General features: G+C 34.3%; 1 long non-coding RNA gene and 1 pseudogene across 1 annotated transcript; both read right to left on the bottom strand.

The window, feature by feature from the left end:
• Positions 1–33,014: 33,014 nt before the first annotated feature.
• On the bottom strand, positions 33,015–54,420 carry LOC144581864 (uncharacterized). Its single transcript, XR_013533281.1, has 3 exons — positions 54,330–54,420; positions 42,794–42,843; positions 33,015–33,652 (listed from the first exon to the last, which is right to left on the bottom strand). It is a non-coding gene; the product is annotated as an uncharacterized LOC144581864 (long non-coding RNA).
• On the bottom strand, positions 48,936–49,142 carry LOC100387924 (small EDRK-rich factor 1 pseudogene; annotated as a pseudogene).
• Positions 54,421–72,089: the final 17,669 nt, after the last annotated feature.

The following is a 72,089-nucleotide window of genomic DNA, read 5'->3' as shown; positions in this document are numbered from 1 at the left end:
TATTGTGCTCAATATAAAGTTAACAAAATGGCTTCTTCATTTACTTCAGGGTAAATGAAAATCAATTGCACCTCCACCTGTCAAAATGCATCGTTTGTATATGGACAAGAATTATTTTCATCACTGTCAGTACCTACTACTTAAAAATTGTAAAATAGCTCAAAGATAATGAAAATCAGAGATATCCTGATGTGTGTGCAGAACAGGCCACCCAGGAGTAGTTTTTGCCCATTTCAATTAGTCCATTCACAAATATTTTTCTGACAATCCTCCCACCTTATATTCATATCATAATAAGAAAGAACGACTATTATTGATTACAAAGAATTGACTAGTTTTGTTAGGTTTGGCCTGGTTGTTTATATAGGTCCAGCAAGAGTTTTAACCTACCCTGTAGTTCTCCTTACATGTTCTTTTGCAAATCAAATACCACAGAATATTGAAAAACCCACAAAGCCATAAATTCTTTTTTTAATTTTTATTTTTAGATTCAGGAGGTACATGTGCAGATTTGTTACCAGGGTATATTTCATGGTACTGAAGTTTGGGCTTCTGTTGATCCTACACCCAGATAGTGAACATAGTAACCAATATGAAGTTTTGCAATACTTGGCCCCTCCCTTACTCCAACCATTTGGACTCCCCAGTGCCTGGTATTTCCATCTTTATGTCTATGTGAACCCAAGATTTAGCTCCCACTTAAAAGTGAAAACGTGGTATTTGGTTTTCTGTTCCTGTGTTAGTTTACTAAGTATAACGCCCTCCAACTCCATGCACATTCCTGCAAAACACATGGTCATGTTCTTTTTTATGGCTGCATAGTATTCTATGGTATATATGTACCACATATTCTTTATCCAGCTCACTATTGATGGGCATTTAGGTTGATTCCATGCTTTTGCTATTATAAATAGCAATGAACATAAAAGGAGATGTGTAGTTTTTGTAGAAGTATTTATTTTCCTTTGGGTATATGCTGAGTCATGGGATTGCAGGTTTGAATGAGTTGCATTTTTAGTCCTATGAGAAATCTCCAAATTGCTTTCCACAGAAGACAAACTAATTTACGTTCCTACCAACAGTGAATAAGCATTCCTTTTTCTCTGCAACTTAACCAACATGTGATACTTTTTGGCTTTTTAGTAATAGCCAGCCTGACTGACCTGAGATGCTATCTCATTGTGGTTTTGATTTTTATCTCTCTGATGATCAGTGATATTGAGCATTTTTTTCATGTTTGTTGGTTGCTTGTATAACTTCTTTTGAAAAGAGTCTAATAATGTATTTGCCTACTTTTTGATGGGGTTGTTTGGTTTTATTCTTGTTGATTTGCTCATGTTCCTTATTGATTCTGGATATTAGTTTTTTGTCTGATGCATACTTTGCAAATATTTTCCCCTGCTCTGTAGGTGTTGTTTACACTATTGGGAGTTTCTTTTGCTGTGCAGAAACTCTTTAATTAAGTTTCATTTGTCTATTTTGTACTTTGTTGCATTTGTTGCTGGCGTCTTCACAGCATTTTCTTTGCCTAGGCCAGTGTCTAAAAGAGTATTTCCTAGATTTTCTTCTGGAATTTTTGTAGTTTGAGTTCTTACATTTAAACCTTTCATCCATCTTGAATTAATTTTTGTAAATGGTGAGAGGTAGGGGTCCAGTTTCATTATTTTGCACATGGTTAGCCAGTTTTCTCAGTAACGTATATTGAATACGGTGTCCTTTCACTGTTTATTTTTGTCAACTTTGTCAAAGATGAGTTAGTTGTAGCTGTGTAGCTTTATTTCAGATATCTCTGTTCCATTGGTCTATGTGTCTATTTTTGTACAGTACCATGTTGTTTTGGTTGTTGCAGACTTGCAGTATAGTTTGAAGTCAGGTACTGTGATGTCTCCAACATTGTTCTTTCTGTGTAGGATTGCCTTGGCTCTTTGGGCCCTTTTTGGTTCCGTATGAAATTTAGAATCTTTTTTCCCCCTAATTCTGTGAAAAATTACCTTGGTAATTTGATAGGAATAGTGTTGAATCTGTAGATTGCACTGAGCAGTATAGACATTTTAATGATAATGACTCTTTCTATCCTTGAGGATGGAATGGTTTCTTCCATTTGCCTGTGTCTTCTATGATTTCTTTGGGCGATGTTTTGTAGTTCTCATAAAGATTTTTCACCTGCTTGGTTAGGTATATTCCTAGATATTTTATTTTTTGTGTAAACCACAACATTCACTTCTTTATGAAAGTTTTCATAAGAAATTAAAGATTATACTTTTAAATGTCTCTATTTGCTATTGAGATGATAACAAAACAAACTCAAGAAATGTTGTCTACTAGATTTCAAGTGCAGTGTCTGTAAATCTGAGCAAATTCCTTTTTTTTTTTTTTTTTTTTTGAGACGGAATTTTGCTCTTGTTACCCAGGCTGGAGTGCAATGGCACGATCTCGGCTCACCGCAACCTCCGCCTCCTGGGTTCAGGCAATTCTCCTGCCTCAGCCTCCTGAGTAGCTGGGATTACAGGCACATGCCACCATGCCCAGCTAATGTTTTGTATTTTTAGTAGAGACGGGGTTTCACCATGTTGACCAGGATGGTCTCTATTTCTTGACCTCGTGATCCACCCGCTTCGGCCTCCCACAGTGCTGGGATTACAGGCGTGAGCCACCGGCAAATTCTTCTCTTCTTGAGGTCCCCAGCATTTCTCAGAGCTCTTGCACTGGCAGGAATTTATCTTTTTACTATCTAAAAGACTAAGCCAAATGAACAAGGTAAAAGGCCAGTTTTCTTAATAGAACTTTTTATGCTTTGGCTCTGTCAAGAAAGCTAAACACTATTATTTAAAACTATCTCCTTACACTTTATTCAGTAAGCATTATTCTCAAATAAGATATACAAAGTATGGCTATGACTGCACAATTTGTCAATTATGTGCTGGTAAGAAGGAGAAGATATTGCAGTAGAAACTATGCAATCTACTTTTTTTGCAATGAAAATTAAGGAGACTCTATAAGTTTTATAAATTCTGGAAGATCAGGGAGAATCAGATATCATTTTAAGATGTTACATTTCAATGTACATATGTAAAATTTATTAAGTTGTTGTGGATTGTGAATAGCTAAAGAAAGAAAAATGACTTCCTTATATTTCCAGAAAATGGAACCTTAAAAATACATCAACAATATTCCAAGCAACCACAGTGTGATTTTTTTCAGTATTTATTCAGTCCTGTGTAATTAGTTTTGTTCTGCAGGATCCTGGCTTATCCATCCACTTGCCTGCAGCTGACTTACACTAGACTAAAATGAGTCCTGGAAATTCTATCCAAGTCAATAGGTATGGTCTGGAAGTTATCTAAGTGCTGTTTGGTCAGAAATCTATACCCATGGGTCCACACTTTTCAGGGTCAATAGTTTGACGTGTCTGGTACAATACTTGTCTACAAAACTCTGAGGCCATGTTTCTTTGTTGAAAATACAATGACTGGCTTGTAGCAGAACCTTCAACAAGTATAGGAGTAAAATCAAAACTACCCACAGATGACAGAGGATTAATTTCTGGCTGTGGTTTGTTTATTACTATCATCAGTAACATCAGGAAGGAAGATAGTAAAATTCTCTATTGCAGTACAACATGTTCTGCCCCTAAAGAGTCTTGATCAGTGCTTCCCCAAGGATAAATACATGTTATAGAAATTAAGCACATTGACAAAACTCTAGAGTTTTCCCTAAAGCATATCATTTCTAAAATGTTTATTTTAATAACACTTTACCAACACAAATTTAACTTAGAGAAAGCTGAGCATATCTTCTGATCTGACAAGTTTCTATACAATTCTTATAATAGTAACACAGAAAACAAACCTAATTATTTCCAGTGTTTCTTTTTCCCCTAAAGAGAAAAATAAAATATGGGCAATTTTCCAAATTCCATCTCAAAAGTCTCGACGAAAATCTTAAGTGGACTTTTTCTTTACAACTTTAATGTTGGTTTTGGAAAGACAAAATCATAAGCGTTGTTGGAGATTTGGGTGCTTGATTTGTGTGCCTGACATGGGTGTCTGAGAGGCAACAGTTGGGATGCCTATTTAATTAAAGTGACAATAAAGCATTTTAAAGAAGCATAGAATATAACACAATTATAAAGAACTATATCTCTTACCTGAACTAGGAGACTTTCGTCTCTTTCTCTCTCTCTCTCTCTCTCTCTGTAATAAAGTGCATTACGAATTGAGCATAAGGCACAGAAAATGAAATAACACAGAATCTCTGCTATCCAGAAAGATTGCATTGAATTAAAGAATAACCTTTTTTATTATTGCTAAAGGCACTGATTAGAACCAAGGCTGAAAGTTTGTACAAACTGAGTGAGCACTGCTAAAATTTTAACATATTTATAGCTTTTCTTTGAAGGTAGGTATTATAAAGCAGGACAATTAAAATTCAGTTTCCAAATGTTAGCCCTCATTATGCTTGATCATTTTCTGGAACCAATTGACGCTTCACCTTAGGTACAGTAGTTCTCTCAGGGGTCTATGAGGTCAAAACAATTTCCATAAAATTACTAAGATGATATTCATTTTGAAATGCAATACGTTAAAATTGCTATCTTCAAACGAATAGATAAACAAGTGTTAAAAATGTCAATTTCATTTCCCAATACAGTAACTATAGATCATTAAACCACACCGACAATAGTTCTTTGGGCAGTGCTCAAGAGTATAAACAATCCAGAGATTAAGAAACCTGAAAATCGCTGAGAATTTAGGAAAAAACCAACACTTTGTCCCTTGATAAAAGCACACATACAATTGTATTTCTGACACCATTGTTGCTAGAATAGTTTCAAATCCTTATACTAGCAATATCTTTTAACCAAAGTAACTAAATTCTATTTTACAGAAAAAGCAGGTGGCTGGATAAATAAGAACTGTGTCTTACACAGCATTACCACTATGAGAATATATAATAAAACTTTCTAAGCCTGCATAGGTATCATCCACACATCATGACTCAAAGCTATAGTTTCTCTTTATAATATAAAATTTATGTCAAAAGGCATACAAACTTAAAATGATGCTTCATACATACTTTGGTTGTTTACCTTACCAGGATATTTGTTAGATATACAAAAATATCCTTTAATTAATGTGACAACAGAACAACAATTTGTATTATTTAAATGCCTTGGAAAGTACTTCAAGCTGACACCACAGAGCATAAATACTGTATAAATAAACAGGCTGACAAAATAATGATCCAACTTAATTAAATAGACTTAAATTTTTCTTAATTTTAAACATTATGCATGAATAATTTCACCTTATTTGATCAGTAAACTTGTATAAATTTGAGAAAACAAACCTAAGTAGATTAAAACGTATGCTTTTACTATACTTAACACAAATTAATTATGGAAGAGACACAGCAAGCTTTTTTAAGACAAAAATTATTCAACTGGTCTTATTTGTCAAAGTTTATTCTAATTGTGTGAGTTTGATATCTGCAAAAATACCTTAAGACTTTTAAGTTATTTTCTGTAAGAAATTTCTTTAAGTTGAAAATATATAAACTACCCATTTTTTAATTTCCTTAATGTCTGGGACTTCTGAGCATTCAGTTTGCACAAGTACTTATTTATCTCTATAAGCCAATTGGAACAGGGCACTTATAATTTAAGACACTTTATAACGTAGGCTATTAAAACCCTCTAGAAAGAGTAAAACATTTTACACCAACACAATTAGAGGTAAAGGCCTTTCAGAATTACAGAAACATAGCAACAAAGATACATCGAGTGTTTATAGCTTCAGCTTTCTAACTTCAGCCATAGATCAAGAGTAAATACGCAGATACAGATTAGATTGAGTTGGTTTCCTTCAAATGGGCAGCATACGTCTGAGTTGAGAATTCTATAAAAACAATCAGAATATAATAAAAAACCTCATTCCCTGTCATCTTTTACCCGAAAGACAACAGATTCTATAATTCAACAGTAATGATCGCCAAATAACCAGATCATTAAGCAGAATTTCAAATACTGCTGTCACCGATGGCGAATAACTTGAAAACAATGAGAACAACAGAAACTAAAACAAAGCACAAAACTATTGGGAAAACGTATAAGAAATACAAAATCAACATAATTAAAGTTCTGTTGTCACTTGTGTTTCCCTCTGGGAGTAAGAAAACAGCAGCAGGCTAGCAGTATGTGTTGCCTTTCCCTGGCACCTGCTCTGTCAGGTAACTCACTTGAGCATCTCAATAGAACCTCCAAGATTTTAAAGAATTTTTACAAACATATATAATATATACATATGAAATAAACATGCAAATGTAAAATGACCAAGGGTCAAAACTTTTATTTAACTCACTGACCAAAGAAGGCACCAATGAGATTACAAAACAATTCAAAGGAGAATTCAAAGAGACATATATTAAATTATCAGGAATGTTGAAATGAATTGGATTAATGGATGGAAAACTAACTTCTTTGGGAGAAAAAGAGAAATTGATAGTATCTCCAATGGAGAAAATTCATTTTGCATTGCCCATGAGAAAAATTAACTTCATCACTATCAGTTATCTACAATTTAGAGTGGTAACATAGATCAAAGACAGTGAAGGATGAGCTAGACAAAACACCCAATGATCTTTCTCTGTGCATTTCAAAGTAATTTACAATTATTCCTGACAGTATCATTGAGAATTATTTTCCTAATTGTTCCTAGTAAATGAACTGATCTCTAATTCTAAATAAATAACAAATGAATCTAATCAACAAAGTTCCCAGTATAATAAATTATAACCTGCTGAAGAACTTAATGAAATTTGTAAAATTTCATATAACCAGCTTATTGAAAAATTGGATGTTGTAGGAAGTAATCAGGGAGAAACTTTATTCTTCTTCCCAATTTCCCTTTTCAGTACATTTAATAGATTGTTTCTCTTCCTTAACTTTGAAGGAAATCACAAGAAGATCTCAATGAGTGCTGGTTCCTTTCAGATAATATAAATTCTTGTTAGTCTAACATGAAATCTTTAACAGTCCTCAAGTCTAAGGTTTCTGTTTCCCCTGTTGATAAGCAAAGAAAAGGGAAGCAGTCTTCCTTTCTTGATCTCCTGCCCCATTCTATGGATTTTTGTGGGAACTTTAAAGTTTGAGGTAGGAGAAAAGGAAGAGATAAGGTCAGAAAAGTCTTCCTGGTTTGGAAGATCGTTAAGGAAGCATTGGGCTTAGTATACGCCAAAACCTATCTCTTATTTTAGTGGCATTTTCTTGAGAGCCGTGTAGCTCCTTGGAATTCTCGAAGTGGTTTATGGTGTTTCTTCTGTCATTTGGTTGTTTATGTCCTCACCACTCATGCCTGTCTCCTACAGGCCAGACTAAAGTGCTAGTCTCTCCTATGGAGCATCCCTAACCCCAGGCTGGCAGTCCTCTTGGAAAGTGTCTTTTAGAGATGGCTCACTGTTGACTCAGTTGTTCAGTATTTCCCATTAATACATGAAAATTAATGTCTTTGTCTGGCAGCCAGTAGAAGTGTGCTCTCAGAGTAGTCCATTTGACTCTCCTGTTCCAAGGAAACTAGCTATGGCCTCTTGAGCTCCAACTTTTCTGACTTGAATACAGTCTTGGTTCACTTAAAAACCATTCTCCACCCAGTGCGGTGGCTAACCCATGCCATCCCAGCACTTTGGGAGGCCGAGGCAGGTGGATCACGAGGTAAGAGATCCAGACCATCCTGGCCAACACAGTGAAACCCCTACTAAAATATAAAAAATTATCCAGGAGTGGTGGCATGCCCTTATAATTACAGCTACTCGGAAGGCTGAAGCAGGGTGAATCGCTGGAACCCAGGGGGCAGAGGGTGTAGTGAGGTGAGATTGCACCACTGCACTCCAGCCTGGGTGACAGAGCAAGATTCTGTCAAAAGAAAGTGAGAAGGAAGAAGGGAAGGGGAAGGGGAAGGGGAAGGGGAAGGGGAAGGGGAGAGGGAAGGGAAAAGGGAGAAGGAAAAGAGGAAGGAAAGATAGAAAGAGAGAGAGAAAGAAAGGGTAGAAAGGAAGAGAGAGTGAAAGAAAGAGAAAGATAGAGAGAGAAAGAAAGAAAAGACCACTCTCATTTGTCTTGAGATAGGAAAGAGGCAGTGCCTCACCTCAGGGGTAGAAGAGGCTCACAATATACTAGGAACTTCTCTCTGAGGAAGACTTTGTTACAGTGTCTCCAACTTCAAATTGCATATTTTTTTCCTGCTCTTATATTGCCTCTAAGTATTTTATGAGCTAATATAGCGGATTTTTAAAAAGCTTTAGGATTTGCATAGAGGTACTAGAAACTTCTTGGAGAATTTCTTCATAGGTAATTTGCCTTACACGTGTAAGTTTTCTGAGCAAATACAGAATCTATGTCCTTTATAGGAAGAGCTACTGTCTGTAAGGAGGAAAAACCGGTGTATCTTTATTGTAAATTATATGCATTTAGTAATGATCATAGTTATAGTAGCAAATCATTTTGAATGCTGATTCTGTGTAAAAAAAATTTCCCGTTTTCTCACACATGATTAAATCTATGAAACAATTACTATTATTGTTATCTATAGTTTGAGAAACAGATGCTTAGAGAGGTTAGTTTTGTCCACGATCACTTAGCTAGTTAAGTGCTTTTATCTGTTTTTCATATTATTATCTTATTTTTTTAAAACTGCAAAGCACAGACTCAGATTCTTTTTTTTTTCTCAGAGAAAGCATATTTACTTTGAATTATTTCAGTAATCAAGTAAAAACCTTAATTAGGTAATTGTTTCTACTGTCTGGTTTAGTTTAGTAGTGGATATTTATTCATTGAGGGCCTGATGTTTCAATTAGCTATAGTGTCAAATTAGTAGCAACTTATTTTTATTTTTTTATTGCATTTTAGGTTTTGGGGTACGTGAGCAGAACATGCAAGACAGTTGCGTAGGTACACACATGGCAGTGTGTTTTGCTTCCTTTCTCCCCTTCACCCACATTTGGCATTTCTCCCCAGGCTATCCCTCCCCACCTCCCCCTCCCCCTGGCCCTCCCCTTTTCCCCCCAATAGACCCCAGTGTTTAGTACTCCCCTCCCTGTGTCCATGTGTTCTCATTTTTCATCACCTGCCTATGAGTGAAAATATGCGGTGTTTCATTTTCTGTTCTTGTGTCAGTTTGCTGAGGATGATGTTCTCCAGATTCATCCATGTCCCTACAAACAACACAAACTCATCATTTCTGATTGCTGCATAATATTCCACGGTGTACATGTGCCACATTTTTCCAATCCAGTCTATTATCAATGGGCATTAGGGTTGATTCCAGGTCTTTGCTATTGTAAACAGTGCTGCAATGAACATTCGTGTACATGTGTCCTTATAGTAGAACGATTTATAGTCTTTTGGATATATACCCAGTAATGGGATTGCTGGGTCAAATGGAATTTCTATTTCTAAGGCCTTGAGGAATCGCCACACTGTCTTCCACAATGGTTGAACTAATTTACACTCCCACCAACAGTGTAAAAGTGTTCCTTTTTCTCCACATCCTCTCCAGCATCTGTTGGCTCCAGATTTTTTAATGATTGCCATTCTAACTGGCGTGAGATGGTATCTCAATGTGGTTTTGATTTGCATCTCTCTGATGACCAGTGACGATGAGCATTTTTTCATATGACTGTTGGCCTCATATATGTCTTCTTTCGTAAAGTGTCTGTTCATATCCTTTGCCCACTTTTGAATGGGCTTGTTTGATCTTTTCCTGTAAATCTGTTTGAGTTCTTTGTAAATTCTGGATATCAGCCCTTTGTCAGATGGATAAACTCCAAAAATTTTTTCCCATTCTGTTGGTTGCCGATTCACTCTAGTGACTGTTTCTTTTGCCGTGCAGAAGCTGTGGAGTTTCATTAGGTCCCATTTGCCTATTTTGGCTTTTGTTGCCAATGCTTTTGGTGTTTTGTTCCTGAAATCCCTGCCTACTCCTATGTCCTGGATAGTTTTGCCTAGATTTCCTTCTAGGGTTTTTATCGTGCCAGGTAGACTCAGATTCTTTAAGCATAATGGTGAGAAAGACTATGGGGAAAAGATGGAAGGTTGTTTTCTCTTCATAACCTAGTCTAGCTGATAATGATATTTGGCATGTGGGAAGAATAATTAGGGATTATGAAGTTTTCTTTTCTCATGTAATTATATTAGAAAGCTAAGAATCACTTGGTGGATCATAATTACTATACTTCAGATAGTATCTGCAACTTTATGAAAATGTGTGCCTTCATTTCATGACAATTACTCTTCCCCAATGACCTTCTGGCTTCAACAAAGTTATTGAGCTTCCATAAATAGAAACAGCATTTGCATTTGTAAATATATTATGCATGTGTATATGTGATAATGCATCTTATTAACCTACCTCTTTGTTTAATCATGTACAGAAATATAAAAGAATGACAATCATCTAGCAAATTTCTACAAACGTTTTACTAGTTTAATAAAAACAAGCCCATGAAATGCAAACATTCCAACATTTCACCCATTAAATTGTGTAGAACTGAAGTAGTGTCCAAAGGCCATTCTACAAGCAATAAAAATTACCATATATAAATATTAATATGCATGGGATTGATAAAGAGAGCCAGATTTGCATTCTATACATAAAACTGTCAACTCACATTTCCATGATAAATCATGAAAAGAATGAAGGTGTGGTCAGGCATATGAGCATTGCATACATTTTCTGGGCTGGCAAAGGCATTATCTTTGTGTGTCTGATTCATTTGTTGTGCTAATTTTCAAGATACTCAATATTTTACCACAAAGTTAATATGATAGGTATACCTTAAAAGTGTCATTGTGAAAACTATTGCATGTTTTCACAACTCTATAGAATATGAACCAGGAAGTTTTAATTTTTAAATATTAGATTCTAATACATTGCTAGTTTGAGTAAAACCCTTACCAAATAATCAGCAATTAAAGAAAAATATATACTCTCAGTCTCCAAGTATTAAGTTGACTACCTTAAGTTAGAACATAAGCCTTTCTTAGTATCTAATAATATCTGTCACATGAAATTGAAAGGAAATATAGTAATGCTTACATGTGTTATAAGGCTAGCTCCTGCATAATAAATGACTGTATGTAAATAACACTTAGCATAAACATGCATGCCTACTCAACATATGCACAGGATGTTAACACTTCTTAAAGGGAACTTTTTATATTCCCCTCCAAACCTATCCACTGCAAAGTTCCCTGAGGTGTATCCATTTCCCACTACTTCCACAGCTAGTCTTTCATCTCAGATTATATTATCTTCTATAATGAATATCTAGACTCTCTGCTTCTATCACTGGTACTGCTAATGCCTAGTCTCAATTATTCTCAATACAGTTACATTGAGACCCCCTTACGACAAGTCAAATCATCTCACCCTTTGGCTAAAAATCCTATAATGTCTTTATTTTATCCAAAGGAAAAGATGAAATTCTTTAATGGTCTTATAAAGCCTCTTATGATCTAGCCCCTCATTATCATTCTAAAGTCACCTCCTACCACACCCCAGTCTCCCAAACAAGACTGCCTGCAGTTACACTGGCCTCCCTCCCATTGCCCTGATTTGTTTGCCTTAATCCTGCTTTGGGATTAGGGAATTCATTGCACTAGCTGTTTCTTCTGCCTGGAACACTCTTCCTAATTTCCCCAACCCCAGAAATCCATAAAGCTAACTCTAATCACTGAGTCTTTACTTTCTCAACATATCCTATCCAGGTCATCATATTCTACTCTGCAACTCCAACCCTGTCACTGCCATTTCTCTCACGCTGTTTTACTTTTATTATTCCAACATTATTTGTCTATATCAATCAGAATGTAAACTCCACAAAGCAAAATATTTTGTTCGTTTTGTTCAAGGGTATATTTCAATAACCTAAAATGGGTCCCTAGTAACCATTCAACAAATATTCTAAGGGAATAAATTATCTAGATTTATTGCTAGTGATAAACACACAATTTTAATTCTAGAAACAAGATAAGCAGTACAAGAAACATAAAATGCTATTGGCTGCAGATGGAAAATAATGTATTGATTAAGATGCAAAATAAAAATGAATACTTTACAGAAGATCGTATTTGAGATAAGACTTTAAGGACTGGTAAAATTTTGACAAGTGGATAATAAAGGTGTGGGTGCTATGAGTGAGAATCAATCAAAAGAGGGATTAAGAATAAAACTGACTATCCCTTGCTTTTTATGTTCATCATCCTACTCCACACTGGGGTAACATAGATGAATAACCTGATCACTGATTTCCAATTGCTTGCTGCTAGTGAAGTGTGTGCGTGTGTGTGTGTGTGTGTATTTCGTAATTCTATCAATCAATAGTAAAATAATGTGCTAAAATAAACAACATTTAGACTCTTCATAGATAGTCTGTATATACTGTTGGCAAAGTCCTGGATTCCAAACCTACTTTGTTTAGCCACAAGGACTGGCATCCGGGAAGATGAATAAAAGGGAAGCTTCAGACAAATTCTTGACATTCCCGGACAGTAAAGTGCTGCTGCTTTATTCCTACTTGTCCTATTCCAGTAAAAATGATTGGGCAACTTAGATGAAGATAAGAAGCCCTTTTTCATTACTTTTATTTTTCATTACTTTTATCTTTACTAACAACTAAGCTTCAGGCCAACTCTAAACTTTTCTTCTTCTGCTACTAGCCCTACATAGTTTCATCTTCCATTTCAAAACACAAATTCGCCTGCAAACAAATATTTTCAACAGGTGAGAGAGAAAAAAATGGAGAACTGAAAATAACATATAATGCCTCAAGAACTCACTAACAACAACACAACTTATCACATACCTCACAGTCTACAGCAACAAAATCATAATCCCCAAACCTACACAGAAAAATAAATGTTCATACACTCTACTCTTCCATCTGCAGTAGCTTTGAGTTTCATTTTAATTCACTTGTCCTTCCTACCAAAACTAGCTCTTTCTCTCTCTGTTTGCATTTCCCAGAAGGATTAAGGGAAAAGAAAATAGAGCAACTGCTTCCCCTTCATTGTTGGTGTTATGGTTAACCCATCTTCACCCAATCTTGTATTCAATACGTTCTACAAAATAAATATAATCCAGGCAATGGAAAGCAGATGCTTTTCTTCAAAATATCTTCTCCTAATGACTCAAATTCTCTTAAACAGCAGCACCCACATTTTATCTGAATAACTTTATTAACATGAATATTATACAATTTTTTAAATATCGGTGTCTTTGTAAATACCATATATTAATTATTTCAATGGCTGCAATATGTTACAATATAAATCAGTGAGTCAGTGCATAATCAATAAGGTGAATATCAGCAAAATGTTTTACTGGAGGCATTTGTCCTTAACCTCGCTCCCTTATTGTATCAGTGCAGTGACGTGATCTCCGCTCACTGCAACCTCCACCTCCCTGGTTCAAGCGATTCTCCTGCCTCAGGGTCCTGAGTAGTTGGGATTCCAGGCACATGCCACCACGCCTGGTTAATTTTTGTATTTTTAGTAGAGATGGGGTTTTACCATGTTGTCCAGGCTAGTCTCGAACTCCTGATCTCAGGTGATCCATCTGCCTTGGCCTCCCAACGTGCTGGAATTACAGGCAGACACCATTATCTTTTGATACCAGTCTGTTGCATTATCCTTGGGCCCTATTTTTACAGAACTAAAAATAAAATATGCACAAATAATGTCCAAATATTTTTAAAACATGAAAACTTAGATGAAAATAATCTTGGAGAAAGGAAGAAAATAAAAGTCATCTTGTTTCATCATTATTATTTTTCACTGGAGAAATGGATGACTGGAGCTATTAAATTTTTCCAAAAGAACCAGGATTAGAACTCAGGTTTCCTACACTAGTTTCTGTGTTCTATTTTCATTTTAACACAAGGCATTTAACACACAAAAACCTCTTTACATTTTATGGACAGTAAAATCATTAAAATAGAATACTCTATACAATTACAAATGTGTTTTAAAATTTGTACATATCAATAAAATCTTCTTTTTAAATCTGCAGTCCATCCTTTTAGGTATTTCAGTTGCTGGGGGTGCTATATAAAATTTTAATTGTGCAATATTGAACATTTCACATAAAAGAATGATGTATGTCTTGGGCTTTCAGGGAGACCAGAAAATTCAGTTTAAGGAAGAGTAAAAGCAAACAAAAAACATAGTAAACTTCTCTCATGAGAAGTATACAATAGCCCTCCATTATAGGAGGTGTGATGGTTAATACTGAGTATCAACTTGATCCAATTGAAGGTTACAAAGCAATGTTCCTGGATATGTCTGTGAGGATGCTGCCAAAGAAGATTAATATTTGAGTCTGTGAACTGGGAGAGGCAGACCCACCCTCAATCTGGGTGGGTGCCTTCTAATCAGCTGCCAGCACAGCTAGGTGAAAAGCAGGCCGAGGTGCGTGGAAGGACTAAACTGGCTGAGTCTTCTGGCCTCCATCTTTCTCCCTTGCTCGATGCTTCTTGCCCTCAAATATCATACTGCAAGTTCTTCAGCTTTTGGACTCTTGGACTGATATCAGTGATTTCCCAGGGCCTCTCAGGCCTTCAGTCACAGGCTGAAGGCTGCACTATCATCTTCCCTTCTTTTTAGGTTTTGGGACTTGGACTTGCTTCCTGGCTCCTCAGCTTGCAGATGGCCTACTGTGGGAATTCAACTTCTGATTATGTGAGTCAATTCTTCTAATAAACTCCCCTTCATACGTACATCCACTGTATTAGTTCTGTCCTTTTAGAGAACCCTGACTAATACAGGGGGAAATGGAAATACATTCATTTTAAGACTCCCAGTAGATGCCTTATAATATGCTAGTGCCAAACCTTATATACACTACATGTTTTCCTATATATTGATACTTATATGATAAAGTTTAATTTCTACATTAGGCACAGTAAAAGATTAACAATAATGACTAAAAATAAAGTAGAACGTTTATAACAATATGCCAGCATCACTACTCTTGCACTTTGAGACCATTATTAAGTGAAATACGAGTTAATTGCACACAAGCACTATGAAAGCTCAACAGTTACTCTCATCCCCCAGAGGGCTACTAAGTGAGTAGTGTGTGCAGCTTAGTTACACTGGACAAAGTGATGATTCACCTTCTGGGTGGACCCGAGTGAGATAGTGTGAGATTTTATCGTACTACTCATAATGACACACAATTTAAAGCTTATGAATTATTTCTGGAATTTTCCTTTTAATGTTTTTGGACTCCAGTTGACTGGGGGTAACTGAAAGCACAGAAAGTAAAACAATGGATGAAGGAAGACCACTGTAATATTCTAGACTGAGATATTAGGTATTACAAGCCTACGATTTTATGTGCTGCTGCTTTGATATTTTGAGCCTTGTGGGGCACAAAAGGCCTAAAGGCAAGTCTCCTTCCTCTCAACAGACATAGTCTGATCCAGCTAGTTGGATCAGCTGAGGCAGCTACTCCCCATCTGGTCCTTAACCTAACAAGTTCTTTATGCCTGCCACCTCATACAAGTCATGAGAACAAGCCCATATCTTTTTCCGGATACTAGGCATCACCTCACTCTATCATTACTACCAAGCCGGCTTCCCACAGCCCTTGCTTTTTCACCTTTGTCCCCTGTGCACCTTCTGCATGACCTGTGTCCTGCCTGGCTCTGGAGCTATGGGTATGTTCGAGCAATACACTTGTTTGATTTCATTTGTGCAGTATTGGTCATCATGTATTTGGGTTTTTTTCTCGTATTAGGAAAAGAAGATGATACCTCCCTCACCAGCAGGATAAATAAGAGGTGATGAAAACACCGCAGAGCATAGTGGAAAAACAAAGATGAAACAAATTAAGTTTCCTAAATCTACATTTTGTAAAACTACTGTTTTATTTTTCAGCTCCTAGTGGGAGTTTTTAATGCCCTTTACAGAAAAAAAACAAAACACAACACCATGGCTTTACATACTATACGAGAGTAACGGAGAAGAGAAACAAAATTCCAGGATTAATTCTAAACTCATACTCCTATACACTATGAATACAGACACACAGGTCCTGACGTAAAGCTTTCCTTATTAGTTTAATCCTTTGTAAACTCTGCTGTTTTATAGAAATTATATTTTACGAGAAGATTAAAAACAGAAAAAAAATACTTTGTGTCTGTTCATTCGTGTTCTTCCTTGATTCACTGTAGCATAATGAACAAAATTTTAGTTTGAGATTAAAAACTTGCAATTATGATGACAGTGAAATATATATTACAGAAACATAAAAAAGCTACAACTCTTTATGACTTTCAGAGATCATGAAAACACACTATTAAGAGATTTTCAATATAATACCAGAGTAACGGGAAAATATAAACTAATAATTTAAAAACTGTGCAAGTCAATAATCTTTTATAATATAAACTGAACGTTAATTTTAAAAAATTCAACTCTAGAGCCTAGAAGATTTGATGAAAGAGGAGTTTTTTTAATTCACTTCATTGATAATGTTCAAATGTAACATTTATGCTGCAAATGTACAAGCAAATTATTCACATCTATTTGCTCTCTCCATGAGCACACCAAAGAGATTACGGTTTTGTTTCTATGGTATAAATACCATAGATATTTATGAGGAATATCTCCGCATGTAGCATGCCTCCTTTAATTTTGTTAGGTTTTCCTTGTAGATCAACTTTATGGGTTTTATTTTGACCGATCATATTTATTTATAATATATGATAATTTGAGAGAGAAGGCAAATGCACTTCCATTTTGACTCTGAACCTGGATATACATATTTCCCTGACAATGTGCAGCCTCCATTGTGAAGACTGAACTTGAAAATATGTCTTAGAAAGACTCACCAGAGTATTAACCAGATGCTAACAATGTACATTACTGAGGGTCTAATTTGTTTTTTCTGAAAATCTATCTTTGTGAACTTGGCCAAGTCATTAGGACTCAGTATGTTCTTTCATCAGGTAAATAAGGGGTTTAGGATTATTTCAGCAACCAAAAAATACTATGAATGTAATACGTAATATTTTGATTAAGTGCCTTTCAAACTTTTATTATCTTTATTTTACATTTTCATTGATTAGGATATGCAATACATCCATATAGTTCAACATCCAAGAGACATAAAATTATAAACAGGATGTTGAAGCCTTACCCATCACTATCAGCATAATTTAGCCCACTTCAATGTATTCAAGGTAACAACCGTTAATTACTTTCGGATGCATCACTCCAAAGTTGCTAATGTATACAATTATTTTCCTCTTTCTTCCAAAAAATAAAACTTGTTCTATACAACATTCTGAAGATTGGCTTTTTTATCATACATACCTTGAGCTTTTTAATGTTAGAATATAGAAAGTTCTCATTATCTTTTTCTGCTTTTTGATAACGGTATTATAGTTTATTTTGGTAGCCCCTTATTAATAAATACTTGGGTTGTTTCCACTCTCTCGGTGTTACAGACAATTTTTCAGTGAATTATTTTGTATCTATACAATATTTTATCCAATCTATACAGAAACATATATAAGATAAATTCCCAGTGAGATTTGTTGTTCATAGACTAGAAGCATTTATTTTGGTGTATTGCTAAAACTAGTTTTATTAGAAGTACACCATTGTTTCCCCCATCATCTATGTATGAAAGGACCTGTTTCTCCTTAGTTTGGGAAAGAGAATATTTTCTCATCATTTTGCATTTTTGTTAATCATAGAAATAAAAAAATGAATCTTGCCTTTTTCTAATTTGCATGCCTCATGAGTGAGGTTGAAGATTCTAAAAAATAATATTTATGAAACATTTAAATTTACTTTTCTGTGATTTATCTCTTCACTATCTCATGTTTTATGTATCTGTGAAGTATCTGCATGTCTTAGTCCATTTATGCTTCTATAACCAAACACCTGAGACCAGATAATTTACATAAAACAGAAACTTATAATCTCACTGTTCTGAAGGCTGGGAAGTCTAAGATTAAGCCTCCAGCATATTCACTGTCTGGAAAGGACTGCTCTCTCCTTCCAAAATGGTGTGTTGCATGCTGTGTTTGTGAGAGGGAAGGAATGTTGTGTCCTTCGGTGACAGAAGGCAGAAGAGCAAAAGAGATTTACATCCTCTGTCAAGCCCTTTTATAATGTAATTAATTCATTCACAATGGAAAGGCCCTCATGACATAAACACTTCCCCAAAGGCCCCATCTTTCAACTACATTGGGGATTTAGTTTCCAACATAAAAAATTTGGGGAACATAGTTAAGCCATAGCATTCTGCTTCTGGCCTCCAAATGTTACGTCCTTCTTACAAACAAAATACATACGTTCCATTCCAGTAGCACCAAAATGTCTTTCCTCATTCCAGCACCAACTGTAAAGTCTAAGACCTAAGTCTTATCTAAACAACATATGGGTGAAACTTTAGGTACAATTCATCCTGACACAAATTCTTTTCCCGCTGTAATCTTGTGAAATCAAACAAGTTATGTGCTTCCACAATATAATTGTGGGACAGATCTAGATCAAACACTGCCATTCCAAAAAGGGGAAATAAAAAAGAATAAAGGAACAATAGGTCCCAAGTAAGCCGAGAACCCAACAGGGACAACATTAAATCTTAAGGTTTGAGAATAATCTTTTACTCCATGTCCTGCTGTCTACACTCAACACTCCTGGTGGCCTTACTCCTACAGCTTTGATGGGCACAGATCATGCTACTCTCACAGGTTGCAATTAGGAGCTTGTGGCCCTCCCAAGCTGGTGTTACATGCTGTGGTGCTACAGTTACGGTCTCTTGAGGCAGCCTATCCCCCACGGTTACTATAAAGCCTTGTCTTACCAGGGACTGTCTTCGGTGGTTCTGTCCCTGCAGCAGTTCTCTCCTGGAAGGCTTTGGGAGACATCCTTTGAAATCCAGGAGAATGAGGCCAGGTCTCCAGAACTTTTGTATTCTGTGCTTACAGAATTAGCACCATGTGGATGCTGCCAAGGCTCAGTGCTTATGCCCTCTGGCATATTCCAGCATTCACTTCAAAACTGTTCCGGCCCCTGAAGTCTCATTTATAATATCATTTATAAAACACTCAGGAATAAATTTAACCAAGGAAGCAAAAGACATGTGTATTGAAACTATAAAACATTGATGAAAGAAATTAAAAATATTATGAATTAATGAAAAGATATTTCTTGTTAATGAATTAAAATGTCCATATCACACAGAATGATCTATAGATTTAATGCAATCCCTACCAAAAATTCCAATGTCATTTTTCACAAAAATAGAAAAAATAATCCAATAATTTTTATGAAACCACAAAACATCCTGAATAGCCAAAGCAATCTTGACCAGAGATTGAAAAAGAACAAAGATTATGTTTATAGACTTGCCTATGTTGAACCAGCCTTGCATCCCCAAGATGAAGCCTACTTGATTGTGATGGGTAAGCTTTTTGATGTGCTGTTGCAATCAGTTTGCCAGTATTTTATTGGTGATTTTTGCATCTATGTTCATCACGGATATTGGCCTGAAGTTTTCTTTTCTTGTTGAATCTCTGCAAGGTTTTGGTATCAGGATGATATTGGTCTCATAAAATGATTTGGGAAGGAGTCCGTCTTTTTGGATTGTTTGGAATAGTTTCAGAAGGAATGGTACCAGCTCCTCTTTGTATGTCTGGTAGAATTCGGCTGTGACCCTGTCTGGACCTGGACTTTTTTTGGTTGGTAGGCTATTAATTGCTGCCTCAACTTCAGCCCTTGTAATTGGTCTATTCAGGGATTCAACTTCTTCCTGGTTTAGCTTGGGAGAGTGCAAGTGTCCAGGAATTTATCAATTTCTTCCAGGTTTACTAGTTTATGTGCATAGAGTTGTTTGTGGTAATATCTGATTGTAGTTTTTGGTTACCCACAAAGGGAAGTCCATCAGACTCACAGCAGATCTCTCAGCAGAAACTCTGCAAGCCAGAAGACAGTGGGGGCCAATATTCAACATCCTTAAATAACCAAAGAATCAGGAAAAATGCAACATCTTCCCAAATGAAGTTTCAGGCTTTTCAAGTCCCCAGTTCCCTGTTAGGACCTACTATTTCTTCAGAATATTCTTCTGACCATAAGAAATGTGCCTTGCTAGTCTGAAAAAGAATTTATTCCCTTGACTCTTCAAAAAACCTTGGCTATTTATGTGCTATAAATAGCTAATAAAAATAATTTCAGTGCCTTTTTAAATTTTTCTTTGACACTGAATGAATTTGCACTATTAGTCTCCTATACAGCCCAAGGGTCTATATTTGTTTAAGGTAAGTGATTTGCCTAAAAATTTACAGGTGAGACCAAATCCAGATTCATAAGTCAATTTCTATCCTTACGCATGCTGCCACTTTGCCCGTATATTGTCTTTGACTCCTACAGAACTGCACTTACCTCATTAAGCTTTGATGATTCACCTCAAATTATATTAATAGAGATATACAGAAGTAGGTACAGAGCTTCCTGTTCATCTGGTAAACGGTCATGAAAGAATTACTTCAATATATCAGTATTTAAAATTCTTGTTTTTCCTTCAGGCATGGTACTTCCTCATGGATACAATAGATTGTGTAAGTAGCTACATTTTCTTATTTTGTTTTGCTTCAGGAGATTCAGAGTGAAATTCAAGAACACACTTCATAGTGGATAAAGAATTCTGACCTCATTTTTCAATAACATTTTCCTTGAAGTTGACAATTTAAAATTTTTATTTAACAGAATGTTATAAGAACAAAAATTAATAACATATAATTGATAATAATTAAATAATAATATCTAACATTATTGTTTTCCTTGAATTATCATATTTAACTCTTGCTTTTTAAATGAGATATTAACCATTCTTTCCCTAGTCAGTGGAACTCAAGATACTCAACCTTCTTTAAGGATGTGACTTGAAAGCACTATATATCTTCTGTTAGCATTCAGTTGGAACCAATGTAGCTCTGCAAAGATAAGCTAGGAATGTAGATTATTGATAAGTAGCTTTCTATGTGTATGGCTAAAACTAAGGAGGAGAAATCAAACTTCAAGGGACAGCAGAATCTGTCAGCACTTCTTAGGACAAAATCGAGAGGAAGGAACAAAGCATCTAAATTGCTATTTGTTTAAACATGAGGCAATTTGACATTAATTATCTAATTAGATAATTTACATTGCTTATATGCATTGATATATTTTCTATTTTTCTCAAGTTGTTCCACATAATAAGATTAAGTTGTGCTTTATCAATCTTGACATAAGAATATGCTATGATATAAAGGATGAAAATTCCTTAGACATAATACCATTTATAGAATATTCTACACTTAATTTAAAATGACCTCATCACCAATCATGCTCTTTGACAGTGATTTTAGCTTCCTTTCCCATCATAACTTACATAGGTGCTATTTATTGATTAATATTTTATATTGAATATTATTTGTTACTTTCTCTTTTATTTTTTTTTTATTTATTTTTTATTTTTATCTTTTTTTTTTTTTTTTTAATTTTTTATTGGATTATAGGTTTTGGGGTACATGAGCAGAGCATGCAAGACAGTTGCGTAGGTACACACATGGCAGTGTGCTTTGCTTTTCTTCTCCCCTTCACCCACATTTGGCATTTCTCCCCAGGCTATCCCTCCCCACCTCCCCCTCCCACTGGCCCTCCCCTTTCCCCCCCAATAGACCCCAGTGTTTAGTACTCCTCTCCCTGTGTCCATGTGTTCTCATTTTTCATCACCCACCTATGAGTGAGAATATGCGGTGTTTCATTTTCTGTTCTTGTGTCAGTTTGCTGAGGATGATGTTTTCCAGATTCATCCATGTCCCTACAAACGACACGAACTCATCGTTTCTGATTACTGCATAATATTCCATGGTGTATATGTGCCACATTTTTCCAATCCAGTCTATTATCAATGGGCATTTGGGTTGATTCCAGGTCTTTGCTATTGTAAACAGTGCTGCAATGAACATTCGTGTACATGTGTCCTTATAGTAGAACGATTTATAGTCTTTTGGATATATACCCAGTAATGGGATTGCTGGGTCAAATGGAATTTCTATTTCTAAGACCTTGAGGAATCGCCACACTGTCTTCCACAATGGTTGAACTAATTTACACTCCTCTTTTATTAAGAAGATGTCAAACACATTAGATTTTAATGGATTGGCTATCCTAGCCCAAAGCACATAAATTAATTTTTATTTATCTAGCAATAAATTTGGTGAATAATTTGTGTCATAATACTGTTTTCAATAAACACATTGAAATTAATCTGTGTTAATCTCAGTATCTGAGTAATTCTGAAATATGTTACAACTATAGATCAATAACTATTAAAAATCACTCTGCTTTGATAAGATTTTCCATATTATATTATTACAAACAACCAAATATTTATTAGGTACTAGTGTATTATCTTTTTTATGTGTCTAGTACTTTTTAAATTTCTAAATAAATATAAAAACAGCAGAAACCATGGTCTTCTCTCCCAAGATACCTAGAGACTGAAGCTTCCTGGGAAGATACACCAACTTACAAAGGTAATTTGATGCATTCGTCCATTTTGAGGAAGGGGATATGGCAATTTACGAAGGAGAAAAATGTTTATCACTTATCACGTCACTATAACTGGAAGTCTGAAGTCTTTCAATTGATATAAATCAATTTTCTATTTTATAAATAAGTAAATAGAATTTTAAGAAGATTAAATTACATCATTTCAAACCTGTATTAATTAATGATGAATACATCTATACAATAATTTAACAATATGTATTGAGCACTTGTATGTCAGAAGCTGGAGAAAGAACTGGAGATAGTGTAGTAAGAAAAGTAGATAAAGTCTCTGTCTTCATGGAGTGTAGTGTAGTGTAGTGAGAAATCAACTAAATACACAGGGATAAAATTATCCCTGTGTATTAATCAATTAAATTAATATCCTTTGTATTAACCCATTAAATACACAGGGATTTAAGTATTATTAGTACTATGGAGAAAGTGAACAGGGGGTTGCCACAATATGTAAGTGGATGATTTCATCAAGGCTATAGGATCAAGCAAAACTTCTCTGAGAAAGTAGCCTATTATCTGGTATATGAAGGAGAAACAGATATTAGCTACTTACTGATCTTGTGATGCACTTTTCTTTGTCACATTTTAACATTTTAAATCCAATAAACAGCAATCAATGAGGTATCCTTAATGGTAACAAGCCTGTCTGACTGCCTTTTTTCCTTCTTTCCCTCCTTTCTTCCTTCCTCCTTTCCAAGCAGTACATAAAACATTATTGTAAAACTACAGTAAAATATTATGACACATGTAATAAAGTAGATTAAAATAATAATAATAGCAAATGCTGCTAAGGATACAGAGAAACTTGATCACTAATAGGTTGCTGGTGGGACTAGAAGGTAATATACATTAACTCTGGAAAAATATCTTGCCAGTTTCTTATAAAGCTAAACATGTCTCAACCATATGACCCAGTCATTGTAATCTCATAGATCATAAATGTTTATAGTTTAAATGTTATTTGTAATATTTTAAAAATGGAGACATTTCACATGTTCTTCAATAGGTGAATTGTTAAACTATGATACAACTATACTATGAAATACTACTCAACAATAACATGGAATAAACTATTGAAACACAAAGGAATTTCAAGGGATTTACACTGAGTGAAAAAAAATAGCATCATAAGGCAACATACTGAGCACATGTAAAAACTAGATTTTAGTTTCTAACACCATTCTCCAAGAAGAGGAATCTCCTTAGATAAATGGCTGATTCTAGGACTGAGGAAGTAAATATATAAAATGAGCCTGGAGCATCTTGTTTGGCAGAAAATGAGGAAGCCTCCACAGCAAAAACAAACAATCCCACATTCATGTGAAAGTGACACAAGAGCTAAATAAAGAGCCACCAGTGGCCAAAGCTGGAAGAATTAGAGCAACAAAATAAAATAGTATTGAATTATAACCAAAATATAAAATGAGTATTTGTAAATTTATACTGATGTAAAGTAAGTGATAAAATTAACGAATAAATAGAAGACAAGAGGCAAATCTCTTGGTCAGAAGAATTCCAAATAATTTATGTAGGTACTCTGCCTTCTAGATAGTAAAGCATAACTCCCCTCTTCTTAAGTGTGGACTGCTCATAGCAGCTTCCTTCCAAAGAGTACAGTTTCAAAAGGGAAACAGAAAACTTTATAGTGGAAAAATCTGATCTCTGCTAGATGATTAAAGAAATAGCAATAGTGTCATATTATAGCAAATCTTTTGATAAGATGTGATTAAAATAAAAATGACATTTTACCTTTGTGGTCTTCCTCCCCAAAACCCGTCATCCAGTCTAATCGTGGGAAAAACATCAGACAATCCAACTGAGAGACATTCTTCAAAATATACAACGCTAGCTTCAAGGCCATCAAAACAAATACATTTTGAGACTGTCATAGCCAAGACAAACTGAAGGAGACTTGACAACTAAATATAATATGATATTCTAGGTGGGATCTGGAAAATAAAAATAATTATGTAAATACTAAGAAAATATGGATTAAACATCTAATTTAATGCTAATGCATCAATATTTCTTTCATTAATTACAGCAATTATGCCAAACTAATGTAAGATGCTAACTATCAGGAAACTGAGTATATTGGGACTCTTCAATTCATCTTCACGATTTTTCTATATATGTAAAACTGTCCTAAAAACTAAAAAGATTATCACCAAAGAAAGTAAAAATAAAGAAAAATGATTTAAGCATTTACACATACTCCATTTATATAAAATTCTTTTTAAAAATGATAATATCATAGAGCTAGAGAACAATTAACAGTTGCCTGGAATTATGAAAGAGGAAGAGAGGTGGCTTTAGCAATAAAAGGGTTTATAAAGGATCCTTGTGATGGAATTTGTGTGTGTGTTGGCTCTGGTGACAGTCACACAACCCTACATGTATGACCAAATTGTACAGAAATAAATACACACACAGAAATTAATGCAAATAAAACATAAAAATTGAATAATAGATTCTATCGATGGTAATTTATTGTTGTTACATAGTGCTATAATTATTCACAATTTTAACACTGGAGGGAGCTGCATGAAGGGTTGACAGGACATCTCTTTATTATTTGTTACAATTTCATAGGTTCCTACACTTATACCAGAATAAAAAAATTAGCTAAAACATTATTATATTCATAATCACAGTGATAGATTTAATGGTGTATAGTAGTTAAAGTGGAATAGGTATGTGTGGTTGTGAAGATCTTCACAGACAGGAAGAATATCCCATGTAAAAGATGTGACATGAAAAAGATCATGTAGTATTCACTGATCAAACATAACTAAGAGCCCATAAGGCTTGAGCTTTAGAAAATATTCAGTCTAGAAAATAGTGATTCAGTATGAAGTTGGTAGAGGTAGACAGTGACCACATCCTGTGGAGGCTCTGAGGACATATCACAGGTTTTGTTCTTAATTTTAAGAATCTTTGTAAGCCATACTTTGAGAGTGGTTGATAAACATCAATTATTTAGCTGATGTAGCCAACAATTTGTTGATATTTTAGAAATGTCTGCGCTACATAAACTAGTAAACCTGGAAGAAATGGATAAATTCCTGGACTCCTGTGTCCTCCCAAGCCTAAACCAGGAGGAAGCTGAAACTATGAATAGACCAATAACAAGGTCTGAAGTTGAGGCAGCAATTAAGAGCCTACCACACAAAAAAAGCCCAGGTCCAGACGGGTTCACAGCCAAATTCTACCAGACACACAAGGAGGAGCTGGTACCATTCCTTCTAAAACTATTTCAAACAATCCAAAAAGAGGGAATCCTTCCCAAATCATTTTATGAGACCAACATCATCCTGATACCAAAACCCGGCAGAGACCCAACGAGAAAAGAAAACTTCAGGCCAATATCCATGATGAACATAGATGCAAAAATCTTCAATAAAAGATTGCAACAGCAAATCAAAAAACCTATTCATCATGATCAAGTAGGATTCATCCCGGGGATTCAAGGCTGGTTCAACATACGCAAGTCTATCAACGTAATTCACCACATAAACAGAACCAAAAACAAAAACCACATGATTATCTCAATTGACGCAGAGAAGGCATTTGACAAAATTCAACAGCCCTTTATGCTAAAAACCCTCAAGAAACTCGGTATCGATGGAACGTATCTCAAAGTAATAAAAGCTATTTATGACAAACCAACAGCCAATATCATACTGAATGGGCAAAAACGGGAAGCATTCCCTTTGAAATCTGGCACTAGACAAGGATGCCCTTTCTCACCACTCCTATTCAATATAGTACTGGAAGTTCTAGCCAGAGCAATCAGGCAAGAAAAAGAAATAAAGGATATTCAAATAGGAAAGGTGGAAGCCAAATTGTCTCTATTTGCAGACGACATGATAGTATACCTAGAAGACCCCATTGCCTCTGCCCAAAAACTCCTGAAACTGATAAACAACTTCAGCAAAGTCTCAGGATATAAAATCAATGTGCAAAAATCACAAGCATTCATCTACACCAATAACAGCTTAAAGAAAGCCAAATCAAGAGCGAACTGCCATTCGCAATTGCTACAAAAAGAATAAAATACCTTGGAATACAACTCACAAGGAACGTAAGGGACCTCTTCAAGGAGAACTACAAACCGCTGCTCAACGAAATCAGAGAGGACACAAACAGATGGAGAAACATTCCATGTTCATGGTTAGGAAGAATTAATATCGTGAAAATGGCTATACGGCCCAAAGTAATTTACAGAATCAACACTATCCCCATCAAGCTACCATTGACTTTCTTCACAGAACTGGAAAAAACCACCATGAACTTCATATGGAACCAAAAGAGAGCCCGCATAGCCAAGTCAATTCTAAGCAAAAAGAACACAGCGGGGGGCATCACACTACCGGATTTCAAACTATACTACAAGGCTACAGTAATCAAAACAGCATGGTACTGGTACCAAAACAGAGATATAGAACAATGGAACAAAACAGAGGCACCGGAGGCAACACAACATACATACAACTATACAATCTTTGATAAACCTGACAAAAACAAGCAATGGGGCAACGATTCCATGTTTAACAAATGGTGTTGGGAAAACTGGCTAGCCATGTGCAGAAAGCAGAAACTGGACCCCTTCCTGACACCTTACACTAAAATTAACTCCAGATGGATTAAAGACTTAAACATAAGACCTGGCACCATAAAAACCCTAGAAGGAAATCTAGGCAAAACTACCCAGGACATACGAGTAGGCAAGGACTTCATGAACAAAACACCAAAAGCATTGGCAACAAAAGCCAAAATAGACAAATGGGACCTAATCAAACTCCACAGCCTCCGCACGGCAAAAGAAACAGTCACTAGAGTGGATCGGCAACCAACAGAATGGGAAAAAATTTTTGCAGTCTACCCATCTGACAAAGGGCTGATATCCAGAATTTACAAACAACTCAAGCAGATTTACAGGAAAAAAACAAACAAGCCCATTCAAAAGTGGGCAAAGGATATGAACAGATACTTTACGAAAGAAGACATATATGAGGCCAACAATCATATGAAAAAATGCTCATCGTCACTGGTCATCAGAGAGATGCAAATCAAAACCACATTGAGATACCATCTCACGCCAGTTAGAATGGCGATCATTAAAAAATCTGGAGACAACAGATGCTGGAGAGGATGTGGAGAAAAAGGAACACTTTTACACTGTTGGTGGGAGTGTAAATTAGTTCAACCATTGTGGAAGACAGTGTGGCGATTCCTCAAGGCCTTAGAAATAGAAATTCCATTTGACCCAGCAATCCCATTACTGGGTATATATCCAAAAGACTATAAATCGTTCTACTATAAGGACACATGTACACGAATGTTCATTGCAGCACTGTTTACAATAGCAAAGACCTGGAATCAACCCAAATGCCCATTGATAATAGACTGGATTGGAAAAATGTGGCATATATACACCATGGAATATTATGCAGCAATCAGAAATGATGAGTTCGTGTCGTTTGTAGGGACATGGATGAATCTGGAGAACATCATCCTCAGCAAACTGACACAAGAACAGAAAATGAAACACCGCATATTCTCACTCATAGGTGGGTGATGAAAAATGAGAACACATGGACACAGAAAGGGGAGTACTAAACACTGGGGTCTATTGGGGGGAAAAGGGGAGGGCCAGTGGGAGGGGGAGGTGGGGAGGGATAGCCTGGGGAGAAATGCCAAATGTGGGTGAAGGGTTGAAGAAAAGCAAAGCACACTGCCATGTGTGTACCTACGCAACTGTCTTGCATGCTCTGCTCATGTACCCCAAAACCTATAATCCAATAAAAAATTTAAAAAAAAAATGTCTGCGCTACTTAGAGATTATTTTTCTAAGATTAATTGCATGTGCTTCTTTGATAGATTTGCCAAGATTTACATCACAGGTCTATCTCTTTACTGGATATTTGATCTTGAGCCAATTAGTTAACCCTTGTAAATCTCATCATTGCATTTCATATTTACACAGACTTGCCTATCTAGTCATCACCAAACTCTCTGTGGCAAGGATTAAACAAAATAATCCTTGTGTATTATTTAGCATAATGTTTAGTACCTATTAAGCTTCATATGTTAGTCATTGGTTTCTGTTTTATACAGGCTCTAAAAAATTATATAACTAATACAGATTAATTAGGTAAAATATCAGAAAGTAAAGATGAAATAAAATTAAAAATACTAGTTATAGCACCCTGCATCCATAATCGCTGTTAAATTCTATGTCCTAGTTAAGCCCAATTATAATGAAAAAAGACGCTAGTGAGGTAATAACTGAATCTGCCACATCAGTCTTGCTCATAAAATGTAAGGGCCCAAAATGACACTTTTCCACTGCTGTATGTCCAAAACAATGAAGAGCATAATAAATATTGGCTAAATAGATAGATAATAATAAATTAAATTTGATACATAAAGACCTCCATTTACCAAATAAAGTAGTAGGCAAAGTTTTCAACAGAGTGGAGTAATTAAGAGACAGAGAGAAAGACAGAGGGTTTGAGAAAAACCATGAAATTTTAATATATAGTTACAGAGATTAACTACGTAAAATATGCACTAAAAGGATTAATGCTGAAAAAAATGCTGAAGTTCCAGCAGAATGTGAGGACCATACAGGTGAAATACGACAGAGTAAAATTTTTCTGTAACTTTCTCTCTAGTTATAACCTGGCATGAAAAGAAGAGAAAAGTATAGCTGAATTAAGTTTGTTGTAAGAGCAGGCAGATAAGGGATGGTGAGAGAAAAAGAATAAGATATGCAGGAGTTGATTAAAGGGTAGGTTTCACATAAAAATAGAACAGGAGGCCGGGCGCGGTGGCTCATGTCTATAATCCCAGCACTTTGGGAGGCCAAGGCGGGTAGATCAAGAGGTCAAGAGATTGAGACCATCCTGGTCAACATGGTGAAACCCCGTCTCTACTAAAAATACAAAAATTAGCTGGGCATGGTGGCACACGCTGTAGTCCCAGCTTCTCGGGAGGCTGAGGCAGGAGAATTGCTTGAACCCAGGAGGCAGAAGTTGCGGTGAACCGAGATGGTGCCATTGCACTCCAGCCTGGGTAACAAGAGCGAAACTCCGTCTCAAAAAAAAAAAAAAAAAAAAAAAAAAAATAGAACAGAAAGTTGGGATAGGATAGATTGTATGGTTGAAAAAAATGGGGAAGCATTGATAATATTCATGTATATAAAGACTCACTATAATAGGACTAAGGTAGTGAAAGAATAGAAAGTTAGAATGCTATCAACTTGTTCTATATTCACATTGTTCTATTCACCATCTTTCAACAGGACAATGGTCAGGTTAAGGTCAAGACTAAATGCACTTTGTTTACTTTATTATCTTCACACGTTGTCAGTTTTTTTTGGTCAGTTTCAAATATTATTAAACGAACAGTTTGTACCCAGGCCAAATTGTAAATATAGAAATAATTGGAATGGACACAATAATCCTCTTATATACTTTTAATGTTATCATTTGAAATGTTGACAGTATGTTCCATAATATATAAATGTATATATTTCATCACTATTTCCTCAAGGGTATAAGAAAGTAAATATTTTGGTAGTACAAACCACGAATTCTTTAAGTATTGGTTGCACAGTCAAAAGCAATTTGAGATTACTATTCCAAAGGAGGAAAATACAAATCTCCATAGGGAACAATCAGAAATTAATAAAACAATATATATATAAGAAGAATAAAATTGGAGATGTAGAATAGTTATTGGAAATTATCATTGATTTCCAAATTAATCTTATATAATTATCCAGGGAACACCTAAAATTTCTTTAAGAGAGAACATAATTTTTTAAAATGTTTAATGAGCAAAATGATATAGAAGGCTAGCCTGAGCAATATATTAAACTAAACAAAAACAAGAAAATCAAAAAAACAAGTAAACAACCCTTGGGGAAATCATTTACTCCCTCTGAATCCCAATTTCTTTATGTGTAAGTGAAAATAATTGGTTTCTATTTCTAGTCAGAATACATTTTTTCCAAAAATTTGTTGAAACAACATAGGAAATAAGTTTAATAAAACAGTTCTATTTTAACTTGATCATAATTTGAATGAGGGGAAGTAGAATGAAAAAATATTAGATGAAGCTAGGAAAAATCATCTTTATTGGCAGAATTATTAAGACCAATTTTTTGAAATGTGAAATTGTTTATGAGTCACACATCATACAAATGTAAAAAAATGATGTTTTCCATGGATCATGTGAGAAAGAAAAGTGACAAGAGGCCTTGGTGGGTAAAGAATTGATGTTTCCAGGATGAAACCCATATGCCTGAAGCTGATATTAATGCGAGAAAAAAGTGAAGGTCTTGGGTAGATGCCTTTAGAACTTCTTATTCTCACACACAAAAATGTCACAATTCTTTAAAACAAAATAAAGGTCACTGATGTAGTAACTCTTCTGCAGAGGAAAGGGATCAAACGTGCAATGCAGCAATAGTGCCAACAGGAGAAAGAGTCAGATCGATTTCCTAGTTTGAACCAAAAGAAATTTGCTGAAAGAGATTAAGTCTTTTATATTTTGCAAAGTTGGTCAAAGGAATAAACCACTTCTAAACATATAATCACTGGCTATTTTTATAAAAAGAGAGGGACTTTTCAAGTGGCTAAAATCCTTTTCCAATGTTCAATCTTGTATATGAGACAGCACTTTTTTCAATGGCTTTAACTCTTTGCTTTATTTGTTGATGTTTAATTTTCTGCTCATATGGGTTTTTTAAAAGCAATGTATGTATATGGCAATTTGTGCTAAACAGATAAAATTCCTTAAATTATGCTCTCTTCTCCTCGGTATCTTTGGAAATGGTGATTGTGGAAAAAATCTGCATAATAATATTTATGAGCATTTGGGGTACCACTTAGATTAATAAATAGAGTTGTAAAAAGCAAAAGTCTTATGAGACCAATATGTATATAAAGATGTGACAGTTGTAAAACTTTATGGTTAATATCTGACAATTAATTGACAATTAAATGACAATATTTATAAAATTATTGAAACTCTAGGGCACAGTTTACATATTTTATAACTTTCCTATACATCATTTTCTTTAAGGTTTAGTCACTTTTGTTTTTAATCACTGGCTATGTATCCCTCTAACAAGCTTTTGTACATATAACCTTAAAATCTGACAGCTAATATCTGAGGATAACATTTTATAATGTGTTCTAGTCTTTGTCACTCTTTTTTCAGATTTTGATTTGTAATACATGATTTTGCCTAGCTAAATACTATATTAGTTTCAGAATTATGCATTTCCTATTACTTTATGTATATGATATATTGCTATAATAGACACGTATTTAAGAGAAGGACCTTCATTAGCAATTAGCACATGGACAGCATTTTTCCAAAGTGCCTCTACTTGTTTGTCTAATTGTGAACCTGCAGTTATAGTCTAATTATCAACATCATTTGAATAAACTAAATTCTGTAAATGTTCTCGATTATTTTACATTTTTTTCTTTTTTCTAATTATACATTGAAAAATAGGACTACTGATTCTGACAATTTCTCAGAGTAGCTATTCAAAGGTAGCCAGCAGATGTCTCTCTTAAACTCATCCAACCAACAGGATGTGTTCCCTTCTCTTTGGACTATTACAGCTATAAAGTTACTCATCAGGTACTTGTTCCTTAACGTACTATCAGAATAATTCAAACAGACTGCTAAATGTTAAGATAATCTAATTCCAAAGCAAGATTAAAAATTTTTTTATTTGTATGTTTTTGTCTTTAGAGACATAACTGACTGTTTCAAGAGGAAAACTGTAAGACATCATGAGGCTGAATGTTTAAAAGTAATGGTACCTAAGTCAAAATATTCTTAAGATTGACATTTGGTGAGAAATGAACATTAGGTCTGTCAAGGAAGCATACAATAAGTGCCTACAATATGTGTAACACTGTACTGTATTTGCATATATCCATTTAGTATGGATGAAATTCTGATTTATTAAAGAATTTAAAATTTAAAGACGGAAAATATATAGTTAATCAGTTAACATGTATACACAACATAAGAGAGTTAGAATTTAAAGGCACCCAAATGATGTTCAATTTCTCCCCTTTACATGTGTCTCCGCCACTTCATGTAGGCAAAGTGATTTACCCCATATGATCTCTTTGCACCCATACCATGTCATGAATTGTGATCCAACTCAAGAAATGACAGTCAATATTCATAAAATTATTGAAACTCTAGGACACAGTTTACATATTTTATAACTTTCTTATACATCATTTTCTTTAAGGTTTAGTCATTTTTATTTTTAATCACTGGCTATGTATCCCTCTAACAAGCTTTTGTACATATAACCTTAAAATCTGACAGCTAAATATGCATGTACATTTCCAGAAGTGGAAAAAATCAATTTTTCTTGATATAAACACTATATTGATCTTAAAATTGCCTCTGATATTTAGATCTGAGTTGGAGTGTTCCAGTTATCAGCTTTAGTAGTCATTTAATCATTGGCCCAAACTTAGCTTACTGTGGTCAATCACTCCAGTGTTTTTAGTAAAATTTCATATCAATCTTATAGCTAAAATTTGCTTCATTCAACTTTTCCATTTTATATTCAAATTATAAACACACTTATGGCATTTTATGATTCACACAGGTAATCTATACTCATGGAAAATGTTACAGAACATACAGTTGCCTTTTCTCCTATTGCTATCTGCCATTTCCCCAGTTCTTTCATGCACAGAAAATTTCTGAGACCAGTTTTTATCAAGATATTAGATGAAATGAAGCATATTCAACCTTCTGTTTGATATAAATAGTAGAATACCACATTGTGGAAAACCAAAATTAACAATCACGCAAATTTGGTTAAGTCCAAATCTTCACCTACTCTGTGTGAACAGCTTAGCATCTGGACATGACCAGAATGAAACATACAATCATGTTCATGAGTCTCACCTTACCAAACTCAAGTCAAAATCTCCTTTCACTCAGCCAATCACTTCACTTCCTGTTTCACTGATAAGACAAAAACAATCAGAAGACAGTATTAGCAACCTTTAATGACCACATCTACACATGTCACATATACTCTGCCTTCATTCCCATTATTCTGCCCTCTTAGCCATGACCAACGGCTCATTCTTACATTATATCACACCCTCTCTTCTTTTGTCTACTCATGGGCTAGACTCAGATAAGTTTTCTCCTACTCCATTATATTGCTAATTGATTTCTCTCTAGTAGATTATTCTTATGATTTTATTCCTATTATTTAAAGCACACTTGTTTAAGCAAACAACCTCTCTTGTTGCTATTTTCCTTTCCAACTATTAGCACATTTGTCTCCTTCATTTACAATGAAGCTATTTCTTCTGAAATCCACCTTCTCCTTCTCTTCTGAGTCCTATTATATACAGTTAATATTTATGATTGTTCAGTAGACATTAGAAAAAAAAATCTACAATCTAGTTGATTTGTCAAATTAATTGTTATTTGAGTATTATATATCCTTATTTATTATTTTTATTTGATATTTCTTTGGTAAAGAAGAAAATAATGTTTGTTATAATGATAATCATATTTTCTGTAAGTTTTGTTTCCATGGTTTTTGATGGCATGTTCTTTTCTGCATAGTTATTTGTGAATGATGTCCATCATTATCTATCACATAGTATTCGTTTGCTAGAGCTATTATAACAAAGTACCATAAACTGGTTGATTTAAATAACAGAAATTGACTTTTCCATGGTTTTGGAGGCTGAAAGTCCAAGATCAAGGTGTCAGCAGAGTTAATGAACTCTGAGGCTTCTTTCTCTTCTCTCTTTGGCTTGTAGTCGCCAAACATCTAGATATCCAACTACAAGCCAACGAGAGAAGAGAAAGTCCCTGTGACTTCATGTGGTCTTTCCTCTGTGTGTGCCTGTGTCATCATCTCCTTTACTTATAAGGAAAACATTCATTTTGGATGAGATCCCTCTGTAAAGACTTCATTTAAACTTAATTACCTATTTTAAGGTCCTATCATCAAGTAACAGTCACATTTTAAGTACTGTGGGATAGGACTAAAACATATGAATTTTGAGGGTACACAATCAGCCTCTATACAACCCTTTTATAAACTTTCCCCTCTGCCTGCTTAGTTCATTCATAAAATTCTCTTTGCTTGGGTGAATGTACTCTTTTCTGCTAAGTTGCTTTCTCCCTACTAGGAATCTAGCATTTCACCTCCAGTCTGTCCTCTGCTAAGGCCTATTTGCTGCCATTTGCTCCTCTTAATGGTTCTATAGGATAAAATTAAAGACAATGACATCCCACACTTTTTATTTGGTCCATGGAAAACTTTTAGATTGTTTGTCTGAATACACTCAGAGAGTAGAAGCTGATTCCAAAGCATCAGTAAGACTTTGTTGCCAAATTATCAAACCATTTAGTCGATCTGTCTCTTTTGACCTATACATTTCCAGAAGAACAGAAAACTCAAATCAAGCCATCACTATTAAAAAATCTTGAGGAAGTTCTACTCACTTTGCTTAAGTTTAGAGGTAACCCACCTCTCCTGGAAGGTGAGCTGGAATTTTTAGAATTCGTTTACAGCCCACTCCTATTAAAAAGAAAATTATTTTCATGAATCAAATCTTTGTCTCATCCATGTGTCCAACTTTTATAATTCTTATTGCAGAGATAGTAGTGATTGTGGTATAGATGTGGGTAGAAAAAAACGAAAGAAGATAAAACGAATTATAGATATGTATGTAGTTTTATTATTTAGAAAAAACAGAAATTAAATGTGATAATATCTTAATTGACATTAATTCTAGAAACTGAATATGTATGTTTGCATTTCATTCTTTGTTATTTCAATTTTTTTCCCAATAAAAATAGAAATAAAAGATTATTAGGTTGGTGCAAATGTAATTTCACTTTTGCATTGTTGAAATTTGCTTTTTGATATTGGAATACATTCTTAAATAAATATGGTTGATATTCATCATTTTACTGGACATTTCTCACTTTACTTATTTTTTGTTAATGACATTACTTGTTATTTATTTTATGTTTATTTTAGGCTATGGAAATGATGTTAGAAAAAGACAACTTTGAGCAATTTTCTTGTTCTATTTCAAAATGTGTTGTAAAACAGTAGAGATAGCTGTCAACATCAATAACATATTTAGCCCAGGAACTGCTAATGAATATACAGGGCAGTGGTGTTCAAGAAGTTTTGCAAAGAAGATGAGAGCCTTGAAGATGAGGAGTCAAGTGGCTGGCCATCGGGAAGTTGACAATGACCAATTGAGAGGAGTCCTTGAAGCTGATCCTCTTACAGCTACACAAGAAGTGGCTGAAGAACTGAACTGACTATTCCAAGATCTTTCCACATTTGAGGCAAATTACAAAGCTGAAAAAGCTTGATTAGTGGGTGTCCCAGGAGCTGAGCAAAAATAAAAAACTTTGTCGTTTTGAAGTGTCGTCTTCTCTTATTCTACGCCACAAAAATGAGGGATTTCTCGTTCAGATTGTGATCTGTGATGAAAAATGAATTTTATATGACAACTGGTGAAGACCAGCTCAGTGGTTAGACTGAGAAGTTCCAAAGCACTTCCCAAAGCTGAACTTGCATCAAAAAAAGGTCGCAGTCGCTGTTTGGTGGTCTGCTGCCAGCCTGATCCACTACAGCTTTCTGAACCTCGGCAAAGCCATTACATCTCAGAGATTGATAAGATGCACCCAAAACTACAACACTCGCAGCCAGCATTGGTTAACAGAAATGCCCCAATTCTTCACCGCAATGCCTGACTACATGTCGCACAACCAATGCTTCAAAAGTTGAATGAATTGGGCTACAAAGTTTTGCCTCGTCTGCCATATTCACCTGACTTCTTGCTGACTGACTACCACTTCTTCAAGCATCTAACAACTTTTTGCAGGGAAAATGCTTTTACAACCAGCAGGATGCAGAAAATGCTTTTCATGAGTTCATAGAATCTCAAAGCATGGATTTTTGACGCTACAGGAATAAACAAATTGAAACATTTCACCTTGGCAAAAAATGTGTTGATTGTAATGGCTCCTATTTTGATTAATAAAGATGTGTGTGGCCTAGTTATAATAATTTAAAATTCAAGGTCCAAAACTGCAATTACTTTTGCACCAACCTAATAGCTCAGATCAGCATTTCCCTTGCCAGCTTATGCGTTCTTTACAAATGGTTTAATAAACCTGTATTTCTACTGGAACCCACTACCTTATAATACAAAGTAACATTGTAACATTCATAGTAGTAGATTTTCTTACTACAAATATGTAGATAGATTTTTACTTTTTCTTTCTTGCTTCTTTCTCAAACCATCGACTAAAAGAAAGAACAAAATGATTTCTCCACCTTCCGCTCCTTTCCCAGTACGAAGACACTGGGGTAATAAAGATGCATGTGTATTAGTCATGATTCTCCTGAGAAACACAACCAATAGTATATATAAGGATGTAATGAGATTTATTATAAAAAATTGGCTCACATGATGATAGAAGCTAAATCTCATTAATTGCTGTCTACAAGACTGAGGCCCAGGAAAGCTGCTGTAATTCTGAGTCTCAAGGCCTGTGAACAGCAGGAGCTGATTATATAAGACCCAGCCAGTCCAAGTTCAATGGCCTAAAAACCAAGAGTGCTGATTTCCAAAGGACAAAAAAAGAGGGATGTCCCAGCTCAGTTAGAAAGCAAATTCATCTACCTTTCTATCATACTGAGGCTCTCAATAAATTACATGATGCCTGCCTACATGGGTAAGGGTGATCTTCTTTACTCAACTTACCAATTTAAATGCCAGTGTTTTTCAGAACCACCCTTATAGACACACCCAGAAAAAATGTTGCATCAGCCCTCTGAGAATTCCTTATCCCAGTCAAGTTAGCACATAAAATTAACTACCATGTAATGTAAACTCCTTTTGACAATTTCCTTCTTTGTCACTTTAAATCATAAGACTGAAATTAGATTAATATCTTTTCAAAATAATAGAAAGTTTTTCACCATGCCTCAGGACAAATTGTTCTAGTCTATGCTGTGTTATGCTATACTATGCCATGCTAATATTTCTTTATTCAATCAAAAATTATAATTGAGTCCTTACATTGTACCTAATACTATTCTATGCATAAAAATAATAGCAGTAAAAAAAAAGGACCATATTCCTTCATATTCCTTTTCTCAGAGAGCTTATCTTTCAATTATTCAGTTCAGTCTGTCTTTATATATTTTGTCATATAGTTTCTGGCAATTCTAGGTCTCAAAAGTGGGCAGGTTTATTAAAACTAAAAATCATACACTCTTTTTGATTTGAAGGGCTCCTTCCAGTTGGGTAATTAGATCCTGAGATATTCGAAATGAATATTAAGATGGTGAGCATGGTGGCTCAGGCCTGTAATCCCAGCACTTTGGGAGATCAAGGTGGCTGGATAGCTTGAGTCCAGGAGTTTGAGCCCAGGCTGAGCAACATGGTGAAACTTCATCTCTACTAAAAAGACAAAAATAATTAGCTGGACATGGTGTACGCCTGCAGTCCCAGCTACTCAGGAAAATGAGGTGGGAGAATCACCCAAGCCCAGGAGGTCAAGGCTGCAGTTAGCCATGATCATGCCACTGCACTCCAGCCTGAGCAATAGAAGTGAGACCCTGACACTCTCTCTCTCTCTCTCTCTCATATATATATGTGTGTGTGTGTGTGTGTGTATAAATATACACACACACACACATATATATAAATACATATATACACACACAACTGGTTATAAAAACTGGTAGGAGTGAGACTCTGCCTCAAAAATATAGATGTGTGTGTGTGTATATATATATATATATAGAGAGAGAGAGAGAGAGAGAGACAGCTGTTTGTAAAAATTGTACTTCGACAGCAGTATTTAACTTCCTGTGAGAGTGGAAGTGAGACTTGGCAGAATCATATCTCTAGACAAAATAGTACATTAAAATGAAAGGATAAGGACTGGATATCAGAGAACATTCAGGACTGTATTATGGATATACAGATATAGTGTGTGTCTGTGTGGTCCCAAGGGCAAAATGCAAGGTCTCATGAAACAGGACTAACAACTTTGTTGATTCAATGCTGGAAAGATAATCTGCTGCCCTCTTTCAGTGATGCAAAATGAATTTCTTAAGCTGAAGTTGTCAAGCACACAAAAATCAAGTCCAGGCCAAAGCTGAAGCCTGACTGAAAAAGATACACAGCAAGCCACTTTTAGATTCAAACACTTCATTATTTATTTTATTACTTTCTCAAGAGAAAAAGATTAGCCAAAAATGCCAGCTTTCCATGCTTTGTCCTAAAACAAAAAAACGACACAAACAAAACAGTACACCTTAGTGTAAGTAGCAGGATGTCCTGTTGCTGAGGATCTGACTCTAGACTGTGACTAAGTGGACGTATGCTTCTGAAGTTCTTCTCTGAGTGTGGCGCTCCTGAAGCTTCATACCTCATCAGAATTCAGGAGGTGATGAGAAATTGTTTCATAATAGCAAAGGGATCACTCAAGGTGAGTAAGAAAGGGCCTTGTAGAAGCTCCCTGCATGCACTCCATCCTTTAATGTTCCAGGAACCTCATAAGGCATTCTGCTAAGACTCAGATTACTTGTGGTTCAAATCTTTGTTTGTGTGACTTATATGGATATGTGCAAGGTCGGCAGGGTGCCATGGTGGACTCATTCTCCTACAGGGCCATGACCAAATACATTGGAAGGCACTGAACTGGATATACAGATATAGTGTGTGTCTGTGGTCCCAAGGGCAAAATGCAAGGTCTCATGAAACAGGACTAACAACTTTGTTGATTCAATGCTGCAAAGATAATCTGCTGCCCTCTTTCAGTGATGCAAAATGAATTTCTTAAGCTGAAGTTGTCAATGTGTTTCTTTTCTGTTTTTATTTCTATAGATACCTTTAACATGCTAAAAGAAAAATCAGATCAATCGTCATTAGTTGTGTGTGCCATGTCACTCTTAATCTAAAAGATAATGCATCAAATAGCATTCCCAGCACTCCACTCTATTAAATTTCATTGGTAATAGACCCCCTCACACCACTATTCAGAATGACATGCTTTACCCACCTGTAACTGAATATGAGCTTCACTTCATGGATCACTTTTTCACTAATTTCAGGTGAGTAACAGATGTTCATTGTCCACCATGTTATTTGTGCTGCTATAGCCCTGCCTCAAATACAATTCCTAAAAATGACTACAGAAATTCCCATAGCTAGTTTTTCCAAGTATGAAAAATTTTTAGCTAGGCTTATTGCCTAATATTGTATTCTCTGCCTCCTTTTAAGGAATCAAATAGCTTTGCAGTATTTAAAGTATTATCCAAAACTGATTACTCCTCATGGGTCTTAGTGCCTGGTGGTCTGGTAATTAACAATATATTTTTTAAAAACTTTAAAAATAAAATTTGAACCATGCAATTATGCACAATGCATATTGTAAGGACAGCTAATGAACTCTATCATTTTGCTGCTAACAGCTGTTTTCTCATCATAAATTTTGTTCAAAGATTCCATTCACACTACCACACAAAATAAAAACAGGAAGTTAGAGGAGAGCAATAGAACAACATAAACATTTTCTTTTTCTTGTAAAATCTGAATCGCTCTCTAGTGACAAATCAAAAACAACCAAATAATTTAGATATATTTGAAAAATAATGCACAGTTCCTGATAACAGAGAGGAGGAAATAAGAAAGGGAGGGAAGGAGGAGAAGGAACAATGAAAGAAGGGATAAAGAAAGAAAGAAGGGGAGGCAGAGGAAAAGCAGAAAAAGAAGGAAGAGAAGAAGAAATTTTAACATATTAAGAATAATGCTTCAGATTTAATGATGTAGACATTTGTTCATTTTTACTTCCCATATTTGTTAAAGCACTAAAACATTGCAAAGGGCTCTGCAGTCTTTATGTATTCACATTTCTCATCTTTGCTTCACTTAAACATTCTCAGTTTACATGATATCCTTGCCCTCACTTGAATAAGTTTACCATGCATGTATCCATACATTTTCTTTTGTATATTACTAATGTATTACTGTAATCATACAAATGTTATCATTATAATAAATATTGACAAGCTCTCTTTTTTTATTCTTTAATATTTTGGCAAATTTTGTTTTTAACTTTAGTATATATTTAACAAGAGTTTTATAGAATTCTATAATACAATGAATGAATAAAATTGCTTTGTCAAAATTGGCACCTTTGTAATGCTAAGTTTTGTCACTCACAAGCACAATATATATCTTTAATTACTTATCATACTTTTATTTCCTTCAATAGGTTTATAAATTTTATCCATAAACACGGATAAAGTTTTCCTTTGTTATATTTATTCTTGTATAATATTTCTTACTGTAGTTATTGATATATTTTCATTAAATTTTCTTTTTCTCTTTTAAGTTTTGCAATATTTTGTAAAATTGTACATATAGAAAACTTGAGTATATCAAAATTACTTCCAAACTTTTTTCTAAGAATCAAACAAGTCAACACTTGTTAACATCTGATTACATCTTTTTAAAAATAGGCAACAGAAGCCTGATGAATCTGAAAATAACAATGGGGTTGGTCAGACCACTAAAGCAGCAACTAGGAATGACAGTGTGAAAATAAAATGCAAAAATATCACAATTTTATGGAAATACCCTTCTTCCCAAAAAAGCCAATTTATTCTTCTCACTTCAAGTTTTATATTGAGTGGCAACCTGAATAGACGCAGCTGGGAATGACCAGTGAAATTAGGAAAGTTTCTCATGGAAGCTGAATTAATAGAAATGAAAAATCTTGTAAGCAAACCTAAATGATCTAATATTTCTATCTTAGTATATTCCCCAGAAAATTTGAGAAATATCAAGCTAATTCTGTCTTATAAAAGAAAACTGTTCACATAGAGACCAAATACTAAGCACAGAACTGAAATTGAGCAGAGCCAAAACATTAGATATCAGATCATCTGGGAGTAGATCACAGATAGCAAATTATTAAAAAAAAAAAGCAAAAAGTTGAAACTGTGCCCAAGCTAATCTTCCCAGAAAACCCACATCATTTAAACATCAGATACTACAAAAAAATAAATAAATGAAGTCTAATGCCATGCAAGTGTATTCCAAGAAAAGAAAAGATAAAAGGAAACTAGATAGTCATTTAATAAATAATGGGAAAACACCAGAAATGCACAGCAACAAAGATGAAAGCATTGATTTAATACATATAAATGGGGAGGGAATGAATTATAAAGAATTATGCAAACATTGAAAGATCAGCTAAAATTAAAAACAAAAATGCTCAGAAATATTTGCCTAAGCAAATGGAAGATATCAAACAAAACCTCTCAGACCACAGGAGTTACTGGGGTTGAAATTGGAGGGTGGAGTACAAATTAAAAACCCATAGATACCACAGTAGAAAAGAGCAGAGGAAAAGCAAACATAGAAAGGAAAAATGCGTAAAAATATTGAAGAAATGAAAAAGCAGAAGAAAGAAACAAGCAATGTATTTTTAAAATCTAATACAGTTAAAGAATAAATATATTTGAAAGTGATAGGTAATAAAACACAAGCTCTGATCAAGGTGTAATCATAAGGAACAGACTTATAATCCCATCTGAAGTAACCAAAAGACAGGACAAAAAGAGGAGAAAAGAAACAATAATTTTTAAGACACTTAATACCAAACAACAAAAGACAGAAGCAATTCCAGAAAGAAGGAAAGCAACTTGGAGGAATCTTACATTTATTTCAACTTATTGCCTTGAGAAAGGTTTCAGCCTTGGTACAGAGTCCTGAAAACTCCCAGAGTTGAGGAAGCTTAGTAGAGACCCTGGGGAGAACTAAGTGGCTGTAACTCGCAGGTGAAAGTACCAGAGAGGAGAAAACTGCACAGGGAGAAAATTGTGGCTATCTGCAGAGTCTCCCCTGAGTACTCAGCAAAGTACTAAGCAGCATATGCAGGTGGGGAAACTACTTTAGGATTGAGGGAAAGGTCATTCAACAAAATTAGAGGAAACAGTGCCTGGTACTCACACAGGGCAGGAAATTGACTGACTGGAACATTTCAGGATCTACAGGGCATTCGATAGAATATTCAGAAGACTCTTACCTCAGTAATGGGTAATGTTAGCCTGATGGTAAGCACTGCTATGGAGTCACCTAACAAATAAAAAATAAAAAATAGATCAAACTGGATTCAACTGTCTCAAAGTAAATTAACTGCATTCTCAAATAAAGATCAAAAAATGGATAGAAAATCAAATCGACACAGCACCATTTACGTGTAAAATTCAGAATGTCTGACATCCAGTCTAAGAGATATAGTAAGAAAAAGAAAACTATGACCTATAACGAGGATAAAAAACAATTGAGGAAAAGTGACAGAGAGGTAAAAGAGATGCTAGAAATTTTGAAAAATGAAATTAAAGCCAAAAACCAATAGATACCACAGTAGAAAAATGTCTAAAATTACAGAATATAGAGAAATGAAGGATACTTTTAAAATCAAGCAACTTTTTAAAGACATACGTGGAATTTTTAAGAGGGTGATCAGGAAGACAACATAGCATAATAGAATTTTATCCAACTAATCTAGTTGCTAATTAGATCAAAGTATGATTACTATGTCATTACCTTCATATAAAATTAACTTTCTGACATACAAAAAAAAGTACAAATAATAAATATATATTATTCTCTAAACTAGTGAAATAAACACAAATATTTTGAATCCCCTTGTGTACTCCTCAGATCGCTTCTTTCCTGTATTTATTCACCTAAGAGATAAATCTCTCCAATTTGGCGTTTATTTTCTCCATGCACAGATCTTTATATTTGCTATATATGTATATATTCTTAGTATACACATACATACACACACATATTTTTCAACTATTCAGTCAACAAATACGAAGTGGTATATATTATTACATTAAGTACATGTATTATTCTAGCTACCAGAAATAGAACAAAGGACAAAACAGTCCAAAGTCTTTCTTCTCTCAAAGATAGCATTCTAGTAAGTTAGGCAGGCAGTGAGCAAAATAAATTTCTAAAATAGAATATGTTAGATGAGGGTAAGCGATAAGAAAAAAGTGTGGTCAGTGTCAAGTTTCACAGACAATGTGTTTTTTGAGTAAGGAGTTAAAGGAAATGAAGGACTGAAAAGATACTGGATGCATATAAAGAACAGGAAAGAAATACAGAAAGGAGGAGAAGAGCAGAAAGTGAAACCAGAGAGACAAAAGAGTGTAGAGGAGTGTACAGATTTAGACCGGCCGTAGGCATTCATAATAATTTATTAACAACTCTGTCAGATGGAAACCAGTTGGTTGAATTTTATGCAGAGAATAGGCATGATATGATTGATATTTTAATCCAAAAATCCTGGTATGTTAAAAATAGACTAGATTTATTTTGTTGTTGTTTTGTTTTTCAGTGGTGGGCTTGATAGAAGGCAGGAAGTTCACTTGGGAGGCTGCTGCAAAAATCCAGGTGAAAGATAATGATGGTACAGGTCAAGATTTTAGTTCTGAGCTGTTGGAAAGAGAATTACCATTAACAGAAACAAACAAGCAAACAAATTTATTAAAAGAGCATGTTTGGAGGTAGTGGCAATAGAATGATCAGGAGCTCAGTTTCAAACATAGTAAATTAAATATATATATATTAGAACATCAGGCAAAGATGGCAAGGGTACAGTTGTATATATGAGCCTGGATTGCAGGGAAAATAAGATTGCAAACATAAAATTTGAAAGCATTACCGTATAAATGACACTGAATGGCCTTCAAGAGAATTAGCATGATAGTAAGAAGAAGAGGTCCTAATATAGTCATGCATCATTAAACTAGGATACGCGAAATGCATCCTTAGTCAATTTTGTCATCACGTGAACATCACGCAGGATTTTTACACAAAGCTAGATTGTATAGCCTATTGCTCACCTAGCTTGTATGGCATAGCCTGTTGCTCCTAGGCTAAAAACCTGCCTAGCATGTTACTGCACTGCATACTGTAGCCAATTGTATTACAATGGTAAGTATTTGCATACTAAACATAGAAAAGGTAATGGCTTGTACAAAGACTTTACAGTGGTTATGGTATCACTAGATGACAGAAAGTTTTCTGCTTTATTATAGTTTTATGTGTCCATCATTGTATGTACAGCCCATTGTTGATCAAAATATTATTATAAGGTGCATGACTGCACTAACTCCCAGTGAGCAACAATGTGATGGTGAGATGAGGAGAAACCATTTATGGAATTGAGATTATCCTTTGAGAAAAAAGAAAAACCAGGAGAGTGTGATGTTCTCAGGGTAACAAACATGACAAATGCTAACTGATCAAGTAAAATAGGACTGAGAAATGACCATAGAAGGATCTTATTGGAAGACATTGGTGACCTTGATAAGAACCATCTGGTTAGGTAGTGACAATGAAGTCTTGCTGGTAGGGATTCAGTAGAGAATAGTGGAAGAAAAACTGGGAATCATGAGTATTGGTAAGGAGATAAGTGGAGAAGTATTTGAGAAATGTAAGGTTAAGAGGTCATTTGAAAATATGAGAAACAGTGGCATGTCTATATATTTATAGGAAAGTTCCAGTAGAAAGGGAATGGTTGAGAGAAAAAGGAAAATCACTAAAACAAAGACTTTGGAAGATAGGAAGATCTAGTTCATAGATAGGAGGGTGAAAGACATGCGGAGGAAAAAGACGAAAACATGAGTTCAAATGCAAGTGGGTTATTAGATATTGTAGTGGGGATTGTAGACAGTCTCTTCTTGATTGACTCCTTCTTCTCAGTGAACTAGGCAGTAAGGTACTTTGTTATGACAGCCCTAGAAAATTAATACAGTAAGACATAGTAAGATCAAAGTTGTGGCAATACTGGTGCATTAGCCACAAAGACAGGAAGTGATGTCTGGAAAGCCCAATGATTGAATGTTAGACTTACAAGTGGAGATATTGATGAAGGTCACTCGATGAAAGAACTCTTAAGAACTGAGATGCCAGAAAATGTTAGCTAATAGATTATCTTTTAAATCATCAAGAACTATGACAGCAGCAGTATTGAAGAAAATGATGGGAAATCAGCAGGTAAAAGATTAAGTTGATCATGGGAATTGATCAGAGAAATTTTGCATGGCAGACAGGAGTAAAAATAGAGGAAGGGCTAGAATGATCTGATGATATAAGATTTAAAGCTGATATCACTATGTATGTTTAAACCTTTACTCAGTTGGTGTCGTGCTACATGTATTCTTCTTGGAATTGGATTTTTATGTAGCCTTATAGTTGACATTTATCCACATATGTTCATTAATTTCTACTGCATAGTATTCCATTATATAGCGATGGCAAAATGTGTTTATCCATTCCTCTGGTAAGAGATGTTTAGTTTTTTTGAATTCTTGATATTATAAACAAAGCTATCTTCCATTAACTTTTGTCTTTATCTCACTATACTTATAGTTATGTCCCAGCTGTTTAAAAAGTATGCCTACTATCATTTTGTGATAAGTCCTTTTGGAAATTTTATATTAGTAACATTTATAAAACAACTAGGATTTGTTTTTTATTTTTTAATATTAACTTAATATTAATTTTTTGTATCATAATTATCTCCATATTTCTACATTTTTGCAAGTACTATTATTATTTTACTATTGAGTTTAATACTTAGCTCACATATTGTTTTTTTTTTACTTTTTAAAAAAATGTACTTGAAATTATAAATTTCTACCGCTTTTGCAGCATTTCAAAAGTATTAATAAGTATATATACATTCTTTTCATTCAGTTGTTTATATTTTTTATTGATCAATGAGCTCTACTTTGAATTCTACCTTAACTCAAAACTTGAGTTAAGAAGAATGTTACATAAGTTCAATTTTATGTTTTCTTTTGCCCCGACATCCTACTTCTTCCTCTGAGCTTCATTTCTCCATTATTAAAATTCATCATCTCTTACTATTTTAGCAATGTTAAAGCCTCTGTTAAAAAATAATTTTAATTAATTCCTGAATTACAGATATTTGGATATAAGACTATAAGATCTAAGGAATTATTTTTTATTGTTAATTAATGACTCCTTTTATCTGTAGTAAACATATAGTAAAGTATAATTATATATTAATATTCTATGCAAGTAATACTTGGTCAACCCTTTTTTGTTTCTCGAATTTCAAAATTTCATAGTCATTAAATTTTAGGTGTGATTCTTTTGAATAAAATTTTGTTATTTTATCAAAGCTGATATTTTCTATATTTGAACAGGTAGATTTACATTTGGATTTGGTTCAACCATCTTATTTTATGTTTTGTATTTCTGGTCATCACAGTTTTTTTTTTTTCTTTTTTTAAGCTACATTTTTACTTTCCTAAAATTACTAGAAATTTTTCCATAACTTTTTTCACTTTACAATTTCCAAGTCACATTTCTCATTTTTTGTACTTATAAACTTTTTAAACTTTTTTCAGAAGTATATAACTCTTCTTTGTATGGCTTCACAAGTTTTCAGAAAGTGACCATGCTCATGGAACCTGTCCCCAGTTAAAGAAGGAGAATATCAGGAATATCCCAGGAAACCCTTTGTGTGCCTTACAGTTACTATCGCCATCTGCTTAAATTTCTCTGTACTGTGTCAGGTAGTTTTCTTAGATCTACCTCTCAGGTCACTAATTCTCTGGTTAGCTCTTCATAAGCTTCTTAGTCTGCTAGTTGAGTATGATAGACAATGGTATGCATCACTGTGAATGGGCCCTGGGGTAGTTAGGTTAATCATTTTCCTGGGTATGTTTGTGACAGTGTTTGCAAATGAAATTAGAACTTAAGTTGATGTATTAAGCAAAATAAATTATGTTTTCCAACATGATTGGTTATCATTCAATCTTCTGAGGGCCTGAATAGAACAGAAAGTAAAGAAAGGAGGAATCTACCCTCTTGTTTTTTCACTGCGCTGTTTGAACTGGAACATCTCATGTCATCTTCTGCCCTTGAACTGGGATTTATATCATTGACTTCCCCAGTTCTCAGCCCTTCAGACTCAGGCTACATTACACAACTAGCTTTCCTATATCTCCGGCTTGTAGACAGCAGATCATGGGACTTCTCAGCTTCTATAATTACATGAGCCAATTCCTCATAATAAATATAAATAATATATAACAATATATATATAATAAGATATATATTATTCTATTTTGTTAGCCCATCAATAAGCTTTAGCATGTTTTGTTAGAAGTTTTTTTCTGATTTTCATGTTCATAATACTTTCATGCCTAATTCTTTTTATTACCATCTGCTAGCATTCTAATCATATCATGTAATCCATTTGTGTGAGCTCATTTTCAGCATTAATTTTTTCTTTTCCTCTGCTTTTATTATTTAAATGTCCTATTACTGATGAGTGTATATGGATTACAATGGTTCTGGAATGATTTTAGACAGAAAAAAATTAAATATAGACACGTTTGGGTCACAAGGCTTTGATTTTTCATATTTGCCTTCCCTCCTTCCCTCCTTTATACCTAAGGTCCTAGACAGAGCAAACATTTTAAGGCCAAATCTTTTGGTGTGTATGTAGAGTTTTTCTAGGTCACTTTTCATAAATAGAGAATCTCTATGAAAAGATTTTCATGCATATTTTATACAGGATTAGAAAATCCAGTTTCCCCACCTTCCACAGCCCGAGGCTGTCTCTCTGGTGTTCCTGTGTGAAACACAAGCCTATACCCAGCCTTTCATGCCTAAATACAGGGTAACAATTACTGAGGGCTGCAGTGCCATCACTTCTCACCGTGTTGACTTTTATTATAGTTTGTGCTCTTTGAATTTTTCCTTTATTCTTTGGTGCTTAGTTAGATCTTACTTTGAAGGTTTTGTTTCATCTATGATCTTATGTTCATAGCAGAAGGGAAACTATCTGAATCCAGTCATCAACGTTTTTAATACGAGAAAGCAGTGTAAATACTTAACCAAGTTCTATTAAATACAACCAGCAGCAGGACTCTCCACATCTGTGCCTACACTCTGTTTCTCAATCTTCATATTTCTACATTTTTTTCTGCAAGGTTAGTGCTTTATTCTTTGAAGAATGCTTCTATAACATCCCACTAAGTCAAGCTGAAAGGTAAAGTTTAAAATAGTTTTTAAAAAATAAGTCATAATGTATGTAATGACTGTTCACTCTACAGAATCTTGACCTTAGAGCTTGTGATGCACCCAGTTGGCAGGAGCACCCAGGCTTTCCAAATAGCCAGTCATCATTTTTCTTTTGTCTGCATAGACTTCTTCTCATCAGCTGCCTTCTGCTTCTGTTGCATGATCTCAGAGTCCCTCTGCTTTCTCTGAGAGGTAGTCGAGCTATCCTCTTTTCTTTTCCCCTTACTATTTTCCTGGGTTTTCTTCATGTTTTTCTGACAGGCAAGTTCTCATTGATTTTCACAGGCCATGCTGGCCACCGATCAAGCCTGGAAGAAAGCGACTCGGAAAAGCAACGGCTCCCTGCCACGTTGGGGTAGTCACCACCATCTTCTTTTCCGTTTCTACATTTATCTGCCAGCTTTTGTCTTCTCTCCCAAGGGGAAAACTTTCTCAAGCCATGGTTTTCCTCTACTCTCACATCACAACAATCAACACACAGTTATGTGACAAAACGTAGGAGAGAGTTTCATCACACACCAAGCAGTGGATACCAGATAAGGCATCTTCCAATTCAGTTCTGACACTGTCTATCTGGAGATAATGTCAGATCCCACAAGGTGAGGGCTCAGTCCGCAAGACTGCCCCTCACCCACCAGTTGCAATTCTAGGCCTCTGAACCTTCTGATCAACTGGCATCAAGTAGGGGTTCCCAGGACTCCCTGTTTTGGTTCAGTTAATTTGCTAGTACAGCTCACAGAACTGAGGGAAACAATTGCTTACATTTTCTGGTTTTGCAAAGGGTATTGATGGAGAGTTGCATAGGGCAGGCATGTAGAAAGTGGTGTACAGCTTCTATGCTCTCCCCAGGTGGCCACCCTCCAGAAACCTCCATGTGTTCACCTATCTGGAATCTCTCTTAACCCAATCATCTTGGGATTTTATGGAAGCTTCAGGGCATCAGTGTTCCTTCCCCCTAGAGCATAGGGTAGGACCCTCTCTGGGAAAGGTCTGAAGACCCACGATCAGGAAGGCCAGGGAAGAGTAGCGTCCTGCCTGGAGCAGGTAAGCGAAAGGCAGGAGAAAGAAGGACAAGACAAGGTCAGAGACCTGCCCCTGAGGCCCAATACACCCAACATTATAACAGAAGACTGTAACAAGGGCTATGGAAGTTGTGAGCCAGGAACCTTGGATGAAAACCAATATATAACGTCACACCACAACACCAAATCTATCTAATCTCAACATTTGTATGTGACAGTTCTTCCACTTCATTCCATTTTCTCCAAACACTAAAATTATTTCCTGAGCTTAGAATTCCCAGAAGTACTTTCACTAATTGCAGGTATTGGAAAATCATTTTATAACTCTATTTTAAAAATATTTTCTATTTAAATGATGATTTAAAATAGCCTGCTCTGCAAGACATATTTGCTCTGTTCAAAAAAAAAAAGTAAAAGAAAAAAAGACCTAGCATGCTATAAAATTTTTACACCACCAAATAAGACAGTACTTGTTGGAAAATAAAGTATACACAACTGTAAGGGGACATAAAGCTATCAGGAAAACCACAGCTTTGCCACAATCCTTGATTAGCTGAAATAGCACTGTGGGTGTCTCCTCGAAAGTCAGTTATTTGCTACCAGATGGAGACGTTCTTATTCCTTGTTAGATATTCTAGACCGTAATTAAAACCATTAGTCAGTGAAGAGTGAAATCATTCCCATACCTACTTCAAACATTCTCTTTTATTTCTCTTAGGTCTATGCTAGAAGTCAACACTTTCCTTATATGATTTCGTCAGGCTTTTTCATTTTATGTTTCAAGACAAACCGTGCTTATTAAAAATGAGGCTTTTGGTTGTACAACATTGTGAATGTACAAAATGCCACTAATTGTACACTTCACAATGATTGATTTTATGCTATGTGACTTTTACCACAATAAAAACATGAGATTTTCCACCAGCAGTGTTGATAAAGCAGCACAAAATTTCTACTGATGAATTAAGTACACTGGTGATCTGGTCCTTGCTTTGGTTCAAACATGGAAATACAATATCCGAGAGATTTTTCAGACCTCAGTGGAAAAGCAACGACTCCCTGGCATGCTAGGCTGCTGTCACCACCAACTTTCTTTCTCTTTCTACATCTATCTGCCAGCTGACATTTGTACCCAGTTTTCCTTAAGCTTTCTGGAGCATTGAACATCTCTTTTGCAATTTTGTTTGTGTTGGTGTTCTTCTGATCTGATTTTCTTCCTAGCTTTCTGATTCAAGCTTTGTTTGCTGGTTTCAATTTTTCTGCCTATCCTTTTGATGTTAAAATTTCATGTAGTCAATAGACTTTTTCTCTTGCAGTTCTATGATAGGTTTTTGTGCAACTGAAGCTCATACAACACTTCAAGGTACCTGCACTGCTCTGTTGCACATCCAACTAATGCAGTAAATTGCATTTATTCTTTATTGCTACCAATAGGCTGCTGAATGCTTCTAAATTACATCATTTTGTTTTGAAGAGTATCACGTTCATTTTCGCCAATCTCAACTGTGCTCTTAGTTATTTCTGGTCTTCAATCAACTCCCGCTCTTATTCTCCAGAGCAAACTTTTTAAACTTCTAAATATTTTCTCCAAGAAAACTGAATTAATGGAAATTCTATTAAAAAAGACCGTTAGTCATTCTATAAATATATTGTCAGAATTAATAAATGAAAATCTAGATTTTACTTCATATTTGGCACCTATATTTTAATTCATTCTTGCCTGCTCTGCTCCTTACAAATGCATATTTGTTCAGTGAGTCATCTTTGCAGTAGGTAAATTTCATATTACAAACAGTCTGTTTATTCTTCCCTGCTTCCTTCAGTAAGCTTTAACTATGAAACAGCTTAATTGCTACTGACAGTTATTTCTCAGATGTATAAAAACCCCCTTTTGACCAATGTCAATGTTTGTTACTCTAACATTACTTTTTTGAAGGAAAATTACTGGTATTAAATGTAAACTCATGGAAGGAAGTAATGTTGTAATCAGTTCTGGGGATTCAATTAACTAGGGTGTAATAATACTGCCCACCTGAAAGAAAACAATTTGTATCTGCATATTTTCATTTGGCTATATAAAAATCCTTTAAGGTATTGTGTGATCATTACAATGCTTAGTATCTTGATAAAATACCTCAGTTTGGTGATTATCAAACAATGTAATGAAATCTTTCTTAAACTCAAGTATTTTATACAATAACATAAATTTAAAAATTCTTCTTTATAATAATCAATACAATGTGATATCAAGATGATAAAGTTATAGCCCTATTCAATGTCTGTTTTCACATAATTTTAAATTAATATCTCTCTGGCCCTATCTCTTTTTTGTAAAAATTTACCTCTATAATTAACTTATTTAAAATGATTTCCCACTTCTATTATTGAAATATAGTACATTTGCTATTTTATTAACATCATTGTCATTTTATTCAAACTTCTGCCAGTTTGATGGTGTTTATAAAATAACTCACATATTCTGCATTGAAGCCATTCTATTTTCTTGACTACTTTTCTGAATAAATTATCATTACATAGATATTACTTATCCCTTTTTTTCTTTGCACAGCCAGCTGAAAGTAATTTTAAAAAGACATACTTTATACTTTTTATCTTTAATTCAAATTATACTTGCCAGAGGCTGATGATTTGGTTCAGAGCTTCTACAAAACAATGAGTAAAACTGAGCCCAAACACCATAGCAACACCCAGAGAGAATCTTTCCCTCACTAACTAGTCCATTCCTGCACTGCTCTAAAGAAATAAGTAAAACTGGGTAATTTATAAAGAAAAGAGGTTTAATCGACTCAGTTCCACAGCCGTACAGGAAGCCCGACAGGGGAAGACTCAGGAAACTTACAATCGTGGCAGAAGGCAAAGGGGAAGCAGACATATCTTACATGGCCACAGAAGGAGGAAAAGCACCAAGTCGAGGTGTTACACACTTTTAAACAACCAGATCTCATGAGAACTCACTCTCCTGATTACAGCAAGGAAGAAATCTGCTTTCATGATTCTATCATCTACTACCAGATCCTTCCCCAACAAAGGGGATCACAATTCAACATGAGATTTGCATGGGGATAGTTTATTCTCATACTTTCAACTGAACTGACCACCTCTTTGAAACAACTCCTTTTATCACTGATAAGAAGTGGATTCAGTAAACAACAATTTGGCAGAAAACAAATGCACATATTATTTTACAATTTGGAACAAGAAGAAAAAATATATGAGAAAAAGAAAAACATCATAAAAGTCAATATATTTTGCTGTATGCTAGGGAGTCTTTATTTCCTCTTATTTCACAGACATTCACTGTATTCCCCAGTCACTGAGCTATCTCACCCTGAAGTTCCTCGTCTCTTATAAATCCACAAAACAATGCACTGTTTTCTTGATCACTTTTGCATTTCAAGTAAGCAGGATGTTTCTACAATATAGCAATATATTTGTACTATAAAGATCTATGGCTATCCCCACCCCTACCGGAGTTCAACAGTATTCACCTTCTAGGCAGTCTTTTATATAATTCCACTTTGGCAAATTATTTCTATTAATATATTTTTATCAACAAAAGGAGATTGTTCACACATATAAATAAACTTGAATGTATTAATATAAACTTGTAATAAGGCAGTATAATTAAAAGAACAGGATGATTTCAAATTCTAGCTTCAGGAGTTAGTATCTGCATAAGATTTTCAGGTTATTTGACTTTCCAAGCCTAAAATTCCACAAACTGTGTGATGCCATCTGTAAAACATTTTAAAGAAGTTGTGCAGTTCACAGCCTGGGGAATATTGCCTTGCATATGGCAACCTTTCAATAATAAAGTTATACTGATATTATTAGCGTTATGCCCATCTTCCTTAGCTGAACAACTTTAAAATGTTGTAAACCATAAGATTACATAAGTCACAACAATTCCAGTTGGTCCATTTTCTGCTGCCATTAATTTTAAATACTCTGTGTAAGAAGTAGCATCACAATTTGAGACACAACTCATTTTAATGTCAAAATAGAAAAATTTTAAATCTGAGACATGCCTTCTATATAATACCATGTGAAAAATGAGGAACAATTATCCACTTCAGGGATATGGATCTATGAAGCTAAGGTTAATATTTTAACTTCATCTGATAATATCCTTCTCCAATAATACTTGATAGCTTCAAAACCATTTAGAACAGAGAATATAAAGGCACAACAGAAATCTTCTAAGCATAACTTCATTACTCTAATTCATCAAAATTAACACATAATTTTAAATAATTAACCTACTCTTGCTCAGCCTCAGTTTATTTTTCTTGAGCATTTTACATTAGAGACAATATGATATGCACCATAGAGAAATTGAGAAAAGTTTTTACTGAAGACAAATTTAATTCCAGCTCAACAGAAGAAAGTCAAAAGTAAAGGTAAAATGTTAACTATTAGCATGGAGTTGCTCACCGTCCTTTGTACTTCTAAGTTGTCTTTCAAAAGTGTAAGATTGAAAGGAGGTTGGAGTATGGTCTCTGATTTGTAGTATTTGTTCTGAACTGTCTGGAATTCTATTTGTTTTCTTGCCTAGTGCTGACATGGGTTTGATGGATTTAAGTTTTTTGTCATTGTCCCCACAGGATTCTTTCCTTATCAGCTCTTGGCAGATTGCAACCATTTAAGGAAAAACTTCTTTACTGGTTATCAACCTTATTTTCATAGCTTCTTATTTCTCAGTGTCAAAAAGTATTATGTACATTAAAAAAAAGTGCAGTCATCCATGCCAGGCAATTGTAAGTAGAATTGTATTTTAAGTGATACAGCAAATGAAATTGACCTTGGTAAGCCTCATGGCTTGTCAGAAATATGGCCATTCCTTCAGTTCGAGTTTTATTCACAGAATGCAAGAGCCAAGCTTAAAGAAGGTATGCTGTTTTAAGAAGAGAAAGTCACAGCCATTTCTTAAGTACAGTGCCATTTGTGCCCTCTTCAGCAGATGACAGCATGCTATTTTATTTGAAGAAAATGACTAGTGTCTAGTGTTCTTTCATGTTCTGCAGAGGTAATTTCCAAACTGCGGTCTCTTGCCAAGCAGCAGTGGCATTGGCAGGGAAGTCATTTGAAATTCAAAATCTCAGACCCCACCCCTCAGAACTACTGAATTCTGGGGTGGCGACCAGTTGTCCGGTTGGTTTTAAACAACTTTTCAGGTGATTCTGGTGCACACTAAACTTTGGGAACCACTGGGATAAGCTATAAACCAAAATTACAAGCAAGATGAATTCATGTACTTTAGCTACTGTTTATTTTTGCAACCACCCTGGCAAACTAATTCTGTGAAAATAAATAAATAAAAGATCACTGAACATTGTGATTGGGAGAAAACTAGAAAATTATACCTAGAAAATTTGAAGCCCGTCAACTCCCAGTAGGTTGTAAAAGCCCACCAAGGAAGGATACAAACTGAAATGAAATAATACATCTAGAAAACAGCAAAACAAAACCATAAAAGGAGAACATCAAAAATCAGAAAGAAAATAACCCCAGTCCCAAATCTTGCAATGTTCCCTTTGCCTCACTGGTAGTCAGAAACAATTCAGTAATTTAATACCAAACAAGACAGGAATTTGCTACATGCACACTGGATATATTTTCTAGAACACAGTATATGAAAACAGTAAACCGATTCACCCTTATGAAAAAAAGTAATCACTACCCAGCAATTTCTTGAGAAAATATTGCTAGATTGGATAATATCTTTATAAATAAGACTGAAAAGTGGAGAGCTCTGTGGAGCTTAATAATTGAAACAGAATCAGGGAATTGGGGAAAAAATGCATTTTGTTTTCAGTCATTTGCATAGCAGCGGTTTTATTTTAAAAGATTTTTGCTGAAACTAGAAATGTTTTGAAGAGAAACAATAAAAATCTTCATTTTGAAATCAGCTACGCAAGAGTATAAATACTGCCAAGTGGACTGGCTGCATGTCAGTATCATTGTAAAAATAAGTTGTGGTGAACTCAGTCAGGCCTGAGTCAAAGGCTATGACCACAAAGGGCAGGATAATGGCTGAGTGCTGGAGATCACATTCCATTCCCATCACTATGAAAATAGACAGCAAATATGAAGAATGAAACGTCAATGTGCATTGAAAATTACAAGCAGTTCAGTAAGAGAATGGAAGGTTTGGTCTTTCTTTACCAGGAAAGGTTATACAAAATATTGTGTCATTTTTCTCCAAATTCATGAATCATCAACTATGCATGCTACCAACGGCATCGGGATCACTTCACTGATCTGTGTAATTTTAAAAATGAATTAATACAAAGAATTAGAGTATGTCACCTCATTCAAATATTTTTAAAAACCTTATATCCTTATAATATCTATTTTACAATGAAGGGCCTCCTTTATCATCAAATGACCAAATTATGAAAACAAGATTTACTTTGGAGACAAACATAACGTGACTTGCAAATAACAATCTTGAACACATAATAGGGCTTTTCAAATCCTCAAGCCTTAAATGATATTTTTTATATATGGTTAATAACAAATTAGTTATCTCAAAATAGTTTAATCTAATACATACGTAAACTTTTTTTTCCAAAAGTGTTTATTGAAAGTGATTTCTTTATATAGAGAGAGAAAAACAGGAGAAGGAGAGAGAAAGAAACAGCTAACTCTCATGCTGAGTGAGAGAATCCAGAAAGATGGAATCCAGGAGAGGAAAGCAGCTTCCACACTGAGTGCGAGGGAATAGAGAGAGAGATGGTGTTTAGGAGTGGGAGACAGGCTTCCACGAGAGAGGGTGGAAGGGGACTCTAGAGGGAAAATCCAGGAGAGAGAAAGACGGCTTCCATGAAGGGAGTGTTCATGGAAGGGAACCCAGACATGGAGTCCTATACTTATGTAAACTTAAAAAACGTATTAGCTATTGGCCACTGCAATTCCTATTTATTGGTAATTTTCTCTCTCAGTCTTTGAGATTAATTTTTATTGTTTTATGAAAGCAATTTAGATGTTAATCTAAATAAGAGAAAATATAACTGGAGCCCTCAATGCCATCAATTGCTAATTTTCTACTTGGAACCAAATCAGTATAAATAATGCATCTATTCAACCCACTGAAGAGTAACTTTCTGTACAAACAGTCTTGACAATGATAATGTTTTAGAATCATGAAAAATCTTAATGAAATACTATCTAGTGCAATTCCCACTGCACAGATACAAAAACTGAATTTCAAATTATAGTAATATATCCTGTATCACGCAGTGGCCAAATTAAGAGCTGAATCAATTCTCAGTTGATTTTAAGCTCTTTGGGAAATGACACCTTTTTTTTAACCATTAAATTATACTAGGCACATAGTCTACTGCCTTGCACATATAGTTTACCTGATAATTTTTAATAAATGATCTCCAATGTAGGACTTTCTTCAAATAGAAAACTAGGAATGCTATAATAATATTAATAAAATCTTGACTTATTTATAATCTCAATGATATTTAAACTTCTCCAATATATGAGTAATATCCTATTTGTTGTTTTGGTCTCAGAACACAGTGTACAAAATATTTAATAAATAAAGTTGAATTAACATATAATTAATATATTATAATGTATAATTAATGTATAAAGTTTAAAGTATAAACTCATAATGTGTCAATTAAAATGTAATGCATATTATTAATAGATGTATTAATCAATTAATAGTTGAATTAATATGTAGAAATATATATTACATGTATAACGTAATTTGTGTGTGTGTATGTATGTATATATATAATATATATCTTTAAAAGAAAGCAAACTATGCAACCAGACCTGATTATTGATTTATAGGTTATCTTAGCAATACTATAGTACACAGTTATTTAATCAAATAATCTAAGTGTTGCTGTAAAGGTATTTTGTAGATGTAGTTAACATTTATAATCAATTGACTTTAAGTAAAGATAACCCTAGATAATATGGGTGGGCCTTGTCCAATCAGTTGAAGACCATAAGAGCAAAATCTGAGGTTTCCCAGAGAATATGGATTTCTGCCCCTAAACTATAAACTATAACTTGGATCTGCCTGCAGTTCCAGTCTATTGGCCTGCCTGATAGATTTTCAAATTGTCAGCCTGTGATCATATGAGCCTAGTCCTTAAAATAATACATTTTAGAATAATTCATGAATTCCTTGAAATAGTACAAAAGAATACATATATTTTATCTGTTCTGTTTCTCTGGAAAATCCTAAATATTATAGCAGAATTATAAAAACAACTCGAGAAATATCTGATACCTCCCACTATTAGTTTTTCTAGAATATCATTGCATTCTTAACATTAGACATTGTAAACTATTTTGCAAAACACAATCAGAAAACATAAAATATATAATATTTCGCTGACTAGTTGGTGTTTTAGTCCATTTCCACACTGCTATAAATAACTTCTGAGACTGGGTAGTTTATAAAGGAAACAGATTTAATTGACTCACAGTTCTGCATGGCTCGGGAGGCGTCAGGAAACTTACAATCAAGGCGTAAGGGGAAGCAGGCACATCTTACATGGTGGCAGGTGAGAGCATGTGCACAGTAAAAACTGCTACTTTTAAAACCATCAGATCTCCTGAGACTTACTCACCATCAGGAGAACAAAATGGGGTGCACCATCCCCATAATTCAATCAACTACTACCAGGTTTCTCCTTTGACACACAGGGATTATAATTCAAAATGAGATTTGGGTGGAGACACAGAACCAAACCATATCAGTTGGCCAAAAATGTGTGTAACCTCATCTCTTTTCTCTTTTTTGAACAAAACATTCATAGTCATAGCCAGGACTTTTATTAGGTCATGATTTGTATTAAAATATTAGCGTCCTTTACCATGCAAACATGATTTTAAATATTCCCACTTTTTGACCTGCTCCAAATATTTAGTACCTTGAATAGAATCACCTGCTTTTCTGTTGTGTGGCTATAGCATGTGACAGATATAAAACAGTATTTCATAAAATATTCCACTCTGAATTAAAATATTTATATTTACCTGAGTTATGTTTACAAAACAAGCAGAAAGAACAAATTTGTTAAACCGCACGTCTGCCTAGTTGTTTTACCCCCGGTAAGAATGTGTTTTGAGAAAAGGTTTAACTGAAACCATCTGTTGATGATTCATTCACTCCTGAATCATCTAAACTATTTTTTTTCTCCAATTTACACCAATGCATAACAAAATGTCTTTCAAAATTTCTGAACTACATTTTTTCATTTAAAAAAGGAAAACCAACCAAAGAAGTAACTTAAAAAAAAAAAAGAATGGATTAGGTACAAGTCAGAGTTCTACACACTATTTTCCACTTGTTTTTAAGTGAGATTCATATTAACCCACTTTTGTTTAAATGTTGAGGCTTTCTGCTGATTTCACTGTGATGAAAGCCTGGCTGATGTAGTAGACCACTATACTTGAATAACTCCTCACATATATTTTAAGAGCTCATGCCTTGCAGTATATACCTAAAGTAGAGGTTGGAGAGTTAGGCAAAACCAAAGCCCATTATATTAATTTTTTATTGCTGCATAACAAATTACCACAGGCTTAGCAGTTTAAAGCAACATGCATTTTATTATCTTGTAGTGTTTGTGGTCAGGAACATGGCTTAGCTGAGTACTTTGCTCCTGGTCTCATAAAGTTACTGTGGAGATGTTATCTGGATTGTTTTTCATTTGGAATCTTGACTGGGGAAGAATTCACTTCCAAGCTCTTTCTTTTAGCGGAATTCGTTTTCTTACAGCTTTATGATTGAGAGTCCCAGCATTTTTGCTGGCTATCAACTCAAGGGGGTTTTCTTTCCTAGAGACCACCCACAGTTCCTAGAAATCAGAGGTAGTTCCTTATCACATAGGTTCCTCCAAAGTGATTTCTGACCTCATCCAGCCAGAAAAGTAAATCTCTATTTCATTTTGCCATGATGTACCCTTAAGTATGGTAATGTAATAACATAACTGACTATCACTTATTATTTTTGCCACAAATATAAATATATATACACACATATATATTCACTTTGATTGGTTAGAAATGAGTTTTAAAAGTTTTAACTCTCACACCTACTCAAGGGGGAAGGTTTACACAGATGTATGAACACCAGGAGATGGGAACCAATAAAATTTGCATGAAGGTCTGCCTATCACACCCAAACTCAGGGTACATTTTTTCCTGAGAGATTTAAAATATTCTCAGAGGCTTCAAGCATTCATACATCTATCATTTATTTTTATCAAATGTACAAATTAAAAATACCTGGAAAAAAATGCAGCTGATAATCTCATTTGTTCAAAGAGAAAATCCAAATACCCAATCCTTTAATGTCTCTTTCTATTTGAGTTTTATTAATATTGAAAAAATTCTTACTGTTATTTATACTATCTAAGTGCTATTGTCACTATACATTGTGACCCAAATAAACTAATGTTTTATAATTTATTAATTAATTTAAATATGTATTAAATCTCACATTATTATCCCTGCCTTCTTGTGGCCTTTAATTTTTCATTGGAAAAGGAACTGTATATAAATTTAAATATTAATATATGCAAGTTAAATACATGTTATTCTTATTTTTATAAAATACACTCTAGGATTTCTCCATTTATTAAAATTTGCAATATCCTTAGGTGTGCATAAAACCTCATAGTAGCATGCTATATTCTTCAATTCAAAACAATTATTATGAATCTTGATATTTATAAAGCAATCAATAGCCAAATCTCTGTGTGAGTCAGGAATGAAGTTATGTATGCATCTTTTCATTACATTCCCTGAGATGGACAGACAAAAATGTCTCCACATGTTGCTAAATATTCCCTGGATGGATAGAGGGAGTAAAATGACCATAACAGAGAAGTAATGTTTTATAGAACATTTAAATAATATACATGTGGTCAAACCTTTCATGTACAATCAAAGGTCAGTGGATTAGGAAGAGACTCTGAAAAACAATTAATTTGTTCACTGTTGCCAGACAGGTTAATAATCTATCAAAACGAACAACGTGATACACTGTCGCAAATAATACTAGCACAAATGATCACTGGCTCTCAATTCTGTATAACCAAAAGTCTTGTTGGAGGATTACTATTTCTTTCCAGGAAACAGCATAACAATATAAGATAATTATATCCAACAGTTGTTCATTGACTTATGATTCCTCAGTCTCTATTCCTAAGCAATAATGAAAAATGTCAAACTATCATTCTCAGCAGTGTTTCACAACTATTATCCTTTCCAATTGTGAAAGTTTGTTACTCATTCTCTTACTGATTACTAGGTTCTAGGCACTCTTCCAAGCACTTTAGAGCAACTCTGTCTTTTCATTCACAGTTAACCTAAGAAGTAGTTATTATTATTAAACTTATTTTTCAGATTATGAAGCTGAAACTCAGAAAGTTAATGGAAATTGCCAAAGTCAGAGAGTACCCAGGTAGTCTGACTTTCATTCCTGTGTCTTTGTCCTTTAAACTATTGTGTTCCACATGTCCACTTTATACTGAAAGAAAATAACTCAAATACATTACATAGTCATTATCTAACTCCTGTTTAGAAAAATTACTTTCATAATCCAGCACCAGATAATAAAAAATAGGAGACATTTAAGAGATTCTTTCAAAAATCAAATAAAATTAATGCCTTTAACTACAATAATCACATTGGATTAAGTACTTGACGACTAATAAAAGGCAAAGAAAAAATTTTAGAACATGATAAACTTTGAAAGAAAGGTATCTTGACAAATTAATATTAATTGGAGATACAGATAAGCAGATAAATAATATATGCAAAGAACTCAGCTAAATAATTTACACAGGTGATTATTTTCTATTAAAAACACACACACAGCATTTTTCTAATGAGAAAATTGAAAATTGAAGAGACAGACACTTGATCAAAGTAAAAACCAGTAAACAGCAGAATCAGCACTCAAAACCAGATTTATTGGCTCCAAGTCATGCCATGATTTAACCAGTAAAATATACTGACATACTATCCCAGCAGGGAAAGCAATTTTGGGAGAAAGATAATGAACTTGGATTGGGACACCTACTTTCAATATATGTGAGCATGCAACATAGACACACACCCACCCATACATAAATATACTCAGAAACAATATTTTAATTCAAGTTTGTATAGAGATCATTAGATTCACACACAATTTTCATATATAATGGAATGTATGTACAATATTCTCAGTTACCCCAAACTATAACATGTTTCAAAACTGTAGTATAATACTATAACCAAGATATTGATAAAATCCACCAATCCACCACATTTTCCAGTTTTACCTGTATTGGTCTGTAGTGGGCGCTTTAGTTGCGTACGATGTTAGTCTTGCATAGGTTCCTGTATCCACGGGCACAGAAGAGTTCGAACACTAAATGTATCCTTCATGTTGCTCTTTTGTAACTATAACCACTTCCCCACATCCTCTAACCAATCCTTCACCCCTAAGCAACCACTCATCTTTTTTCTACTTCTAAAATTCTAAAAGCACATTTTTTTAAATGTGACATAAATAAAAATAATATAATATTAACCTTTTAAGAATTTTTCACTCAGTATAATTTCCTAGAGATTAATCCAAATTGTAGAATGCATAACACTTTCCTCCTTTTCACTGATGAGTAGTACATGGAATATAGTTACTACAGTATTCTGAACATTCATCCATTGAAGGACACATAGACTCCATCTTCATTCAATATAGACCAAAGCTGTAAAGAGCCCATTTTGGGCTAAATAGAACTGCTATGGACATTCTGTACAGGTTTTATATGAATGTATGTTTCAATTTCTCTGGAATAAATTCTCAAGAGTGCAATTGCTGGGTTAGATGGTAATTGCATACTTTTATAAGAAACAAACTGTTTTCCATTGAATCTGTGCTGTTTTACAATCAAATGATCAATCTATGAGTGCTCCAGTTTCTCTACAACCTCACCAACATAAAGTTTTGCCATTTTTTTCCTATTGTCCATTCTGATATTTGTTTAGTAATATTTCATTGTGACTATAGTTGGCATGTCTCTAATGTGTGATGACATTGAACATCCTTTCATACACTTATCCATTGTCTGTGTACTCTCTTTGGTGTGACGTCCATGTTTTTTGTTCGTTTTCTAAACAGATTGTACTTTTACTGCTGAGTTTTAAGTATTCTTTACATGGTTTAGATAATAGTTCTTTTCTTATGTTGTTTGCAAATAGTCTTCCCACTTTTTAGTCTTTACATTTTCTTCACTTGGCTTCTGCAGAGCAAAGAATTTAATTTGTAAAGCAAAATGTTAATTTTCATTAGGTTCAGTTTATCAGTTATTTTTAATGAATTGTACTTTGGTGTCAAATTTAAGAATTTTTTGAGTAGAATTTTGAATATTGCAAAATTTTTCTCTCAATTTTTTAAAAAAGTATACTTTAAAATTTTAAACTTAATTTTATGACATCTATTCTGAGCTAAATATCTCATAAGTGGTCCTCCCTTCTTGACCTCCAAAAGTGCTGGGTTTATAGACATGAGCTACCACACCTGGCCTGTTTGTTTGTTTGTTAGATAGATAGGTATCCATAGATATCAATTTTATCCAGTAGCATTTGTAGAAAAGGTTATTCTCCATTAAATTGCTTTTGCATCTTTTTCAGTATCAACTGAGCATGTGTGGGTCTGTTTACTGGTGCTCTGTACTGTTTCATTGATCTGTCCTGATTACTGTAGCTATATGACATTCCTTAATATCAGGTAGAGTAATGTTTCACTTTAATCTTCCTTCTGAGGATATTTTAGCTTTTTGAGAGCCTAGGCCTTTCTATGAAAATTTCAGAGTAAGCTTGGCTATGACTACGGAATCACTTTCTGGAGATTTGATAGAAAGTGCATTAAACATAAATAAATGTGAAGAAAGTTGACACCTTTACTATACTGAGTTTTCTAGTTCAATGAGCATTGTATGTTTCTCCAAATATTGGGGTCATCTTTGATTTCATCAGCATTTTTAATTTTCAGCATACAGATACTGTATATGTTTTGTTAAGTATATAACTGTTTTATTTTCTATGGAGCAATTTTAAATATCATTGTTTTAATTTTGATTTTCATATGGTCATTGTTAATATACAGAAATGTGATTGACTTTAATACATTTATGTTGTGTCCCACTACTTATTGGTCCCAGAAGTTTATTATAAATTCCTTATGACTTTTTATGTAGACAATTATGCCATTTGTCAGTTTTTATTCTCTTATTTTGTTTTTACTTTCCAGTCTTCAAGTCTTGTATTCATTATTTTCTTTCCTTATTGCAGTGATTATAATTTTCAGTATTGTGTTTCATAAACTGTATAAAAAAAAGAAGAGGCATTTTGTCTTTTTGCCAATATTAGGAGGAAAATATTCAGTCATTTACTGTTAGGCATAGTGTTGGCTATCAGATCCTTTAGATGCTCTTTATTCAAGCCTAGGAAATTCTCTACTCCTAGTTTTCTGAGGGATTTTTCTGAAAATGAATTAGGGTAGAATGAAAATAGGTTCACAAAAAGCTTTCTCTGCAACAGTTGATACAATCATGATGTTTTTCTTCATTAGTCTGTTAATAAGGTGGACTACATTGACCGATTTATAAAATATTAAACGAACCTCATAACAGGAATAAATTCCATGTAATCATATCATATAATTATTTTTATACATTTTTGTATTCAATGTGTTATTATTTTGTTACATTTTTATGTCTAAATTAATGAAGAATATTGGTCTGTAGTTTTTAATTTTTCTGACATCTTGATCTAATTTTGGAAGTAAAGTATTACTGACTTCATAAAATAAGTTGGGAGGCATTTCCACCTTTTATATCTTCTTGAAGACACTGTAAAATTGGTGTTTATTATCTTTTAAATATTTAGAATTCTTCAGTGACATTAACTGAACAAAGTTTTTTTTTTGGAGAATTTTAAATGACAAATCAAATTAAATAATGGTGATGGGGCTACTATATCTATTTTATCAAGGTTGATTATGTAGTTTTCAGATTTTGAGGTGTTGATCCATTCTGTTTAAATTTATGAGTGTATAGTTGTTTTTAGTATTCCCTGATTATTCTTTTAATGACAGAAGGTTTTGTAGTTGCTTTGCTTGTTTTTTTCTGATTTTGAGAATTTGCATCTTTTTTCCTTTTCTTTTGCCAATATTGTTGGAATTTCATCATTTGATTTCTTCTAAGAACCAGCTTTCTGGCTTATTTAGTCTCTCTATTAATTTTCTATTATCATTATCTATATCACTTCTGCATTTATTTTTATTATTTCCTTCCTTATTGTTGTTTGATTTTTCTCTATTTCTTGTTTTTGTTTTTGTTTTTTTGACAAAGGAATTTATATTTTTGACTGTAGATTTTTCTTTGGTTTAAATGTAAGCATTAAGTTCCATAAATTTTCCTCCTATTTCTGTTTAACAGAATTCCACACATTTTTATAAGTTGCATTTTCATTTAATTTAGTTACCTATATATTTCAAAATTGCTTCAAAATCTCATCTTTGACCATGGATTATGCAGAAATGTATTGTTTAATTTACATATTTGTAGAGTTTTTTTTGTTGTAGTTCTGCTTAACTTCTTGTTGGATTTTATTACACTGACCTTTATATCATTATACAATATCCTTATTTCTCTTAAGCAATTATCTTTGCTCAGAAGTCTGCATTATTATACTTAATATAAACATCTCTAATTTTTGAACTAATATTGATATGGTATATCTTTTTTCCACTCCTTTACTTTCAATCCATGTCTCTGAGATTCTTGTAATCTACATATTGTTGGATTACAATTTATTTAATTCACTCTGCCAATCTCTCTTTAGATTGGCATGTATAGACTACTTCCATTTAAAGTAATTATTGATACATTAGATCTACTATTTTATAACAATCTTTCTGTATTATTATTTTGCTGTCATTTCTTTGGTACACTTACCTTTCTGTGCATTACTTGAACTTATTTTTAGGATTGCATCAGTATTATATTACAGTCTTTTTCACACTTTTAGTATAATTCTTGTGCTGATTCAATGGAATATTAAAACATACAAATGTGACTTACACGGTCTACTTTTACAACTTCAAATTAGTTATGAACACATTATTTCCATTTAGGTCTCTTTACTGTCTCAACTTTTAAATATCATTGTCTCATTTTTCATATAATGTAATAATTTTAGTTTTAATCATGAAAATATTTTATAAACTTCTGAGGAAAATAATACTCCATATTTTCTACCCATATTTTTTCTTTTTCTATTGTTATTTTCCTTCTTGATGTTCCTGAATTTTGTATTATTATATCCTTTTATTTTAAGAGCCTTACTTAACTAATCTTTATGGATAAATCTGCTAATGTCAAATTTATTTATTTTTTATTCATCTAATAATGTCTTTAAGCTTTATTCTAGATAACTTTTTTCTTCATTCAGTATACACAATTTACACAGGCTTTGTTTTATCATTTAAAATATATTGTATCACTCTTTTCTGGTCTCCACAGTTTCAGATAAAAAGTATACAGTCTTTAAAATTGAAGTTCTTCTATAGGCAGTGTGTTGTTATTTTCAGAGTATTTTCAAGATTATTTTCTATGTTTTTAGTTTTCAGAAGTTTAAACTAGAACAACAGAAATTATATACAGAATAGATTAGTTAAAATGAAGCACAACAAGATATTCAAGTAATCCAAAAGAGGCAGAAAAGGGGAAACAGAGGACATAAACAGAAAATAAATAATAAAATTTTTGCCCTAATCTAAGAATTTCTATAACCATATTGAATAAAAAAATCTAAACACATCAATTAAAAGACAAGAATAGTAAGGTGGATAAAAACACATCTAGTAATATTCTGTCTATAAGTAACTCATCTAAAATACTGATTATAAATAAACATTAATGTCTATATCGATATCAGACAAATTAGATATCAAAACAAACCAAAAATGTTACAAGTCGTTAAGAATTTTACATAATGCTAAAATGACCAATTCACCAAGATGAAATAAACATTCTAAATGTGTATTAAATTAGTTGCAAAACATGCAAAGTAAAATTTGGCTCAACTAAAAGGAAATATAAGCAAATCAAAAATTATAGCTGGAAATTTTATTATTCCTTTCTCAGTAACAGAACTTCTTGTCAGAAAATCAGAAGAAATATAGAAGAATGAATAAAAAGGATCTAATGAACATTTACAGAACAGTATAATCAACAACAGCAGGATATACTGTTCTGCTCTTATGCTACTAATAAAGACATACCCAAGACTGTGTAATTTATAAAGGAAAGAGGTTTAATTGATTCACAGTTCCACATGCTTGGGGAGGTATCACAATCATAGTGGAAGGCAAATAAGGAGCAAAGTCACGTATTACATAGCAGCAGGCAAGAGAGCTTGTGTAGAGAAACTTAGGTTTATAATATCACCAGATCTCATAAGACTTATTCACTACTAAGAGAAGAGTATGGGGGAACCACCCCCATGATTCAATTATCTACACCTGGTCCCACCCTTGACATGTAGGGATTATTACAGTTAAAGTTAAGATTTGGGTGGGGACACAGCCAAACCATTATTCTGCCCCTGGCCCTCCCCAAATCTCATGTCCTCATATTTCAAACCTAATTATGCCTTCCCGACAGTCCCCCAAAATCTTAACTCATTCCAGCATTAACTCAAAAGTCCAAGTCCAAAGTTCCATCTGAGACAAGTACTTTCCACCTATGAGCCTGAACATCACAAGTAATTTAGTTACTTCCTCAATACAATGGGAGTTCAGGCATTGAGTGAATACACCCTTTCCAAATGGGAGAAGTTGGCCAAAATGAAGAGGCTACAGGCCCCATGTAAGTCTGCAATTCAGCAGGGCAGTCAAATCTTAAAGCTCTAAAATGATCTCCTTTGACTCCATGTCTCACATTCAGGTTATTTCATCCAGGTCATGCTGTTGCAACACGTGGGTCCTCATGGTATTGGAAAGCTTGGCTCCAGTGTCTTTGCATGGTATAGCCCCACTTCTGGCTGCTCATGAACTGACATTGAGTGTCTGAGGCTTTTCCAGGCACACAGTGCAAGTTGTCCATGGTTCTATAATTTTGGAGTCTGGAGGACTATGGCCTTCTTCTCAAAACTCCACTAGACAGTGTCCCTTTGGTGATTCTGTGCTGGGGCTTCCACCCCACATTTCCATTTCACGATTCCATAGCACAGCCCCACCCCTGCAGCAAACTTCTGCCTGGACACTAGGCATGTCCATACATCCTCTGACATTTAGGTGGAGATTCCCAAACCTCCAAATTCTTGACTTCTGTGCACCTGCAGGCTCAACATCACATGGAAGTTGTCAAGGCTTGGAGCTTGCACCCTCTGGAGCCATCACCTGAGCTGTATGTTGGTCCCTTTTAGCTATGACTGGGCAGCTGGTACATGGGAAGCAAGTCCCAGGCTGCAAACAACGGGGAGCCCTGGACCAAGCCCACAAAAACCACATTCTCCTCTTAGGCCTTGGGCCTGTGATGGGAGGGTCTGCTGTGAAGGTCTCTGACATGCCCTAGAGATATTTTCCACATTGTCCTGGTGATTAACACTCAGCAGCTCATTACTTAGGCAAATGTCTGCAGCAGGCTTGAATTTCTCTTCAGAATTTTTTTTTTCTAATGCATCATCAGGCTGAACATTTTTCAAACTTTTATGCTCTGCTTTCTCTTTAACACTTTGCCACTTAAAATTTTCTTTCACCAGATACCTTAAATCATCTATCTCAAGTTCAGAGTTCCACAGATCTCTAGGGCAGAGGCAAAATGCCATCAGTTTCTGCTAAAACATAGCAAGAGTCACCTTTATTCCAGTTCCCAGAAAGTTCTATTTTTTTTTTCTTTTTCTTATTTTTTTATTGCATTTTAGGTTTGGGGGTACATGTGCAGAGCATGCAATCTTTATTTCTATCTGAGACAGCATCAGCCTGGACCTTATTGTCCATATCACTATCAGCATTTTGTTCAAAGCCATTCAACAAGTCTCTAGGAAGTCCCAGACTTTCCTTCATTTTACATTGTTCTTCTGAGCCAACCAAACTGTTCCAGTCTGTGCCTGTTACCCAGTTCCAAAGTTGCTTCCACATTTTCAGGTATCTTTACAGCAGTGCCCAACTACCTGATACCAATTTACTGGATTATTATTGTAAATTGTATTAGACTATTAGTCTGTTCTCACACTGCTAATAAAGATCAATCCAAGACTGGGTAATTTACAAAGGAAAGAGGCTTAATTGACACACAGTTCCACATGGCTGGGAAGGTCTCATGATCATGGCAGAAGGCGAATGAGGAGCAAAGTCACATATTACATGGTGGCAGGCAAGAGAGCTTGCATAGGGGAACTCCCATTTTTAAAACCATCAGCTCTCATGAGATTTATTCACTACCACAAGAACATATGGGGAAAACCACCCACATGATTCGATTATCTCCACATGGCCCTGCCCTTGACACATGTGGATTATTACAATTCAAAATGAGATTTGGGAGGGGGAACAACCAAATCATATCACTCTTCAAGTGTGCATGGATTGTTCACCAAGGCAGGCTCTTTTTGAGGGGGGAGGGGTAATAAAACACAGTTTAATAAATTTAAAAGAATTTAAATGATGCCAATTGTTTTATTTGAACATAATGGAATTAAAGAAGATGAATATAGAAGGAAGACAGAAAAATCTTCAATGCTTGAAAATTAACACATTTCTAAATAATTTGTGGCTCAGAAAAGAAGTGTCAAGAGAAAGTAGAAAATACTCAGAACTGAATGAAAGCATTATCAAAATATGTGGCTAGAGCCGGTCTTAGAGAAAAAGCACTAAAGCAGTGCTGAAGCAACAAAGTAGCTAAAGCAACTCAGAGGGAAATTTACAGATGCTTGGAAGAGCAGAAAAATCTCAAAGCTAAATTTCTACCAAAAGAAACCAAAGAAGAAAAAGAAGAAATCGAAAAAATAAAAAATAAACCCAAACAAACAGAAGGAAGAAAGTAATAGGAGCAGAAAATCAATGAAATTGAAAACAGGACATTAGCCAGTGCCTATATTAAGAGAATATGAGAAGATGGTGAGTCAGTGAAAGACAGAAAAGGAGTCATCAGAGAAGAAAAATAAATTATTTTATTTGAAATTTAGGGAGAAATATCAACAGGAATATGCTAGACAGTAATATCAACACTGCAAAGATCCAGCAGGAAAATTGGGAGCACTGGTTAAATTGTGACAGTGTGGGAGTCCATTACTGACTTTTAATGTAACGATAAAATTGAAGTAGTATAGAAGTGAAATTTCAATTATGTGGCAGCTAAGACATAAAGATATAAAAATAATTTTGTAACCACTCTTAATGAGAGTACGAGAGCTTGATCAGGTGTCAGGATTAAAGAAAAAAGCTTTAATATATTTTACCACTGTTTACGTTTGAAGGTCTTACCAAAGAGCCACTGAGGAGTAAATAGAAAATGAGTAATGGTGAGGTAATAGATATGTGAATTACCTGATTTGATCATTATACGTTGTATACATATGTCAAAATGTTATATTGTATCCATAAATACGTGTGTACAATTATGTGGCAATTAAAATAATAATAAAAACAACCAAAAAATTTGAAGTTTTGAGGGCCAAAAGAAAAAGAAAATGAGTAATTATAAGATGAAAGAATGGATGAAGTGACCAATGGACCACTTCAGAAGGAAAGCTGGATGAGATGAAGAAGAGGCTAGGCGAATTGCCATGTTGGGGAGGAGAGGAGGATGTTAAATTGGAAAAAGGAATGACAGCATATCCTTGGAAATTAGAAAAAGTTGACAAATCATGGAAAATGTTCAGAGAAATTTTGATAGGTATAGATAGTAACATTTCTTAAGTTCTACTTATATTGTTTTGTTATTTGTAAATTTTGAGGCAGTTAACTAACTTTATTAGTAATTAATGGGCACATCAACTGTAAACATTTATACGATACAAATTGAATTTTTGAAATAATAGATATTATATTCTGTAACCCTAATCAATTACAAACACATTTCTAATATTCAACTCCATATTTTAATCTGCCTCCTCAGTTATTTTTACTTATCTGCTGTTTTTTCCTAAACTTCTTTATTCTTTTTGTCCTCTTGTTATTGTCTCTTTACCACCTCACTTCTTTTTTATTAGAGTGCACATTCTTTTTCTCACTGTTTCTCCATCTTCAGCTCTACTAAAGATCCATTTTTGAAACTTTTTAAATGAATCAGTAAGTATTCATGATTTGCATATTGAAATCTCTAAGAAAAAAATTATGATTATAATTAAAAAATTAAATTGTACACTTTAATATAACCATCATATATTAATATAATTAGTTATATTAATATATTAAATATATCATATTTACAAATGAATACATATTTATACTCAAAATATATATTATATGCAGTAATAATTTAAAATCTATACTAATATCTTTACTATAAAATTGATGGAGAAACTAAAAGCATGTGAGTAGGACAAAACCACTTAACAATAGAAATGATTCTCTTTTTCTCCACATTTGGTTGTTATTTTAGATGTCACTTTTATTATAATTTTCATCCACATCCATTAAATTATGAAACTTTGCAAAGAAAAAATAAAAGTACTTTTCAGAAAGATTTTCTTTCCAATTATAAATGTTCCAACCAAGGCAGTTATCATAAAAGATGAAGAAATTCGACCTCACATATGGCCAGAGAAAATTTCTTACACCACAAAGTTCTACCATACTCTCTGATGTGTCTGATGGCAATGAGCATCCATAGCAGAACAGTGGTAATGCTTTGATTCACATTTTCAGTTTAATTAAAATTCTTCCTTGTCTTCAGATGGTTTTCCTTTATATCTGAAGTTAAATCCTTTTGTATCCTTTGCCTGTGGGCCCAAAGTGATTTATGAAACTGCACTGGTAGACAGTTCAAAAACATGCTTATAATAGTTTATTCTACTTTTGCTATTTTGATTTAAATGCATGCTTCCAACATCAAGAGCAATAACTTCCTGAGGCCTATAGGAAAATTGTACAAGGCTTCTTTCTAGTTTCCTCAGTAATTGTGCCAGTACCAGACTTACTAAAATGCATAA

Source organism: Callithrix jacchus, chromosome 3 (assembly GCF_049354715.1).
Source record: "Callithrix jacchus isolate 240 chromosome 3, calJac240_pri, whole genome shotgun sequence".
Classification (NCBI taxonomy): domain Eukaryota; kingdom Metazoa; phylum Chordata; class Mammalia; order Primates; family Cebidae; genus Callithrix; species Callithrix jacchus.
Note: the sequence above shows the minus strand (reverse complement) of the source record. Positions and strands in the feature narration are given on the sequence as shown.